Source organism: Thermobia domestica, chromosome 8, assembly GCF_964235325.1.
Source record: "Thermobia domestica chromosome 8, izTheDome1.hap1.1, whole genome shotgun sequence".
NCBI classification, from domain to species: domain Eukaryota; kingdom Metazoa; phylum Arthropoda; class Insecta; order Zygentoma; family Lepismatidae; genus Thermobia; species Thermobia domestica.
In genome coordinates, this window is record NC_137461.1 from 147,947,610 (window position 1) to 148,016,498 (window position 68,889).

The window sequence follows — 68,889 nt, forward strand, 5'->3', positions numbered from 1 at the left end:
CACTTTAGCACTACAAATACTTGTAAATTATTCAGAGATTAGGGGTTCGTACTACACTTCGCGTTGTCCGATGACAATCATACTGCTAACAGCATTACCAACACTGACGTTATAATCAACCTGCCGTCTAAAACACTCTAATGGGTTTAAATTAAAATGAGTATCCTCTCTATATTCACATTTCATGTGGAAGGAAAGTGTTTCACCAGTGTTATTTCATATCATCTATGGATGTAGTGAGTGAGTAAGGAAACATATGCGTTTGTCAAGTATTACAAACTTTTATTTTAATGTGATGTTTGTTATTATACATGTCATGAGAACTTTTTACAAAATGACGTTACAACTAGCGAATGTTAATGTTGTCTAGTCTACACATAATTTTCTAAAACTCCCTTCTATTCCAAAGATATCTTCGTATGTCTTAGGTGTTCCAGGACGTTTGGATTCTTCTGTTTTCCAATGTTTAGTACTCAGTAAATATTTTCTATGCCGTACTATCTCTTCATTCCATCGAGCTACAAATTAAAAACACAGTAAGTACATACAAATAAAACCAAAATGGTTAATTTTTATAAGATTTATAAGATCGTTAACTTACTTCCGTATATCTTGTATTTAGAAAAATAGTTGAAGTTTGGATAACACTCATATTGCTTCTACTTCAAAATAGGCCTATCAATTTATCGAATGATTTTTGAACTTAAATAAATTAACTAATATTAACTCTGCAAAGATGTTATTTTCTTCTAAGAATGCTTGTGTTATGAATATGCTATAAATGTATTCTATAAACACTAAAATTTAATAAAAAAATAATAAGGTTGTTAGTAGTACTTAAGATGGATAAACATAATTAATTTGTAAGCAAAGCTTTCGTGACTAGCATAACGCTTGATACATATACACTACAGAACACTTTCAGTAAATATCCATTTCATATCTTCTTCCAGATAAATGTAATTATATAGTATGTTATTATTATCTATGTTTTGAACTGTCATGTTGATAGAGAAAACTATCTTGAATTGCAATTATGACTATTTAAGGAATCGGTAAAAAGATGCTGGAAGTTAGTACGATAAAAATGCCAACAGGGAGAAAATGTTTGGCATAATCTGCAATTCCACCATACTAATAGTTTTGCTTACTAAACATAAAATTGTTTTTCTTTCAAATAGTACTACGCCATATTATTACTTATTTCAAATTTACGTGTTAGACGAAACTGTACTGTATCATATTTATTATTCACTGTTATGAACGACGAATACTACAGCATCACAAATATCTGAAATCTTGAGAACTTTACAAGAGTAATATGGTAAATAGGACATACAGGACACATGCAAAGACACTTGTATTTAATATTATGATCATTGTATGATACATTTCGAATAATTGGTTAGAAGTCATAGGAGATTCAAAATATAACTTGATTTATAAATCTACTAAAAAAGGTTAGATAGCTATCAAATCTAGTCATATGGATGACATTCAAAAGATGTAGAGATCAAAATTGCGTTTACAACAATTTGATATCTCAAATAGTTCCGAGTATAGCAAAAGCACTGGTGTTTGCAACACTTCTTAAATATGTAATTGGAAGCCCTCAATGCTTAATGCTCGAATTCTGAGGTCTTAAGTCTAACCATGATAACTACCCTTGTCCTAATAACAAATGGTAATTCATTAACTATGTTAAGCATCATCAGTATCCATTTGAAATGATTAAATTGAAGTTGCACTTAATTTACGTTTGAACTGTCACAACATACCTAGATATTACTATAGACGTGCATATATATATGTTAATATTCTCATCTAAATATGGTTTCCACCTATGTTCTATTCTGGAATAATTAAATTGAATAATATTTTTTTCAAGTTCCAATAAAATAATATATACTTAAATCTACATTTTTCTTTCTTCCTTTCTTTCTTTTTTTCTTTCTTTTTTTTTGCAAAACGTTATCTTTTATTAGTGTAAAGCAAGCAAAGAAGCACAAGTGGCAAGATCCATTAGCATAACTAGTTTCTATTAATAATTATATTTCCTATTATAATTAGAGTATAGGCTTGGGGCATTTGCCTTTATAATTAGAACAGATTGATGAAATGAGGAGTTCATAGCACAAGGAAATCAAATTTAATTACCAAAGTTGTTGGAAAAAGATACGTACAATTTGTACTTTACACTTAACGTTATGGAAAGAATAACAGTTTTCTACATTATGGTTATTTACAATATCTGGACATGAGTCTTGTAAGTTCGGAAACGAGCTTCAGTAGATATTTTAAAGATGAAGTATGTCCAAAGTGACCAAAAGTGAACATTCAGTTGTATATTGAACGCGTCAAATGTGGCTATAACACTGATGGCTCTCGATAGCCATGGATCGCAAAGTCACAGGTGTTTAGTAAAAGATTACGGAAGGTTAGAAGAGTAAGTATGGCAAGTGAGAACGGTTCTATATCATCCAGTCAGTACTGTAATATCATGTAGTACAGAAAGTGATGTGAAGCACGGTAAAGAATTGTTCACGAAAATGGAACAGGATGCACAAATAAAAAAAATGAACAGGTAGACCTAGTGAATAGGACTATGTTACGGGCTGTTTGAAGTATATAGTGACGAGGTATTGCCATATCGAAAATAACGTGAGCAATGTAGATGTTTCAGGATAATCGTTCAAAACAATGCACGTTCATGGAACTCTTAAGGGAAAACTATATAATATTTTCTCTTCTTTGTCCAAGGTGAATCATAATTGGATGTTATACGTTAGTTACGGAAGTAGGTATATCCCATAAAAGCATACTCCACATTCTGTTCAATATTCTTTGAGATTGTGAAACTGCTATGCGGTCGATCACTTAGGACCAAGACTGTCAACGGTATGTAATTATACATAACTATTTGAATTGTGACGAAGAAGAGATAGCACCTTCCATTAACTAATCTTCACTCTGCACGAACCCTGGGTCCAGTGGTATAAATCATGATTGAAGCGATAATTCAATGCTTTGAAAGGATGTACTGTCTCCTAGTTCATTGACAGTGCATCCTGGACAGTTTGATAGTGTGGCGATAACATTGTGGCATATACGTAAGACATTTACAGGATAGTTTTGCACGATTAATTATGTCACGGCAAGGTAGTTTATTCATCCTATTGTCTCGTCTTCATTGATTATCATATTTGTAGTGCATGCAGGAGAGAGGGATATGAGTAGTTCCCAACAACAAGAATCTTGCATGATAGTATGAAGACTGCAATGCAAAATCTCCTCTCAATGAGATTACAATCTCTTCGGTGAGATGAAAGTATCGCCTTTGTGAACCATTCGATAGAAAAATCCATGGTTCATGTCATACGGTAGTTCCTATGAAATATCAACAAATAGGAACGATTCCCACTTTAAAAACAAGATTTCACTTAACCCGAATATTGTAGTACTTCTTGTTTCTTAATGAATTTATGTCAAATATCCTAATGATTTCATACATGAATACTTCCAAATAACGCATTCTATTATTTACTATAAAATGTAAAATACAAAAGACAGTAGTAAATATTTGGATGCGTTGTTTCATAATAGGATTAATGTAGTATATCCACATTTTTCAAAGAATTTCAAACGATATTGTGCGCAAAAAATCCTACGGGTGAGAATATTTGCATGTCCAATCATTGTTGAACACTGTATTAGATAAAGAGCAACACTCGAACGCTTATTTTGTGATCATTGAAAACTTTCATTAACTTTGTTTATTTTCTAGAATACTTTTAGACAAATGATTTTCAGTTAAATAAGTATGTAACCCTTTTGTCAAAAATCAGTCATAGGCCTATACTAAACTCGACCTACGACAGTTCACAAGATTTCAATGGTATGGTTTTCCATACGAATCGAACTCTAAAGTCCTGTACTGGTTCGATTCTCGCTCAAACCAAGTGAACAAGCACCATGTGCGTGGATTTTCTCAGGGTTCTTCCGTTTCCTCTCACTTTCTTCATTCAACAATTTCATTCATTCCCCATCAACACTGTCTCCTTTAACCTAGCCGGCATAAACGGGGACGTAAAACTGAAAGATTTCATTTCATTTCATTTCGAATGTCCCGAATGTATGTTTTCAGATCGCTCCAATCTCTAACACTTCAGCCACTGGGATGTGCACTTTTTCATTTTTGATATGTGAAAAAATAAAGCATACTACCAGCAATCCTACTACATGAAACTATTGAAGCATTATATACGTTGATTCAAATTTCGTAATGCGAAGTTTTATTTATTTTCTTGGACTTCTGTCTTTTAACAATTAAATCATGTAAATAAGGTTAAGCTAATTTATCTACGCATGTATGTCAGAAAAAAATAATAAAGACTAGACATAGAGATCAGACAGATGCAGACGCATTGCTTTAGACAAATTAATTACTTTTTTATATATTCAAAATATGCAAGAAAACTATTAACACATAAGATTCGTCTTGATTAAAACCATTGTTTAAATAAGCAATTCTAGATGTTACCAATTAATTTCAATTTAATTGACTAGAATAATTCTTCTGACCACACACACAGCTAATAGATCAAAACTGTTTGAATCTTGGAATCTTGGTTATTTTGTCGATGGCGTCGGATAAATGATCTTCGCAGACGTATGAGAGGCTCCTATCCGCCGAAAGACCTTTTGGTGTTTTGTTAAATTTTCATTATTTTCATTTGATTAGCAAATAGTAGCTCATCCAACATGCATTTATTTTCTAATTGTACAGCCAAGAGTTAGAATTTGGCGAAATAATTTCAACCATAGAACTTGCTGCAATCTGGTAGAACAGTCCCAAAAATTGTCCACGACAACCTAGAAAGTTTACAAATTTTTATCACAGTGGCCTCACTAGGATCTCGAGAATTCAAGTAAGTGTTATGCTGTTCCAATTAAAGTGATATTTTGTGTAGTACCTTGAGACCATGTTTGGTACTTCAAGTACTGAATCTTAGGATCTATTTTTTGGCATCTATGCTAGAGATTGCAAAATATACTTATGTTTTCAACTTGTAAATTATTCATTGCAGCTTTGGTAAATTCAAGGTAGCTAATAAAACTCCAACTGACCAAAGCAGTGTATATATTTTTAAGATTATATATCTGTATTACAATTTCGGCTATGTATCATAGACTTTCTCAGACACTATATAAGAGAAATATCCAACTTTGACAGCTTATATAAAATCTGAATGCAAGTGAAAGTAGACGTGTCTTGTGTATAACTTTAAAAATATATACACTGCTTTGGTCAGTTGAAGTTCTATTAGTTATGTTTTCAGATTATCGTTCACATTGATAAAATTGATCAATCGTCGGGCACGTAAATTGATTTAGTGTCTTTCCATGAGGCCTAATTTTTATATTATAACCTTGTGTTTCTAGTTGGTTTACACTCACTCCTAACCGATATATGTCCAAAGCATTTTCCTTCATTTTGCGTTTTTATCTCCTTGAACAAAAGGGAAAAGGCAAACGCTTTTTCTATCCTTGTCATTTGAAAGCAGATACGAGAACATAACAAAAGTACTGTATTTCCCTCGGTCAGTATGCAATCTTTGTCATTCATACACATTTATTCTAAACAAATCAAGGTCTCAGAAAGAAGAGTTTTAGTAAAGAGACAGAAAAGTTAACTAAAACATTATTTCGTTATAATAACAAAGGAGGAAAGAATTGTATATGGTATATTTATAAGAGACAGAATAAGATTTACCGTTAAGATTTTTCTGTGGTCCTGCAGTTCCTCCAAATTCATCAGGCAACACTTTTGGAGGGACCAACTCAAAAAGCTCTTCTTGATAGTTGTTGCCGAGAATTTTTATCTGAAATCGTTATGAAAATTTATTATATATACTTTTAATTGATATCATACATTAGCACAGATATAATTATATGTCACTTTACTATTATTTAACATTGTAAACAGAATAAAATAAATTCTAGTAACATTGAAACAAGTTAATGTCAACAAAATTTAAAGTTTTCATCTAGATAGTACGTGTCATTTCTATCCAGCCCCGACTAAAATAAAGTTAACATTTGTATTGTTTCCAGGAGGAAACATAATTTAAAACAAATTAATGTAGGCGAGAGAAGGAGAGCTGAGGTAATTATCCCATATGGTGAGCAGCTAATTAGGGATTAGAGCGAATATACGTATAATTTATTATGAAGATTCGTAACAGTCATTATACATGAGAACAGATTTATACTCATTTCAAACGACATTTATATTCATTTATGTTCATATTGATTTCAAATATCGTAATTACCGTAAATTTAACGGAATTACCACCAACCACCTCTTCAGAATGATGAATTTTGGATAATACATTTCTAATACCAGCTCTTACCAGTGATTAGCAGTAGTCACATAAAATCTGTTAGAATTAGCTGTAATAAATATTTCATTTCTGTGTTTGTTTGAAACAATATTCCTTATGGCATAAATCCACCGAATTATAAATCTTTTCAGATAATTCATTCGTATTTTAATGAACGATTAAAACGTAATGAAGGTAGAAACATGTATATTTATTAAACTTTCTACCAGACGTGGAGAATAATTCCTTCAATCATCTTTTATTGAAAGTTGTAAAAGTAGTGGTACTGATACATAGCTGGTTTATGGCGACGAGACATCACGAACTTCCTTTTGCGCGTAGTGTGGAAAACCACTTTATGGAATATGAAGTGCATATAGAAAAAACTTTTCTAGTGATTCAGTTGCTTATCAGTTTTGCATTGAAAGAGTATTAGCCAATACGGGAGAAGGTAAATGAGAGACTAGAAGAACATTCTAAAAAAAATATGTTTTACAGTTCGAATAACAAGGTTCCCTCAGATTTGTTTGCTCATACGGTAATAATCCCAGTAAATATTGTTGATCACAGAAGGTATTATCAATGCTGTAGGTGTTAGTGTATCTTTACATTATCCGCCTTTTGTCCGTCCGACTAAAACTTAGATGGATATTCCGTCCGCATTTATACGGATGGAAAATGTTTGCGAGCAACGTTGCTACTTCTAGCAAGCATTTTTATTGGTTTCAATATTATTTTGTGAGAAAAGGGTAATTCGTAGCAACTCATAGCCTATTGAATGATATAGTTTTTCTCCATGTGATCATGATGGACAATGCAAGCAAAAGATGGTAGAGATCTCACCTTTTGGATCAGAGGTCCCTGGTATGGAACTCAGACCATGTGAACTTGTGGTTGAAAACATTGTGTCCGTGGGTTTGTTAACGGTTTTCTCGTTTTCATGCATGTTTTCACACAACTAATTGTTTCATAATAATTTACTTTCATTAATAACCTGTCTTCTTTAAGATGTTATTCGTAGAATGATAAGTTAAATATTTCATTTCCATTCTTGACCTCCATCAACTTGACAAAAAAAGAAGAACAAGTTTTACAAAATTTAGTTCAGGTGACTTGTAAGCAATCAGTGCCCATAAATTTCCCTATCATGTTTTTCAAGCCTTTTGTATTGAAATGTTTCGTCGACTTAATTGAAAATATATCCATCTTTTGACAAAAGTCATAAATATTACAAATTAGATTAATAATAAGCTAACTTGTCGATGTCTTAACTTAAAATAATGATATGGTTCTCTTGCTTCTTGTATTAATAAAATGATGCAATGATTCCATATTAGTATTACTTTCCTCTATGTATGTGTGCATGTGCGCGTATGTATGTGTGTAGATATGTATGTAGACACACTTCATATTGACCAGACAGAATATGACCACCTACGTAACTTTCGTGATGTTCACATTACATATTCAGGAGAGCAAAAATATGGTTCGGCGTAGAAGCAATGCGATCTGCTTAGATAGTTGGAGGCATGGCGCACCATATCTGCACACATAGGTCAATTAATCTCTTTTAATTCCTCGGAAGGGTCAAGAAGCTTGAATCTGAAGTTCAATGACATCTTAAAGTATTCAACTGGATTAAGATATGGTGAATTTGACGTTCATTGTATGAATTGACACTGATTACTGTGCTCATAGACCCACAACAGCACAATGTTGGCCTTCTGACAAAGAGAGCTTCACTATTGGAACATTTTCATTGCCAACTGGAAATATGGGCGAAATAAATGGGTGAACGTGATCCGTAATGACATTCCAATATATAGGAGGTGTAATGGCGCACTTCACACACACACACACTACGGAGCTAATGGATGACCTTCTGAAGATCCTGAAAATCATAATGATCATAATGGGGTCCCTAACGGAATGTCATCATTCAACTGTGGACATGTGGAGCAACTATTCCCGTATGAGGTGAGGTATTTTGACGCGTTTATTGATGTTATGAAGGCAGTATCAAATATCATCAAGCATGCATTGTTGCACCATTGCTCTGACGATTGTATCTTTTAATTTTAGACCTCAAAGTTACTACACCATTAGTCAAAATATTTAAGATAGTATCTTACTATATATAATCACATATAAGAAAATATTTTATTTTCATTGTAACCCATTTTCGAGTTTGTTAATAGTTACAAAGCTTTTCATTTTTTAATACCTAACACAATTGCATTTATTACAGTACGACTAAAGCTGGTTAACATTCAAATCGTAGCCTCGTTTGTCGGACTTCTGAAGTTAGTAGATTCAATGTCGATATTACGTCTTGTCCTTAAAGGCAAAAAAGTCCTTCACTCCTATTTTCCCCTCCTGTTGTTTGGTGAAGGATCGTGATTTCACGAAGTGCGCACTTGACGAAATAGGTACGGTACTATTGCGAAGAGACAGGATCCAGCATCAGTTTGATGTTATCAAGTCCCTGAATGTCTCATTGTGTTTTCAAGCCGAGTATAGTTTTGAGTTATTCTGTTCCCTCGTAGGGGAAACCATATAGTCGTTGGCACTCTGACAATTATTGGCACTTTCCTTAGTTTTTTCTCTTTACTAAGGAAAAATGAATACGTATTGGTAAAAATTTCCTGCAGCTGGCAGCTTAATCCTCTCTGCCCGCGTTCCCTTTGTTTGTTTTGCCGGGAACCTTTCAGTTGGAGGCAAACTCTAGTCGACAGTGGAAGCTATTTGGATTTTTCAATTTTGCAGGTAATTCTTATACTTTTTGTTAAGGATATCTATCAGCTTAAGAAAAATGTAATTAGTTTGCTATTGTTTAAAATCTTTTAATATTTTTTGCACGAGAGGAATTGGGTCTACTAATTATTCCAATGGTACATTTTCAACCGATTTGTTTGTCCTTTGAGTGAATGCATGGGGTGCCAATAACTGTACGAATGAAAATATAAAATGTCAGTTATTGGCACTAGAGTGCCAATCACTGTCTCTGATGCTGAAGAATAAAATAGCTTGAAAACTGTCCGATAATGCTTTCCATCTCCACATCTATTGTTGGTCAAAATTTTGGTTTCCTACTCTAATAAGTAACAGTTATTGGTACAGTGCCAAGAACTGTATAAATGACCATGCCAATGACTGTAGGAATTTGCAGCAGAATAGGTTCTGGTAATGAAATATGTCTAATATGCCTATTGAAATTATTTGTTCATGTAGTCTAGTCCAGGGGCGGACTGGCAAAGTTTGGCCCATCCGGCTGAGTTACAGAGTTAGCCCACCATCAAAATTTATTATAATAGTTTGAACGTTGAGTTACAGCAAGAAAATATTTTTCAAAACTCAGCTAGTCGGCCATGAAGTGCGCGTGGTCAGACACAAGAATATTTATTAACAATGGCGAGCTAGCCTAAGTCAATGTGAATAACGGTGTAAAGAAACTCCGGTAAAGAAAAGTCTGCTGTGAGATTCAAAACGTTAGTCCCAAACGTCTGGACGGTTATGGACATTGTTGGTGTTAGCAACATGGACATTTAGTTTCTACTTTTTTTTAAAATGGTAGGGCCTAGATCAATGTCAAACTTAAATTATTTCATATAAAATTAATTACAAAACGTTTTCTTATTGTTGCAGAAATCGGCACACAATGCCAAAGATTGGAAGAAAAAGATATTCACTATAACAGAGAAGTGCTTCCCTTGAAGCAATATCAAAAGGTGTAGGAATAAAGACAGCATCGAAGCAGTATGGCGTTCCTCGGTCTACATTACAAATCCATCTGAGAAATCAAGATGTGAAATCATCTTCCGGACCACGACCCATTTTAGAATAGGGAGAACCATTGTTGGTGGAATTGTTAATAAAATGTGCTGAAAAGAGTTTTCCCAGAAAGAAACAGGATATTCTTAAAAGTGTTCAGGGCTTTCTCGTGAAACATCCTCGTCCTAATCCGTTTCCAAATAACATGCCGGGAGATGGATGGTATAAATCGTTCTTTGAAACAAATCGTAAGGTTGCGGAAAGAACGTGCGAATCTGTTACAAGTGCGAGTTTTTGTGTAACAGAAAACGACATAAGATCATGGTTTCATAATATAGAAGTATTTTGAAGCCAATAACCTTACAGATGTTCTGCAGGATGCAACACGTGTTTACAGTGGTGATGATACTAACTTTTAGCTTTGCCCGAAAACTGGAAAGGTGTTAGCGGAAAAAAGAAGTAAGTAACGTGTACGGTGTAGACACGCGAAAATGCAAAGGAGTCTTTAACAGTTATGTTTACTTTCAGTGCTGCAGGTGACGTAACACCCCAATGATAATTTTCCCTTATGTTTGTGTGCCTAATGATGTGGCTCTATCTGTGTCTAAAAGATAGGGTATCGGTCGCAGTGAGAAGGGGTGGATGAAAGACGAAGTCTTTTATGGATAGATAGGTAATGTGTTGTATCTGTAATTAAAATCGAAAAATGTCAAGTTCCCGATTATATATTTTGTGGACGGTCATAAAACTCATCTTACCAACTTAGCGAACTTTGCTGCAAGCTTCAAATTGAACTCATTGCTCTGTACCCCAATTCTACAAGAATATTGCAACCTGCTGACGTTGCCGTATTTACACCATTGAAGTATGGGTGGAAGCAAGTGGTACAAGAGTGGCAACTTTATAATCAATTGCAGTCTCTGACGGAAGCTAAATTTGCTCCTCTGTTGAAACAAGCAGTTGACACTTACATTTCGCCATCTATTATACAAAATGGATTTAGGGCATGCGGTTTACACCCATTTGATCCCAACGACATAGATTACACTAAATGCGTTGCAAAACCAACACAAAAAGTTCAAGAAATACGCGGTGTTAATGAGCAAACTAAGGATGTAGTATTAACCAGAACCGAGTTTGAAAGTATAGTAGGAACTGATGTAATGAGAAGACTTCAGGAAGTTGACAATGAACAAGTCCTTGTAAATAAGAACGAAGAATCCCATGTACTGTATCGCTTATTTCAACATTTTATAGATAATAGTAGGTCTAAGTCTTCGGTAGAGAGATGTGTTAATCTTCAGTCTGGAGAGACAAACAATCAGCAAGGTTCACCTGTATCATCTGCATGTATCCAACTCAATGATTTCAACCACTCAGATACTGCTAGTGATGCTCATACTCTTTGTGAAGTAAACCCTAGTACACCTATCAATGGCAGTACTACAGATGCAAATGCTTTAAAAAAAGATTCCGGCTCAACTTCAAAAAAGTTAAAGACCGAACACCCGTTGCTGCAAGATGTTTTAGTATGGCCAGAAACTCCTAAGAGAAAGGGGAAACGAAGTGTAGAAAGACTGCCGTTTATAATAACGTCTCATAAATATCAAGCTATTTTGCACGACAAAAATGAAGAAGCAATTAGCTGAACAAGAAAAAGATCAGAAAGCAAACAAGGAAGATGTCTAAGAGAAAGGAACAGGAGTTAAAACGCAGAGGAAAAGCATCTGCAAAGAAATCAAAGCATGAGGTCTATCTCGATTGTTCAACGGAGATAAGCGGTCCTTCAACTTCTAACCTCGAAACAGACAAAGGGCTGACTGAATCATTACAAAATGGAACGCTCACAAGGATGCTGAACTTCGATTCGTCATCAGCTGCGAGAAGCAACGTAATATCCTTCAAACACTGTTTTCAGCTATTCTTTTCGGGAAGGATGGATCTTGAATGCAAGTTGTGCCACAGCAAGTATCACAGTCGTTGCATTCCATAGTACCATAAGGAACACATACCAGAAGACATAGAAGATGGAGTTGTGTCACGGATGCTACGTTCTACAGGATGACAGTGAATGTGGTCTCAGATGAGGACGAGATTAATGAAACGGATTGACATAAATCATTGAAACATACAATTTTGTTTGTGCATTTCTCGTTTATTTAATTTTAAAAATATGTTGTGCATTCCCCGGTTTCAATTTGTTTTTACTTCATAATATTCAAGGTCTAAAATGTCTATTTCTTGTCTATTAATACATATAATAATTGATATTACTTCCAGTCAGGCCTACAAGCTTTATTTCTCTCAATCGTATCTTCTACTGTATGCTTTATAATGGTGCCAATAACTGTCTTCATTGGGTGCCAATAACTGTTTTTTGAGTGCCAATAACTGTAAGATCATTGTCACATTACAAAATATATTTTTATTGCCAAACTTTACATTTGTATTGTAATTTCTCAACATACTATTCAATTAGAGATTCCCAGAAAGTATATATTAAAAAATCGCCAGTATATGTTATAAAATAAGTCTGTTATAAAGATATGAATGAAAACAAATCCTTAAAGTGCCAATAACTGTATGGTTTCCCCTATTTCCACCACATAAAAAGCAGGACTATTTTTCTATTTTTGTCATAAGCAAACTTTTGTGCGGTATATTGGTCATTTAGAACAAGAAACGAAAAATGAAATACATTTCTGGTACTTTTTAACGAAAACCGTTTTGTAAGTGTATTGATTTTCTTACAACATTTAGATGGTGTCCCGACAAAACGTACCAGCGACAAAACGTACCACTTGCATTTTCGCGACAAAACGTACCACTTTTGACGACCTGTCATAAATGACAACCTGTCATGGATTAATTAAAGCATTTCTGACATGTATTCCACGACAAAACGTACCACTTATATAAATTACAACCTGTCTTGGACTAATTAAAACATTTCGGATATTTAATCAGCGACGAAACGTACCACTTCCAGCTTTTTTCTTTTTTTCAGCGTGTTCACAGATTTTTCTCCAGATCGAACAAACTTCTCTTAAAGGTTCTGTACGTGACAAACGTAACATTAAACACGTTTATCAGCGAGTAAGAGAACATGAGTCTTCCAAAATACATTAGACCAATGTGTGTGCTTACATATCTAAGAATAGAGAACATAATGTTAAGAAACTACTTCCTCATGAACAGGTAAAACAACGGCAGTATAAGGTTGAGAAGAACAGACAGGTAATATATCGAGTTGTCAAAGTGCAGAAACTCATTGGTAAAAGAGGGCTCATTTACAGAGGAAATGTAGCAGTCTATAAACTGAAAGACACAACTATAGATCATGGAAACTTTTTGGATATTATTCCTTTCTTAAGCAAATTTGATCTTCCGCTTAAAAGTAATTTAGATAAGGTCACCGAGAACAGTCATATACGAGGAAGTAAGCAGGATAGTGGTCGCATAACTTTTACTAAACACGGTGAATTATGTTTTGAATGCTATCAGCACACTTATAGAGAAGATATTTCGAAAGAAGTCTCTCAAGCTTCAATATTTTCTGTTCTATTAGACACTACTCAAGATATAGTAGTTTCAGGGCAGTGCTCTGTTGTTTTACGGTATGTTGTTAAAACGGTTGTTAAACAAAGTATTGTTGTCATTGTAAAATGCATATCTACCACAGGCCAGTGTCCTTGCGGTTTACTGCTGGAAATTCTGCAGAAGTTGAACCTTGATATTAAGAAGTGTATTGGAAATTCAACCGATGGCTCAAGTAACATGCAAGGACAATATTCGGATTTTTTCAATTCACCTATGATCAGTTACACGTGTGATTCAGTTGATTTTGAGTTTAACGGCCCTTTTAGCAGCGAGGCTATATGAGACGGGACATACTGATTTACGGGAAATCCGAAGCACATGAGATCCCGCCAGGAATCGAACCCAGGTCTCCCACGACAAAGGCGCATACGCTAACCGCTTAACCACTAAGGAACTCAGTTACACGCGTGGTGTTACGCTCATATACTCAATCATGTCATATGTGATCTGACAAAAAATTGCATTGATTCTGTGTCATTGTTCTGCTGAATGACTGCGATATTTATGCGTGAGTCTTATCAGCGAATCTGCATTTGGAAGATCAAATATTAACAAAGGCATCTTACAGTTGTTGCGGAAACAAGATGGTAGAAAACACACTGTTTTTCAGAAAAAGTTTGGTCATTTTTCGAACCCAGAAAGTGCTTTGTATACAGAGTTGACCATAATTATTAAGAAAATTGCTTCTACAAAAAATATCAAACCAAAAGTTAGGTGTAAAGCGAAAGGATATATAAAATATATTTTCAAGTTCAAAACAACTCGGATAGCACAAATGTTCCTTAAAATATTTCAAGTGACGACCTCTCTGTCAAACTATCTCCAAATAGAGGGTGCTGCTAGTGTAGTCCTATCGGATGGTGCAGACTACTCTATTCCAATTGAAACAGTAGAGAGATGATTTTGAATCCGTTAAGAATCCAGCATTAAGCTTTGCAGAATGGGCCAATAACAAATTTGAAGACTTAGAACGTGATTTCTTTTTTCTATTGACCTATCGACAATTCGCCTTCAGAGATGGACAAAGATTTTTCCTGTGAATATGAAGATGAAGCTGCTTCTATCCAATGACCAGGTACTGCATCGAAGCATACAACACAATATTGGACATGGTAGTTTCGAGTATTTCTTCAAGATTCAAGAAGCAATGTACCTTATGGACCCTATTTGGACCCTAGACACTTCAACCAAGTAACAGAACTTCCAAACGTGCCTTTCGATAAACTTACATATTTTCTGAAAAACTTCAGTAAAGAAATTTCCAAGGATACTATAAATGTATTCTCTTGGACTTTTGAAGGACGTGGATATCCTTGAAAGTCGGTCTTGATGACGAGCACAACCGAGAAAAAATGATTGTGCTGATGGTGCAAGTGATTCAGAATTAGGAGAAAATACATTTGTTTACAAGGAAAGCGAATGCAAAACGTGTTGCAAAATTGTCCAATGTGCTGCTTTTTAATTTTGCAGAATTGTAAATTTTGCAGTAATAATTATCCAGGTTTCCAACATACAAATTTTTATTGACTTTGCCCGTAACTCAGGTAACATGTGAAAGAAATTTTTCAAAACTGAAATACATTAAAAATAGGCTAACGAGTACCATGTCTCAGGAACATTTGAAAACATTTATGTTGATGTCTATTGAAAAAGATTTATTAAAAAAATATTTCGAATGCAAAAGTGATAGATACAGTAGCATCAAAAACTAGTACACTAAAACATCTGCTAATTTTGTAATATAGTATACGTTCTCCTTGAACTTCATATAATACTTTGAACAATTCAGAATAATATACTGATGAAAGAATATCAGGTTTTAATTGTCAATTGTTAATACTATTGACTTACTGTAGAAAGAAAACTGTGCAAATCAAGTTGGGGGAAAGCGCCCGCGCCCCTCTAATACTATCCGTCCCTGGTCCAGAGCCTGGATAAAGTATGATGGAAATCAGCAAATATTCAAATATTGCATATGCAAGATTCTTGCTGGTCTCAGTCTGGCGAAAATTTGGCAGGTATGGTCTTAGTCTTAGCCTTAGCCTTAGTCTTGGTCTTGCATCGGCACTTTCCTCACCACCAATCTGTTCAACTTTTAACCTCATTTTGGCCGATATATATACCGTCCTATCAAGTGGTACGTTTTGTCGCCTGACATTATTTGATGGCTGATTGGAAGACTCTTCGCAAGTAGCCCTCCAGGCAAGTGGTACGTTTTGTCGCCTGTCATTATTTAAAGTGTTTTTAGAAAACCCTTCACAAGCATCCCTCAGGGTAAATGGTACGTTTTGTCGGTGGTACGTTTTGTCGCTAGTACGTTTTGTCGCGTATTCCATTTAGATGGGTACAATTTTACCACCTGTTCTTGGTACGTTTACTCTTCTTTTTTCGCAAAACATATTTTATTCCTAGTAACCACCTCTCAATAATTTATCCTACATTTTATTATTCATTATAAGAGTCATTTCCGATTAATATATTTTTGTAAACGTAGTAGTTTACCACCTGCATGTTAAACCACATCAGTCGTATAATACTAAGATGAATCTTCTTCGTCTTATTTAATTGATTTAACGACCACCATTTCAACACTTTCCTCCAATGTGCAATGGAGCTATAAAGGTAGCCAAGAAAGTTGTCTCGTTTTTATGGATGTCTCTGATCTATTAGCCTTCACACCGTGAGTTGAATGCGAATAGAGATAAGGCGAAGCTTAGTTATTATTATTGGTATATCCAACACACTACCTGGTTGTGGCAGTTCAGTTACACCGTAAACTTACGTAAGGACAGAGTCAACATGGGACCTCGACAGACAATAATAAGGGCATATATGCTGTACGAGTTCAAACTGGGACCAAACGCCACTGTAGCGGTTCGGGAGATATGTCAGGCATTTGGTGAGGGTGTCGTGACTACGCGGATAATGCAGCGGTGGTTTAACAATCTTGAGGACGGTGAGGAAACACTTGAAGAAATGAAGATCTTCAGGCAGCAATTTAGGTGAACAGTGGCTAGAACTAAAACTACAATTCAGTGTGAGTGGAGAAAACATTTGGCAGCACCTGCATCAACTTAGAAAGCTAGAAGTTGGGTCGATGAGTCTCACATGATTTCACTCCAGGCCACAAGGATACACGAGCAGATACCTATGTTTCCTTGTTGTCTGATCTGAGGAAGAAGCCATTTCTGGACAGGGTGTTGACATGTGATGAGAAGTGGATCCTCTACGAGGGTTCACAGAGCCGTCATCATTGGTTAGGATTCCAAGCACCGGTTCCAAAACAGCCGAAACCGGCATGCAACACAAGAAGGTCGTACTGTGTGTTTAGTGGACTGCTTGCGGCATCGTGAATCGGGAACTGCTACCAACTGGTGAGAGAATCAATGCAACTGTGTGCTGTCAGCGGCTTACCGTGTTGAAGAAAAACTCAAAACTCTGGAGTCAGCACTTAAGAATTGCAAAGGGATCCTTCAGTTACAGGACAACGGTACACCCTACCAGGGTAGGATGTCCCGGGACATCATTCTAGGCCTTGGATGGGAAACACTATTGCATCCGCCATCTCCCCGGACATTGCACCGTCCGATTATCTTCTGTTCCATTTCTTGAACAATCATCTGAGAGGACGTCAATTCAAATCCCTGGTAGAGGTGCAAAATGCACTTGATACCTTCTTCGATTCACGGCCCACCATGTTCTACTGGGATGGAATCCATGGCCTTCCAGAATGTTGGCAGAAGGTCTTCGATGCTGATGGGGTCAATTTTCGACTCTATTACTAGATTAATCTATTAACATGGAGATCGATCTTTGGGAATAGCCCTTAAAGCTTCCCTGATACATCAGAATCTAGATATATTTGCGTTGATTATTTTGTGGGTATATACTAATAAAGAAAGAACATATATTTCTACACCAAAAAGTTATACAGACCCTGCCTATCACCATCAATATATATTTCCTGAAACGGAAATTATTCTTTCAGATATTGTAAACCTAGTACCTTCATCTCAGATTGGACCGTAGCCTACTAAAATAAAGATAAAGAAAATAAATAAGATGTGAAAAACACTTACCTTCTTCTTATGTTTCTCCTCCATATGTAACGTAAAGAGATGTATCACTTGTACTGCGAGAGGATGCACATTTAAGCAAATAAAGTGTTTAAACCTTTCTGGAGATCCTTCCTGTTTAAAACATTATTATTATTATTATTATTATTATTATTATTATTATTATTATTATTATTATTATTATTATTATTATTATTATTATTATTATTATTATTATTATGAAATATGGATAAAATATTAATGAATACGTAACTTACAATCGATTTTTTTTAAAATAAGTAAGTTGATTGATACTTACAGTGCATATTTTAAATTATTTCCACAAACTGAATTGGGAATCATAAAGAAATGGTAAGTTGTAAGTAGAAATTATTAAAGTAATGATATATTACCATCATTTCCTTCTTATATATTATTTTAAGGTAAATATGCACTATATATTCGTTTTGCTTTAAAATAGAAAATAACTTGGTTACTTTTTAATGAATTAAATACCACTTTCTCTGAAGAAAACGAAATATCCTGTAAATTACTAAAACTTATGCAATCGTTGAATTTCTTCTTCTTCGAAAAATAGCATGTAAAATATACTGTCTGCAGAAAATTAACAAATTCATCAATTCGTTTCTCCAAACAAGTTCCTTTGTTCCGCATTGGAAGATTTTTTTCAGAAAAGAATGGTTATACGTAGATAATAATGTATTTTGTTTATGTGATTTCAGTAGAGACAGCTCTAAATAATCCAATGAAATATATTTACATTGTAAAGAAATTATTACAAATATATGCTAAATATGGACACAAAATATATTACTTTAGTCAAAGGAACTTTTATACAACCATCAAATGTATGATTATTGTAATAAGGTAGAACGTGATTTCCATATATGCCTCCATAAGATTAGCACTCCACACATCTTATGTACCCTAACACCTAAGCACTTCTCTGCAGTATTGTAAGACTATGTGATTTCGACGCCCTAACATTATGCCACTCGTTTGCCTTTGCTCCCTCAGTCTTTACACTTCGCGGTGACTTATGAAAAAAATATCCTTACCCAACATGTTTAGCGAAATTGTAGTCTCCTGACAGAACAAATGTATTTAATGCAATAAGAGATAATTTTGCCTAAAAACAAACACTATTTAGCAGTCATATTTTGTATGCTAGGCCGTACTTAACTTGTACGAAAGATTTAATATCTCTATATCATACGTGGTTTCAAATACCATAATAAATGCTTTAAAAATCTGTCAATCTATATAAAGTTGCTTTTCGTGAATGAGGGTTGATTCACTATTTTTATTTTTAAAAACGTTCTTTTATACTATTACCCTATACGTGCAATGATGATATAAAAGTGTATATTTTAGAAGTTTGCAAACGTTAGCGTAGACTTGTGTATGTTAGGACTGGACTATTGACAAACACACCAATAAACCCCATTTTCTTGAGCACTTCTCTTCCTTAATGTTGCCTCTTAGCATAAAAGCATACTAAATGAATTCTAATAGATGAAAATTACTCGCTAAGTTTAGTACCAAAGTTTCTAGTTGTAGTTTTTTGAGCTGAGGTTTGTAATGAAGAAGTGAACTATCAAATTTAATTTCTCTTATATTTTCATATGGTACTATAGTTACTATAACTAAAGTACACTGATACAATTTTTCGACATTTTTTATATTTAAAAAAAGAATGAAATTTGTTAATTTTTGCGATGTATGATACCTCTGATGGTATATCAAATTAATTTATATATTTGGTCTAGGAATTAATTCGTGCGGGTGGACAAGAGATGGCGCAACGAACGGAGCGTCCCACAGTTCCGTGTATCCACACATGCGTTGCAAACCCCTGTCATCGCGTATCGTTCGTAGTATAGGGCAGTGGATTAAAGCGTCAACAACACCAGTTTGTAGTTAAGTGAACATGGCGCAATTTGTGCCTGATAAAGTGTTTTTGCGGGGTGTCCTGCTGCATTACTTTAACATGCAGAAAAGTGCGACTGAAAGTCATCGTATTTTGGTGGAAGTGTATGGTGACCATGCTCTAGCTGAGCGAATGTGTCAGAAGTGGTTTGCACGGTTTAGAAGTGGTGATTTCGGCTTCGCAGACCAAGAGCGAGCTGGACAGCCAAAAAAATTTCAAGACGAAGAATTGACAGCATTGCTCGAGCAGGATTCGTGTCAAACGCAGGAACAACTTGCAGCAGCATTAGGCGTTGATCAAACAACAGTCTCCAAACGCTTCAAAGCCATGGGAATGATTCAAAAGATGTCACATTGGGTTCCACATAAATTGAAAGACAGAGACGTTGAAAGACGAAAAACCATTTGCGAATTGCTGCTTCAACGACAGAGCAGAAAGGGGTTTCTGCATCGAATTATTACGGGTGATGAGAAGTGGATCCATTACGAGAACCCTAAACGAAAAAAGGCCTGGGTGAAACCAGGTGAACCAGGTCCATCACAACCAAAACGAGATATTCACTGTGCAAAGGTTATGCTGTGCATATGGTGGGATATGAAAGGTGTGGTGTACTATGAGCTGCTGCAACCGGGTGAAACTATGAATGGAGAACGTTATCGACGACAATTAATGCGTTTGAAGCAAGCTCTGGCCAGAACACGACCAGAATGGGAGAACAGACATGATAAACTTATTGTTCAACATGATAACGCTCGCCCACATGTCGCAAAACCGGTCAAAACCTATTTAGAAAATGTCGGATGGGAAGTTTTACCCCACCCGCCGTATTCACCAGACGTTGCTCCTTCGGACTACTACTTGTTCGATTGCATGAACAACGATTTGATTGGACAGCGGTTTACTTCTTCAGAAGATATCGAAACATGGGTCTCTGACTGGATCGCTTCCAAGGATGAGGACTTCTTTCGCCAAGGAATCCGTACATTGCCTGACAGATGGGCGAAAGTGGTGGCTAGCGATGGACAATATTTTTCTTAAGGTATTTATGTATTTTGTGTTTGTACTACAGCTTCAATGTGTGCGTACCAACCGCACGAATTAATTCCTAGACCAAATACTTATGTGATATTTGACTGTGAAAGGACTTGTTTCAACCACTTGTTTCTGAACTAAATTCTTAACGAACTTGAATCATATACTATATTATTTTAATTTATTATTTCTATCTTAGTGCTGAATGACTTACACCTTACAAAAAGCTAAACATTCAAATAAAAAAGGTAATTTTGAAAATTAAATAAAGTTGATCACCAACATGAATACAAATATAACAAAATATTTTAAAAATCAGAAATTGATTGGAGCACTGGAAAATATGAAAGTGGTTATTGTAAACTGAATTAAGAATAAGGACAATAGGTAGGAGTATGTCTCTACACGCTCATTATTAACTTTTCGGATAGACGTGGTAGTCAATATAAGAATAAAAAGAATCAAACATTTGCAACCCCAAAACAAATTTGGATTATTAATATTTGCATGCTTCTTGTCACAGGAAGAATATTTGCAATGGTGTAGAAAGCAGAACAAGTGTGAAGTAAGAAAAACCAGCTTGCAAAGAGCTACAATTAAAACATTAAATGTAATATCAATTATCTAGCACCACAAGAACAAATTGTTACTCATATTTATCTTAAAACCTTCGGAAATAAAACCTATTAAATAGAAAAGGTCACAATGTAGTGATATGATTACAGCATGAGTATTAATTTACAAAAGTTGATGGTTAGAGTTTCAGGATCCTTATCTAGTGTATTGAGTTAAAAAATTATTTTAATAACCTCCAAGCATCGGCTTGTAAAATGACTAGTAAGCAACTATATAAAAAGGAGAAAAAACTTAAAAAGTAAAAAGTAGAGGCTGCCGCAAAAAACTTTCTTCCTCCAATTTCTTATACTAAATAAAGTTATAATGCAGTTAATGCTGTGACACTTATGAAACATGAACAAAATTATAAGATGTTTTCAGAAAGCTTTGTATGAAGAAAACTCACAATTTCTCGAATTCTCGAGAAATTGTTTTCACCCTTTATTAGGATTGCTATTGTAATTATTTTGTAATCTATCAACAAAATTACACGAGTCATATTTGAGAAAATTATCTAAAAATGTCGCCAAGAATAAACGACCTCCTTTTGAATATTTTCATGACAAAGTGTTCATCCATCTTTATAGAGTTATTAATAAAATATTTATCTGTGATACATGAACAAACTGCCTGATTCGTTTTGAGAAAATTATCGATGAAAGCTCTGTCAAAAGTAAATTATTCCGTATGGATTTTTCATGAAAAAGTTATACTATATGTCAGATTATTAGTGAAAGATTTATAAGTATTGAGTGCGTAAAGAGTATGTGTGACATAGTTAGGAAAAGATAACAATCTATTAGTTAACATTGTATATTTTTACATATACAGTTTACAAATAGCTTATATAAAAATTTATTTTACTAAAATAAAAACATAATTATTATTCGAAACAAATCACACTTTTCAAAGCCACTAAAGTTACATTTTATTTTTTCTCAAAATTTACATATTGGAATTTACCCTCATGCATGTTGTCTTGTTCACTCGACATGAGATAACGACTGCATATGCCTTGTATTTAAACAATACTTTAGGTCAACGGAAATTAAAATTTCAAATTTTATGATAACTTTAGTCTATATTTCATTATCCATGTTGTGCTGTTGTCTTTATAGAATCATAATAAAGGGCTTAATAAGAATATAATAAAGTATCAGTTTCACTTCCATAAGTAGAATGACTTTCGTACAGCACTAATTTTTATGATTACAAATTAAATTTTTCACGATTTTTTCTTGGAAATAACACATCTTCGCTAACAATCCTATCTGCGTTACTGCTTGTGCAATCTTTTTGATCATATGTAAAATATAGAAAATTTAATTTAAAAAATAAAATCAGCTGTCATATAAGTTAACGGTTCTGTCATCACTTTTCATGTATTGTTCGTAATGCCATCACCGCCATCTTTGGAGGAAACTCGACGAAAGTATAGAAGCAGACATTTGCTACTACTACATTTTCAGTAGTACTTACTGTTGTAACTTAAAATCTGAGAACTTAGCATATCTAAAATTGAAGAATTCACTCATTTCTCGCTGGAGAATAGGGATTCCATTTTATACATTTACAAGGTTTTAGAAAATGCGTGTCAAAATCACTATAACATTTCGTAGTAACTTAATTTAATATTATAAACCATAACTATATTATTTGCTATTGTTTGTTCTGTAGATGCCATTATAATTTATCAACGTATTATATTGATAATTATGAAAGTAATTTATAGAAAACAGTAATGATGTATGCAATACGTTAGAACGTAGAATCAGATGTAACTCTAAATTTCAGTTAATAATTTTTATTCTGTTAAATATGCAGTACATGTATTTAAAAATAAATTTTGAAAAAGGGTATTCCATTAGATATGTTATATTAATACATTGTTCGTTTAATTTACTTACCAAAATGTATCTTACGAATTTCTTGATTTTCGGAATGGTAATCTTCATCAAATGTCCTATTCTGAATTCAGAGAAGTCTACTATATAAATAGATCCTACACGATGAAAATCTTCCTTATACAGCATATCAAAGAGAATTATATGTCTCTTGAATACAACGTCAAAGTCATATATTTCTGGATCTATTCCAAAATTCGTGACGATGACTCGGTAACCATCTGGTGTTAATGTGGGACAAGGGAATATAATTCTGCAAAGGAAATAAAATAATTAATAGTTTCATTATGTACCAAGAAGTCAAACTATGTTATTGCAAAAAACGATTCAAGCACATGTGTATGTTCGCGTTAAATGGCCACAAAAACAAAATTGGAAATTTAGTTACGTGAGATTCGCGGTCAACGTAAAATAGAATCAGCAATAATATTATCGTCTTATTGTTACAGGATACGGGAAAAGAGAAAAATAATAATTCTGAACATTCCTCGATAAGCATTTGACGAAACAAATATTTTCCAAAGGACACCGAGAGCTCTATGCAAATAATCCATTTTTATAAACATAAGGTAGATTCTCAAAATAATTTACAAGTTAAAAGTGGGTACCGAAAAACGAAATTGAAGTGAAAAATACGTATTAATGGCTACTTTCTATATAGCCACCATGTCTTGTTTTATTGGCAAACAAAGGTGACGCCTTACGACTGGTGAATCAAGCGCTACACATAAGAGTACTAATATATGTGGAACTATAGCCACTTTGTCAGCAAATGTTTTGGAGTGAATTTGCGTGAGCCAGACATATTTAAGATCAAACATAAATTTTGGAGTTGTACCATGGCCTAACCGTTTTTTCTAGAAGGGTTACCATAGCAAAGCTCGTTAATTTAAAGCATGAGTACATTGAGCCTTCTTAAATTTCGTAGGAAGAAGATACAACTAGAAAACCTCTGGAAGTTTGTGTTGACCATTCCATTCTCTTTCATGGGTAAAGTAAGAGAATTGTCATTACTTGTGGTCTAATGAACTTCTATTGATAGTTCGAGTGGTCTGTATTACATACCCTCCCATATCTGAAGGATGTGAAGTTTTAACCCCATCAATATTTTGTTAGGTTTAACAAAAAGTCTTACACTTGGTGTTAAACTCATATAAACAGAAGCTATTTTAATACCTCTTATAACCCAAATGTGTGATGTATATATACAGTTATACTCAAAGTATGTGAAGTTTTAGATTTATCACTCTTGTTAAGTTTGATCAAAACTCCATTAAGAACAAAAACATTTATAACCTCAAAAATGTCTTAACTTCAAAAATTACGTTACCTTTTAACTTAAAAAGAATTCTACCCTCAGTACATGTATTGGATATGGTATATATGTTGCAACATGCAAAATCACCGCTCCTCATGACTTTTTAAAGCGTTTCTATTAAATTGATAATTATAGATACTGAGTATAAAAAGATAAAGTGATAATAGAGATTTCTTACTGGTGTTTACTTGCTTCAACGATTGCTGGTGAGAGTGGATCTAAAGATGCAAAATACTCATTTAAGATTCCTCTTAGCAAAAAGTATGCATCAATCTTGTCTTTTGCTTTTTGAAGACTGAATTTCGTCTGTCGTAGGAAGCAAATAAGGACATCTTTATCTGAAAAAAAAAAAAAATAACACACTTATGTAAATGGCAAAAAGATCGTAATATCAAATGAAATCATGATAGATTATTTTTTATGTGGAAGGGAAGGAGGTAGTACTACTATACACGTTATAATACCAATGAAATACGGTAGAGATGTTTATTTTAGTCAGGTTTCTCAGAGATGACAGTTCACCTAGAATATTCCGAAATGTTATTACTTCTTTACAATATGTTACAATAAATTTACTGTAAATTTTTGTTGGGTGTCCTGATGTATTAATATGGAAATATGGAAGCACTCTTAACACAAAGTAAATTAACAAATGAAATAGTAGTGAGAATTACGCTATTCCTGTAGAGACCTCCGAAATTTGAATACTTATAGAATTTGTGATGTTATAGAGCCCTCCGTTTGTTACATTGAATATTAAATGTATTGGAAGTTTTGGTTTAATGTGCAGATTTGAAATACAATCTGTCGTAGTGTCATTTAAAAAATTTAACATTATGTTGCGTTGGCAACAGTTAATTTGGCGATATTGGAAAGTATGCTAAACAGTTTTCTATCAGTCGATATTTATTATTATGTTATTAAGTATTCTGCCTTGTGATAGGTCCTGAAACTAATCAGTTTATATATATATATATATATATATATATATATATATATATATATATATATATATATATATATATATATATATATATATATATTCAGTGTGAGCCTGGAAATGTTTCTTCCAAGTTTCTCGATTTTCAGCTTTCTGTTTTAACTCCAATATTTTTTTCTATCTTTCAAATAACCCATCGCTTGTTCTCTTCTTCCTATTTCCAGCTTTCCTTTCATGTTTTCGTCTGTGGAGATACGAAAAAGGCAATTTCTTTGCAAGAGGTCTCCAATTCAATTGGCCTTTCTACGACGTATGGAGACTAGAAGCGTCCTCTTCTGTTCTATCTGTTTTAAAACATCTTCGTTTCTAACTCTTCCTGCCCATTTTGAAGCTTTGTAAACATTGCTTATTTTACTTCCGTAATGTCCAAACCTTTCAACTACTGACGCAAATCCCGGGGGAACGAGGGGAACAGGTCCCCCAATCTTGGACCTGGGGGAACTGTCCCCCCCCCCAATAATCGAACGTAGAAATTGCTTTTTGGGATAAGTGTCATGATGTGTCCGAATGCCACAAAGGAATGTGAGATAAAATTGATTTCTATTGGCTTTTCCATCTTTTAAAAATAATCGTATTCTGTAGTATTTCATTCTGAACTTCGTGCTGTAGTGCATTTAGTAGTCTCATCAGTATGTAATAATTCCACTTCTGCTACTGAGCACAAATTGCAATAAATGCTGGCACAGAATTTGGCCCTTTTCTCATGCTGGAAAGTTGTCTCAGCTGTAGGTACGGGCATAAATTCCGGGAAAATGGGGAGAAATGTCCCCCCAACATTGGAACTGGAGTATCTCCCAATAATTCGATTTGAAAAGTGATTTTTGCAGATAAGTGTGGTTATTTGTGTTCGACTGCCACATAGGAAAGGAGATGATATTGGTTTCTCTTGGCTTTTCCATTTTTAATGAAAATAAAGATGTGAGAGTGTGCGTGACGTAACCTGATGTGAAATCTTATCTCCTTTTCTCCCCTAGGCCCTAGCATACGAAGAGTATATAGACTACCCAATGTCAGTAGAACCCATCTTTTCAGTCAATGGGCATTTCATCTATTTGTAGTATCAGTCTAGGCATCTACTCAAGCTTCGTAAGCTAACTAACCCTATGGCCTATGGAGCCCGGAGGTTCAGTGCCGCGTTCACAAAACCTCTCCTGACTTCTGTCCTTAGCCAACTGGATCCAGTTTCTACTTTGGATTCCTATTTATGCGAGATCCATCTTCATATTTTCCTCCCATCTGCGCCTTCGTCTTCCTAATGGTTGTTTTCCGATTGGTCTTCCAGTCAAGACTTTGAAAGCGTTTCTACTTTCTTCCATCCTAGCTACATGACATGCCCACCTAAGCCTCCTAGACTTGATAACCCTAACAATGTTTGGTCATCCGTATAAATTATGTAGTTCCCTCTTGTGAAGTTTCCGCCATTCCTCATTCCCGTTCCTCTTGGGTCCGAATATTCGTCTTAGAATCTTGTTCTCAAATACTTTCAGTCTATGTTCTCCCCTCAGAGTAAGCGACCATATTTCAAAACCATACAGAACAACAGGCATGATTATCATTTTATATATATTAAGCTTCAAATTTCTCGACAGAATTAGCGACGACAAGAGATTTTGAACTGAATAATAACACGAATTTCCTGTATTTATTCGACATTTAATATCTTCTTGAATTCGATTTTCGTTTGTTAATATTAATCCTAGATATTTGAAAGTATCCACTTTACCAAAAGTATTATTTAAGATTTTATTGCATTCATAATTTGCCGTATTACGAACCCGACGCACTTCTATGTGTTTAGTTTTCTCTGCATTTACTTCTAATCCCATGTCCCTGCAAACGTTTAATAAGACTTCTGTATTTCTTTCTTTGTTCTCCTATCATCCCCTATTAAATTTTATATCATCAGCATACGACATAATCTGGTGAACACCGTTTAACTCAAGGCCTGGCTATTATCTTTGATTTTCCTTATAGCGTATTCCAGGGCAAAGTTGAATAATAATGGCGACAACGCATCTCCTTGTTTCAGGCTATTCTCGACGTGAAAGCACGTGAACAAAACTTTCCTGCCCGGACATTATTTTCGGATTCATTTAAACATGCCTTAATTAATTTAATTAGCTTTTCCGGTATTCCAATTCTGTTACAACGTTGTACAATGTTTCTCTCTTAACCGAATCGTAAAGCCTTTCTAAAATCAATAAATAGTTGATGTACCGGGGTATGGTATTCCCACTTCTTTTCGAGTATTTGGCGAATGGTAAATATTCGGTCGATAGTTGAGCGATTTCGTCTAAATCCGCACTTATAATCTCCAATAATTTCATCTGCTTATGGGGTCAATCTTGCGAATAAAATATTTGAAAGGATTTTATAGGATGTTAACAGAAGAAAGATGTCGCGATAATTATTTCAGTCAGTTTTGTCGCCTTTCTTGTGGATTGGAACAATTATTGATTCTTTCCACTCTTGTGGCAATGTTTCCTTGTTCCAGTTAAGGAGGATGAGTTTGTGTATATTGTTCCACAATTTTTCGCCTCCAACTAAAATTAACTCAGCTGGGATTTCGTCTACACCCGGAGATTTGTGTTTCATTAATTTCTTTACAGCGGTTTCTACTTCTATTCGGTTGGGTTCTGGAATATACGGTTCTGTCGTGTGTATTTTCCTTTCTCCATGTACATTAGTTTTTGGCTGCGTGTTAAGCAAATCGGCAAAGAAATCAATCATTCTATTTAAAATGCTGTGTGTATCAGTGAGAACTGTTCCGTCAGCTTTCTTTAACATAAGCACGAGGTTGATATCATTTCTTATATTCGTTGATCCCTTTGCATGGCCCGAATGTTTTTTAGTTTTACTATTATGTTCAAGTTCGTTAATTTTAGCTTTCAAAAAATCGCGTTTCTTTGTTCTAGAAGTTTTGAAAGTTTCCCTCTTGATGTCTACGAAATTCCGTGTGGCTATTTCATTCGAATTTTGTAACCAACGTAATTTTGCCCGTTTTCTCTGCTAGTTTAATGCATTTCTGGCTGAACCATGGTTTGTTCTTACGTATTTCCGCGTGTCCGAGCTTTTCTTTTTAGAGCGGATGCTTCGTAAGCAAAGAAAAGAATTTAATTGCTTTAATATTTTTCTCTATAATCTTAAGGTTACATCTGTTAACTAAAGAGTATATGACATGCGTCAGATTTCTGTAACAATTCCTGTAATGCTATTGAGATTATGATCATTTTGCTCAAATAATAGTATTGTTGCGTCATACATAATTGATATTATTTCTTCATGGTTTTGGGGAGGTCATTATTTATATTATTATATTATTATAAAACAATTTTAACGTGTATCTTTGTGGATGCCTAATTAGAAACATACCAATTATATATATGCATGTATTCAGATTTCAGAATGTGTTCACGGCACTGGTTTGTAATACTGATATGTACTACTACTTAATCTACATCGCCCAATATATAATGTACTCTACAACAGGTTCACCTTAGAAATCAGATTCATCTACTGTAATATGAGTTTCATCTCCCTTCCCTAGAATAAACCTCAAATCTGCCCACCTCCCAATGTTGAAGACAACCAATGGCGTATTTAGGATTTTGTTTCGAGGGGCTATGCCCAACACAGGAAAGGAAGTGGGCAATTGCCCACCTGAGTTTGAGAATTAAATATATTTTAATTTATGCATAAATTGAAGTTATAATATCAAGAATTGCAAACCGATAAATCCTATATGATATGGTACAAATATTTAGGAGTGAATCTAACCCTTTATTTTATTCATACAAGAAAATGGAAGCATCCTCTTGGCCTACCTAATTTCCCGGGCTAAGTATTCCCCCGTTTTGATTTTCTTTAATTCATACATTTCCTTCTTTTAAAAATAACTAAATGATATAATTTCCCTTTGTTATAATAGCTAAAGTCCCGTCATGTTGATATCCGTGCAAGTTGGTGTGGAACAGCAGTTTCGCTTATAAACTCCTCTTAGTTTTAGTGTTACTGATGACGGGCGACTTGAATCAACTGACAACGGTCGATAAAGCATCATAAGGGAAACGAAAGAAAGTAACATCAAGAAAAACAAACAGAAAAGTAAAAAGGACGAAAGAAAGAACAAAAGGACGTAGTTCTTACATGGAATGAAATTTGACAAATACAGTATTATTTCTGAACAAAGAGCATAAGAAAATAGAAAGTCAATGACATTCTAAGAAATGGTAAGAAGGATTACTATTGTTTTTCAACTTCATAGATATTTCGAGAATCGCTCATATATATATATATACATACATACATATATATATATATATATATATATATATATATATATATATATATATATATATATATATATATATATATATATATATATATATATAATGTAGGAACAGTCTTGCCCGTCCCCCATATGTTGAAACAGATTTGCGCCGATGTTCTGAACCATAAAGCGAAATACTCCATATATAACACTAAATCAATTTCTTCGTTAGTCCAATATTAAGGCTGCTAGTTAACAACAGCGACCTTTTCTTCTTGAATGCTTCATTGGCTATAGCAATTCTCGACCTAATCTCTTTGGTCAGTATGCGTCTTTCGCCAAAATACTTCCCATATATTTGAAATGGTTGACATTTTCACGCACTCTTTATTCTACTCTGACCCGAAAGGCGCATTTAAACGGAATATTCTTATGGATTCGACTAATTATTGCAGATATAGATACTTTTGACATGTGTCAATATATCTGATAATAAAGAACTGCATATATAATAAAAATAAGATATATACATACAATGGACATAGTGAGATAAAATAAAATGTTTTGTTAAATATGAGTAATTGCAGGAATATTAGTATTTTTAGTTTCCAAAACTATATATATATATATATATATATATATATATATATATATATATATTGCAAGCAAACTCTAACAGAGAATAAATTAGATATCAGTATAACTTTCTATAATATTGGTTGTCAAATAATGTTTTAATATTTACTAGAAATTTTGCAATTCTGTCCTTCTGCCATATTACAAACATTACCAAATATATATGTGGTGTCCCGTGAGGAAGGGGCAATGCTTCGGAAAATGGTAGTATGGATGATTCTAAGCAAAAATGTTCATATGAATATGGACCCTAATCTCAACTGTTTGAGAGCTACAGGTTGTGAACCATTTTTGAATTCATGTGGCTTATTGCTTACCCTGTATTTATTATACAGAGGTGAGACATACCGGATATGAAAGATGATGGTATGACCTTTCCATCGGTATGCAACATGTGGCAGTGGTGTTTTTGGAAGAGAAGTTATTGAGGGATATTTTGGAATCAGTGTTGCCATCCAAATTCTTTAAATAACCTTAACTTTATCAAATTGCCCTCATAGCTTCCCTCATAGCACCACTGCTGGATGCTGTATACCGCTGGAAAGACCATTCCATCACCTTTCAAATCCTTTATGTCTCACCTCTGTAGAATAGCTAAGAGTGAGCAATACGCAACATAAATCAAAAGTGGTTCACAACCTGCAGCTCTCAAACCGTTAAGATTAGGATCAATGTTCATATGAAGTATCGCCCCTTCCTCCTGTGACACCCTATATATATATATATATATATATATATATATATGTGTGTGTGTGTGTGTGTGTGTAGGTTTGTATAGATAGATAGATAGATAGATAGATAGATAGATAGATAGATAGATAGATAGATAGATAGATAGATAGATAGATAGAGATAAATATAGGTATATACCTAATTTGTGAGTCATTTGTATGTACGTTTTAAAAGAGGGCGTTTCCTCATTTTCCTATAATACCACTCCGACCATTTTTAGAACAGAATAGATTGGTAGAAAAACGCATACTACATAGACGTAGTATTGGATCACCCTCAAATTTCGGATTCCACCGTACAAAAATTTCTGGTTGCGCACCTGATTGCAAGAGGTAGTAATAAACTGTTTTTGAAGCGGATTCAGCTTGAGATGAACATGTTCCATTTCTCACATTTTCTCTCTGTTGCAGCCGAAAGCTATGGATATAGTACTTCCGGTTTTTATATCAAGTATGCAAATTCCAAAAGTCTGTCATTGTTTCACAAATGTAATAAGTAATTTATTTGCATACTTCAGAATTTTCCAAGTAAGTACAAAATACTTAAATTGTAAGCATATTTGAGAATGCCTTTAACTGCCAAGGTGATTTGAGGGTACTGGTCCCAAGAGGCCATAAATTTTATCTTACCTTTGGCTCGATTATGGATAGTTATATCACATTTTTGTTGCGATATCTTGTTTCTCCCGAAAATGTACCAATGGGAGCCGAGCACTTTATGTGATTCTCATTGTCTCAGAGTAATTTGTGACAATGAGCATCATATATGATGCTCAAGAACCTGGATAAGTTAGTAATTTGTGATATCAAGGATGAGCATCATATATGGCCCCAGACAAACGTAAGGTGAGAACCACATATGATGCTCATGGCAGTCAACTTGTTATTAATGATCATACGACCACAAAACTCATGACTCAGTTGATTTGAAAATTATTATCGAAATTCTCAGCAAACTGAGAACAATGTTTACTTTTTGAACAAAGTTAGTTGTTCAAAATACTAAATAATTGTGGAAAGAAATTTTAAATTACTTTTCAATTTCTTCAACTAGTAATGACTTCAGAGGCACCCTGAGAGTAAATCCCCGAGATAGTTTATTAATTCTCCCCCGGGGCCATATCTTTGATGTTGCTCACTATGTGCTACCAGTATTTTGGAAGTTTAATTCCCTCCCTTTTTTATTGAATGTCCTCTCAAATCATCACTCATCTCAGAATTCTGAGAAATGCTAAAAGAATTGTAAAATACAAGTATATCTAAGAAAATATAACTACTGTAGTATGCTTCATTAAATAAACTATATTTTACTGCAGCGTGTTAAAAACCAGAATAGGAAGTAGTAAGAATGATATTATAATACTAAGTTTTGGAATTATATAATGAATGAGAAACTCAATTAAAAGTAAGAACTAGAACGAATGAAAACTACATTTGTTCATAAGGTAAATGTTACCTATGCCTGTCGGAAAATGAGGCTGTTTACTCATCCAATTCATCAAATGTTCCAAATCGTTCTCCAAACTTTTAGCATTTTCGTTCCTTTCTTCTGCATATCGTCTTATATCTTCTTGGCTCAAAGGATCAAAATACATTATGTATGACTGGTTCTGTTGAGTAAACCACAAAAAATAAGTTATGTTAATAAATAACTACTACTAAATAGTTATTATTTTTTACAATTTATCAGACTAAATGTATATTGTATCTATTAAAACTTGTCACTGAAAAGATCAGTTATTAAATAAATATTTATTTCTTTTCTTTAAAAATAATAGAACTTAAAATTATCTTGCTGTAAATAGCACGCAACAATACAGAAATGACACACCAGGTTTACAAGAACTATTACATATTAAAACATAGTTTATGAGGAAGGAAGCAGATTTTACGAAATATAGTTACACACGAGGAGAAGACTACATCCTTTAAACAGGAATCTTTTGAATCATAATTAACGATATTGGAACCCTAATTCTCTATACGAGTTACTACTAATTATCAACATCCATTTTTTTCAATCAATTATATAACTTCTACTATAATAACCAACAATAATTACAACTTACAAAATAAGTTGAGTCACATTATTTACAAATGATAGATATATACTCTTTTACGCATTTGTTTATTTATGACTTTACGCTTAGTTATACATAGTGAACGTGGATAATTGAATGTATGTGAAAATAAATAATCATGGTCGCTACTTGTCTTCTCCGCCACATAAACATGCTGCATAATAACAATTTGAGTCTTATTAAAATGTTATCAACTTATTAAGGCGAGTTTGGCCAGTATCTACACCTTTGTAATTGAAATTTGTTCAATAAGTTTAACTGAAGTATAGTGCAAATTTCTCTTCTTTTAATCTACAGAACCACAACTTTGCGGTATATTTATCCGAAAGTTTTAATCGTTTTTTATCTATTTATTTATTTATTTTTATTTTTATTTTTATTTTTATTTTTATTTTTATTTTTATTTTTATTTTTATTTTTATTTTTATTTTTATTTTTATTTTTATTTTTATTTTCTTTTTTATTTATTTTATTTTTTGCAAAAGATGTGCCGCCAAACCCATTCTATAGAACATAAGAAAAGCAAATATCTTACTTGCGTTTCATACATGCGTTTGTGAAGCAGTGAATATAGCGAAGGAGTAAAGAATATCCCTTGGAAACGAAGAGGAAGGGTAAGGTAGGTGAAAATTCGTATCAGGAAAGTAAATATGGTATTGTATGCGAAACTTCTACTGTTAATTCTATTTTACTTTCAATGTTTAAATAGATACGAAACATTCATTGTTTCAACAGCTATCTTGAAACAAATTAAGAAGTTGTTCTATATTGCATGAATGCTTTTGTGTTAGTTTCTTAACCTGCGTTCGTACGAAAACAAAGAAATATCGTTTTGGATGAGTCTCGCCTTTCATATCATTTTCTTTTCTTCATATTTCCACTTTATTTTCTAGAAAGTATTTCCTCCAGCAATCATGATTTTAGCAAAGAAAGGTATAAATTATAATTTCTTTGTCTTCTTCCTTCTTTTACGAACATCAATTAATATTTTTACTAGCTGAAGTGTTCAGTATTGCGGCCGAGACGATAGCTTTATAGCAAACAATTAAAAGTAAATTTGAAATAGTTTACTGCTTAACCTATCGCTTATCATAGCTTTAGAACGAACACTCCTGAAACGTGAATAATATTGAATAATTGTGGTTAGTTTTGCATGGCAGTGTATGGAGCAGGTATCCTTCTCCATACTCACTAACTGAACTGAGTGCTGTTGTCTACGACGAATGATACTAGCCTACGTGAATACTTATTACTAATGTAACTCCATTCTACGAAAAATCAAAGCGTTCTGTGGGATAAAAGTGAAGATTCTATGACGTATTTATTGCTATTTCTGTATCATTTACTTCAAGTATTTCTATTTTATTTATAACCATCTGTACAGGACGACTAATATATAAAGTATAGTCTAGTAGAGACAAAACTGTATTACGATTCAAACAAATTTATTATCACATATTGTGTGTATGTGCGTGACATATTGATCTTAGTGTCTCTTTATTCTTCAAGGGTATGCCACTAGAGAAGGCATGCTATCTTCACCTAGAAGGTTTCCGGACAAGACTGTAGTTCACACCAGCGTACGCCTCTCCCGTAACTTCGAGAATGGTGTACAGTAGGACTGAGAAAGTCCAAGTTCCTCAACACATTTATTGGTCTCGTGAGTCATGATGTATCAGTGGTATACCGATGGTATAAACAAATGAGCCAGAAAGTTACCAAAATAAACATTTCTTTCTGATAAGCTCGCCATGCATGGAAAGCTCCTGGACAGAAGGATCGTTCTAGAAAACGCAGAGAAAATCTTCGATTTCTTCGTGAGACATTTTAGTGGTGAGGTAAGTGGTTGGTATTTAGCAATAACAAGGGTTTTGCATGGAAACTGTAACAGGACTATTGGTACAAGTACATTGACAGGGAAACTTGAGCAAGTGTTCTCTCTCTCCATACAGGATTTATATTTGGTATTCTCATAAGGGAGCAATAAGCTAAAAAATAAATAAATAAATAAATAAAAACTAAAAACTCGCCTGGTGTCTTTATTAAGCAAAGTATGACTATCAGTACATGTGTGATGTTATCAATTCTATTCTCCGACCTATTCTTAACTCGATATATTTGTTTGATCTAATTTTTCACCAACATGGCGCACGTTCCCATACGTCCAAGGTAACCTGATGTGTTCTAATCTGTAAATGTTTTCTCTTTGGCTCGTTCAGTACCGAACACGACACATATATGTTTCCAAACTTACATATTGAATATCTCGGGGATAGCATGGTACAATGGCTGAATGTCAGTAGCGTTCTGGTAAGAACTTTCACACAGCTATGCCAAAAAAAAAAGAAGAAAAAAGAAAAGAAAAAAAAAGAAAGAAATCGCAAGCATTGATACCACCTGAGAAACGTTTACCATCTGTGCTATCAGTTGCCTATTTCAACAACTTCCTTTGAGGCCTCGTGGGTTGCATGCTCTGTTTAATTTAGTATTATGTTTTGTTAACACCCTGTATAAATTTGGTATCATTGCCGCGTTTCCAACTTCTTATGTACACTTCTGTTCACAGAAAGAATTAGACTGACTTCCAGATACTAACTACTATATCGAAAAAGTTGAACCTAGTTCCTTACCTCCCTTAGATCTCCTTACAAGATAAATATATTTCCCCTTCATTATATTATGGAGCAACACGTGTATCCTTTATTACGTAGACACGTTCCACATTGACGTTGCTTACAAGTAAATATACAAGTGACATGTTTGTCTACCTTGGCCTAATGGGCATAATCATTTGACGTCAAACTCAAAGATTTCATTTCATTTCATTACAATTGCCAGTGTAGGAAATAATCATAAAATATTAGAAAAAAGGAAGCTAAAGTCAACAACTGGCATACTGCATGATGCAATACATCTACAACATATCAACAATAGAAACAAACAGAGGAGAATCCGTGTTATGAGCTTCTGGTGGAGTAGATAGAGTCCTGTAGCTGTGTGTCACTGTCCATTTTGGCATGTGTTCGAATTTTGTCTACAAAATGTACTTTATTTTCTAAATAAAAAATCTGCATTTTATAGAAAAAGATCATCCATGTAAGAAATGTTAATACATTACAACCTATAACCCTTTTGTCTCTAATATATACTCTTTAACAAAAAGACTTCGATTCGCGTAGTTCCTGGTTCGATTCCCGTTGGGGGTACAGTTGAATGACCAAAGTGGTTCGTGTTCCACTATAATCAGAGGTCCAGTCTCCTTTAACCTACCAGGCATAATCGTGGGACGTTAAACTAAATCAAACCAAAAATCTTAAACAGAAAGTAATGTGAAAACATGTTCCTGCTAGAAACTAATTCTTTAGTTTTTCGCGCATGGGAAATTAACGTATAAGAAAATAATTGGCCATTAAACTATTAATAAATGGTCAAAGAAATTGATTGATTGGGTTTTAATGAGGACTTCAGCATGTAAGGTATTTGCCCCTTCACGATCAACATCATTGTCACGATAAAAACAAACATATCAAAATTTAACAAAAAACTGTTGCAAAAAAGATATAACAAATACATACAAGCGTTTCATCTTTTTAACTTGATTTATTCGTGATATATCCTTTTTTCGCGTAAATGTTTAACTATTCCTAATCTATTTCAGATATGACTTTCAATAAAAGTAACATGACACACACTTACCTGAGAGCATTTATTAAATACGTTCTAAAATCCATGTTAAACTGTTAACTCGTTTTCCCGTGATGCGATCACAAATATCACACAGCGTCCTTTCAGTATTGCGAAAAAAGTATAGGAAATGTTCCTCTTTCCCCCTTTAAGCGGAAATTTTCTAAAGGGTTGGGATACATATTCATTTGTTTTTAATGAGGAGTGTATATACCGAGCTCCATTCTTCAAATAATATTGGATCATGAGATATTGTATTTTTCGCATACATTTTGAATCTATTGCATTCTCTTAGAATCTCATTTAATTATACTGGCGTGATAAAACTTAGCCCAATTCAGATACTAACTGTGTTTTAAAATTAATTTCAAACTGTTGAAAACAATTCTAAAATGCGGGTACAAGTAACATACAGTATCGCTTTAAATGTGACTTAAAATTTTGAAACTACTTCGTTACACTAGGAATTCTCAAAAGCAGTAACCATGTGTCAGCCTATTTGTAATGGACAGTTTATTTGCCGAATTTTGCTCCCAAGTTGACGTGCTCCAGGAAAACTAAATTTGTCATTAATTTCGATCCCTCATAGGTTATGAATTATAATCATAGTGAGGTGATAAAATAATCCGTTAAAAGTTTTTTTTATAACAAAATTTGTAACTTTATTTCAAACAATATTCTTTCAGATGTTAACAAGCATCTACCCTTGCGTGTTGTCAGAGACATTATTTTTCATGCCTTCTTATCGCAGCGTTCCATTCCACTTAGTCTTCCATATTTAAAAGAAATGAATAATACAACGCACAAAAAACTATAAGCCTCCCATCTTCTCTAAGGATATGCTTTTCCCGAAACCTTCCCTAATTTGCAGTCTAGTGGTCTAGAACATGTAAACAAACTTGTTGGTTTCTACGTAAAGTAATTAAGGAAATCTGACCAACGCCAGAAATTTGTTTAAGCCCAAAACCACCCTTAGTGTTTGCAACTTGTCTTACTATTTGCAGCTAAGGTACAACAAGAATATATGCGTATAAAAACTTTAAGGTTCTATGTCTAATAGCAGTGGAGATTTGGCGATTAATCTAATCCCTTCTTAGAGTAAGCAATTGACGAGACCTATGTCTATTTCAACCTAGGGCGCAACCAGAACATTTACACAAAATTTCATGGTTATACATCTAATAGTTTCGGAGATTTGGAGAATGCCAAAAGGAAAGTTTAAAATATCTCGTAATCCCCTACGATATGCAATTCCCAAACCCTCGCCTCAATTGAAATTTAAGGTGTAAGGAGAATATTTACAGAAAATGTTCTAGATCTTGCAGTTTCTGAGATTTGTTGATGAGTGAGTGTGACCTTATATTTTAGTGTATGTGTTTAGATTACTACCACCATCATTTATAATCCTTATTTTGCAGTTTTGAATCAAAGTTCGCAAATTCACTGATTTTCTTTAAAATCAATTGTAAGTAGGATATTTTTAAAATAAAGAAAAACACTTGTTCTCACATTTATCCAAACACTAATCGCATGTGATTGATGAATATTGTCAAGCTTAAATTCCCATTGACCACAAAGAATTTACAGTACTTGTGTAAAGAGAAATATTCCAGAATGATTAGTAATAGTAAACATAGTAGAAAATTTTAATTGACCATGGACCACTAGCTCACCGTGATCTACTTGGCCACTTAAATACCTTAGCGAAATATATATTCTTTATTTACGCAATTGATTACGCTTTCTGCATATGTAAATCTCAATTTAACTAAAATACAAGTCAAAGTAATTAAATAAATGTTAGTTATGAGCGTAGTGGTAACTTCGTGGTTTTTCTCATTTAAAAATTGCAGCTTTCATAAATGTAAACCAAATCTCGAAAGCGTCAAAAGTTGACTTTACGTTGGAATAAAAGTATACAATTTATAAATATAAACTTAAGTATAGCATTAATTTCTTATTTACCTTTGACAAATACGAGCAGATTCCTTACAACAGGACTGTGTATTCTGGATTCTCTGATGCTCTTAGGAAATGATAAAATACTGATGTAAGTCTAATAAAATCAGGTATATAAGCCTAGAAACAAGTCCTTGGAATTTTTAATAAGCAATTATTGTTCCCAAAGCCTATTTCCATTTACGTATTTAACGCATTTCCCATGTCAAATAAGTATATAAAGAAGAAAAAGAACATGTTACATACAACTGGGTGGGAGAATCTCAATTAAAATATTTTGTTAATTGTATTCTTTTTCATGTTCAGTCCAAGGCCATTCCTTTTATTTCTGAGCATTGCAACACTTTTTACTCTTTAAATTTATAACCTATGACGTAAGAGGTGACAATATATCGAGTTTATTCACAGAGATACACCTAAAGATCGTTTGCTGTTTGTATTGGTTTTATTGGGACGACTACTCCAAAATTGTTATAATAATACTGTTGATATTAAGAAAAAATGAGTAAGCACAGTAGGTCAGTGGTAGAGTCCTCACTTCCGAAGCGAGGGGTTCGAGGCTCGATTACACTGTCCATGGTATCCATAATAGTTCTCAGAGCGTCCTACCGTCCCTCCACACTAATTCCACCAATTATTTAATAATCGTTAACTTCAATTAATCGTCTGTCTCCTTAAGATTATAAGACATAGTGGTCACGTATAACTAGAGATTTCGGTTCGTTTCTTTTATTAAAATAAATAAGTGTTGAATTTATTAACAACTTAACACTATTTCAGTCATTCAGAAGTAGTGACTTAAATCAATCAAAAATACTTTCTGATAACATCTTGAGTGTTTCGTTTTATAGGTAGGTACATTTTGTTCATACTAACTAAGTTTAGAGTTGAGAAGCTTATTTTCAAAACCAATATGTTGTGTGGTAAAATTACCTCTTACGTTATAAATTTTATTCACTTACTTAAATGGTTGTACGAATAGAAGCCAGCTACTTTTAAAATAAGACGCGTTTTGAGAATTAAATATGTTATGTCTCTTACGAATTGAATGATTTATCATTCAATTTTAAAGTTGAACCGGGTAAGTACGTGAGATGAACTACAATCCGTGAAATTTTATCCCACACATTAATTTTACTTGTATCATACTTGTTATAATTTTTATGGGAATAAAAAATAACTAGGTAATGCGACAATCTAAATTATAATTTACAGATGTAATACCCACGACTTTGCATTCTTGTTACTTATATTACACTCTTTATTACTTATATAATTTGTACGCAATGATTTGTAAGTAAATGAATAATGTTCTTCTAAATATGTAAGTACAAGTTAAGAGAATGATATCAGTGAAGTATCGTCTTGGTCAAGGACCAAAGTTAGGCCAAGTTGAACCTAACTTGGGTAAGTTAGATCAAGGTTCTATAATAGTTATTTTTAAATCCTTATAATATGTTAAACTCAAAATTCTAAATAACTCTTACATATTTTAGAATATGAAAGCTTTTGACGAAGAAAGTTCACTTCTTCAGCCCTTTCTTATTCGTTTTCTCAGTTTACTGTTGATTGTTAAGACCGATCGATTAGGCTGAAAAGTTAATTTTAACATATTTAGTCTTTCTTTTATCATTTATTTCATTCTATGTTTCTTTGTAGTTACTAGTACTTTCAAACTCGTAATGAAATTTCGCAACGTTGCCCCGAAGATTCTACTGGATATCCTACATTCTACATTTTCAAACTTTTACTAGGTAAAACTATATTGTACTAATAAATAATACAATAATTATAATTTTATTTCATCTTTTCGAACTCTGAGTGTTTTTCTTCTTTGCGCCTTCATTGTTAAAGTAAAACATGTCAGTCTGTGAGTAATAGTTAACAGTTACCCAAATAGATCTCGCAACATGCGCTCCCTGCGAAGTCTGACTTTTATTGATCCCGAAATATGGCAAAGAAAGTGAAAAACAATGCCAAACAAAATTTATGTCTTCATTTAATTTTAAAATCAACTTCGCCAGATTTTTATGATGGCAATTGATGATTTTGTACAGTCACTTTTCTTAAAGGAACAAGTGAGACAGTCATTGGAGTCTGAAGAAAAGAATTCACTCGATTATTTTCACAGTGAAAGAGAGATCACTCGATTCCCAAGACTTGATTTTGACCATTTCTAAGTCGGAGTGAACCGAACGCCGCAGAAAACTAAATGAAGTGTAATATATCTGGCCTAGAATGCTCTGTTCTTCATAATTTTAGTGTTGAACAAATAGAACCACGAGAAACTTAGATCGATTGTCTAGCATTAACAAGGAATTAGCTTAGTTAAACTATTAATCTCTTCTCGAGTAGAGTGAGATATACTCCAAATTACGTTTTTGTGCAGTTCTATTCACCAACAAACTTCCATACACAAATATTTGATAGGGTCTATGGTTGCTTCTATTTGTCATTATTAGTTATATGCAGGATATTATGTGTCTGATGAAGGCAAAGTAGATAGTGAAACTATTGCACATTAATAATTTTTACGATAAACTTATCGTTTCGCTCAGTGACTTACTTCAAATCATTTTTTTAATATTTTTACATCATTTCCTACGAGGATTGATCCAGTTTTACTAGGGCTGGGATCACGTTTTGGGGTGAGACGCAGAAATATTCTTAATTTTCATTCCTAGCAATGATTTGTGTTCCGCTGGAAGGTAACGACCCTTAACCCCTCCTCAGGAGCTGCAAATAATTAGAATGAATTACATCGTTCTAACTACCATTAATTTAAAACGTTTCTTCTATCAAAGAGTTCAATGTGTGTTTCTCCTTCTTCATTGGCGTTTCCAATCTACTGTAGAGAAAAGTGTTCATATAGATCGACTAAGAAACGACCGAACAGTGAATCTATCCAGGACTGCTCACAATTAATAAATGACAGAGATTTCTAAGAATTGAAAGTACAGAGAAATAATTTAGTTTTACGTCCTATTGTTAGGTGGTACAGGATATGGAAACAGTAATTTTGAAAATGAGTGAAATGGTGGAATGAAGAAAATTGAAGGAAATGAAGGAAGGCCAGGAAAACCCACATCCACACCAGCACAAAGTCCACTTGGGACTAGCTGATATCGAACCACGTACCTCATGCACCAGAAATGGACTCTATAAAAAGTATTATTGCAATATTTGCTGTTAATATCTATCTTTTTTCTGATAAAGAGATGCGTATTTCTGATGGCACAATTCATTAACAAATAAGTCTAATGTACGAAAATATATATACATTCTTGATGAGACTTTGAGTATCTCTTTACGATGCCAGTTGTTATTTTGTTGATGGATTTTATATTTTATAAAGAAATTGCGTGTAGAAGGAAAACTTTCTTAATTCACTCTTACAATAAAGTAAGTTATTTTGTATAAACCATATAGTACCGCATAACAATAATAATAATTTTAGAATTACTAATAGTATAGCTTTTACCGTTGGACTGGCTACGCTCGTGAGGGCGTTATGGGAATTACTACACTGTCGCAAGTCCCTGTGATGGTGACAAATAATGGTATCTTGAAACTAAAGCAAGTGAATGGAACAGGCACAAGGACAAAAGGAAACAAGGCCTAAATATGACAGAAGTCTTAAATGGCACAAGACCTAAACGGCTTAAGACATGAATGGCATAAGACCTAAACGGTTCAAGACCTGAACGGCAGAAAACTTAAACTTTAAGGCTTCTGCCCATATCTAGTGTAGTGTAGATCTTATGAACGCTACTCGCCAGAGTGACACGGGTTCAACTCCCAGTGGGAGTTAATGTAATTAGTAATCAACGTTAAGCTATAGGTCCATGTCTCATATAACCTTAATGTACAACAGGACTCACAATTCCAAATCAACCAACGAATCATAATATGAAAATTACTGTTAAAGTCGCTCCAGTCGTTTATATTTAAAAATCACTTTGCTGGAAAGTCGCTAGACGTCTAAAACGGTTGATAAAGCCCATGACATTCTCCTTTTTCGAAACTTCATCTGAGAAAGTTTTCCCTAATCATTTCATATTATCGACCTAATATGAAAATACGTTTCAGCATTAGTTTGGGAACAATAGTAATCTGATGATCTTGAAACAAGGTGTGTGTTTTCTTTGATCATTAAAATGTCTTGGTGGGTTGGCATTGGCTTGGTGTGTTAGTCAATGAAAATATCATCACAGGAAAATCGAAAGTTTGCTAATTTCTACAATTTACAGCATCAGTAGTTTAGTTCAAGTTGGCTGTAGTAGATAAAACAAGCAATTATTATTAACTATTTTGTGTGACTTTAATATGCAGTTTGTTCAATGAAGATATGGTAATTTAATTATCTGTGGTTTGGTAGATTTTGTTGTACTTGATGACATTTACCAACTTGGTTAATTAATTTAACCTTTCAAAATAAATGGTACTACTACTATTACTACTACAATTATTATTATTATTAATAATAATAATAATAATAATAATAATAATAATAGTAATAACTATCATTATCAAATACGTAAACAGACTTTTTTAAAAAATAAAACTTAACTTCTTGAAAACTGGAATGTGTTACGGGATGCTACGAATAACAGTACAGCTAAAGCTCTAAAAATAATTATTCTTCAGCTCTTACATACTTCAACACTTGTACTGAAACTTCCAAATTTCCATACGTTAGTAGTTATATTAACCCTATTTTAGGCAGGTTGTGAAGGATCTATATCTTTTTTTAAAAAAAGAAAGTGTTCAAAAGAAATAACGTTAAGATAATTATACTTTAATTTATTCAAATGAAGAATAGAAATAAAAATGGAAAGTTTAGTTTAACGTCCTACGATTACATCCATTACGCTAAAGTACTCGGGTGATTAACAGAAATGAAAGATAATAAAATTATTATTATTATTATTATTATTATTATTATTATTATTATTATTATTATTATTATTATTATTATTATTATTATTATTATTATTATTATTATGTGCTCTCCCATCGGTAACTCCGTTCACAAAAGACACATATGTTAGTCACTATACCAGCAGGAAAACTAAATGAAGTATGTGCAGGGGCGGACCAAGTGCCGGACAACCCGAGTGACTGCACGGGGCGACACAGTCAAGGAGGCGCCAAAACGAGCCTCAATAACCTATTTTCTACTGACTTTTTTTCGTTTATATTCTTGTAAAGTAGCGTCAATTATATAATCTTTTTCCATTCCAACATAGAAGAGGAGAGTTTCATAGTACTAGGGGCGCCTGTATCGACAAATAGAAACATGGCATGTAGAAGAAAGAGTGGAGTGGGAGTTCGTATTGTTTTATAGCGGGCCATGCTCTTTCTGAACTTTTTCCAGGTAGTGAATGTTATTGGATTTTATATATATGACTCTTATAGAATGACTCATAATGTTATTGATATAACAAGACAATTTACAATACACCTGTAACCATGCCACCAAGACTAGTATTTAATAAATGCTGTTTATATTGTTTTTATTTCTACATATCGGTACATAAATAATAATAATAAAAGCACGATGTAATTGATACCATATGTATATTTTTAAGTGTTAAATATGCCTGTATCATGTATTTGAATATTAATTTTCTTTCTGAAAAATGAGTTTAAAATATTAAAATCACTATAATAAAATGTAAAATATAGGCTAGGACTAGGGAGGGGGCACGAAAAGTCACTTTGTCCGGGGGAAACTTTTGTCTTGGTCCTCCCATGAGTATCTGCTAGACAAAATATATTAGTTACGATTGATTCGAACTCGTAATAAGCAAGAACAATCTAATTGTTCTTTTCTACTTTTTATACGTAAATATTTGAATGTATTAATATTTGATTTTGACAAAAAATGCAATCTCGAGTTGATCACTGTTCCTAGCCCGACTTCTTGAGCATCATACACTAAAGTCCTTATGTTTATGTTAGAAATGAATGAATTGCCTTATTTAACATCATCCATCAAATTTAGGTTTCTTCATCCGATTCCTCTTTTTCGTACTACAGTATCTTCTGCAACAAACCCAGTCAGAGAGTTTCTCCTGAACTTATGTATAAAACAATTTTAACTTTTCAAACATTTTTAATATTGCACTGTTTTCCCTTCATTTACCCATCCATTCTTGCTTTCTCTTTTAAAAAATCTTTGCAATGCTATACTATACATCTACGTTTGATTTAAACCTTCGGATACAAAAGTGGGGTACAAATATACCCCATGCATACGTTTTACTGTATATTTTATGTCACACACACGAGATTGACTAGCGCTCTTTATATTGTGGGACCATTATAAGGAAAGTTATTTCCTTAATAACAATTATATTGTATGGTGATCTGTTTATGTATGCGGCTAGAGCTGCACTGGGGTACATTTGTACCCCCTTGGGTATCTATGTTACCATATTTGTTTCAAATATTTCATTGTTTGATTTTTGTTCATCAAAATATAGAACGATCAGGTAATAGAGCCTATTGCAATATATCGTTGCAATATTGCATTCATATTCTAGGTTTGCAACCTTCCCCGCCGCAAAAATATTACGAAATTAATACAGTTCTATAGCGTAGGAACAAATTTCAGTTTCGCTAACCTAACCTACATAAATTTAACCTAAAGTAACCTACATAACGTAACACAGCGCAACCCAACATAAACTAACATTCCAATATTATCGACGCCAGAAATAAGAATCTTTATAATTGCAAAAATTTGTATTGGGATACACTTGTACTCCTGTTGGGAATCTGGAGTTATAAAATGTTATTGGTATCCGAGGGTTAATATTTTATACGTTTACATTTGATTAAGAATCTTTTGTTTTATGCAACTGAAAAATAAAATTTAGTTGACAACTAGATTTTGATCGGAGATACTTTAACCTGATTTTTATCAACAAAATAATTTTATTTCACTACCAAAAGTGTATCCTTTAGTTTATATTTTTTAAATTTTTATTTGTATTGACGAATTTAAGAAACTCATTTTTGATTAATTACACTTTAAGAAATAATCGATTGCTATATATATTTGGCACACGATACAGAATGACACTATCAGACGTAGATTATTGCTAGGAAAGTAACGATTTTTAGAACGTAATACGCTTGTAGATTTTTATTAATATTAAGGATATGTTTCTACACTTAAAGTTAAGTATTCTTGTGTAACTGTTCTAATAACTCAAAATTTTTTCGTGCAGTGAATAGTGAATGTAATCTCAAGGCAAATAGTACACACACAATAAAATGAAAAGTATAATTCACTATTATCCATTACTAGTGCGTCATTCCGTGAAACTCCTACATTAATATAACATTTTTCAAGGTTGCATGAAAATTGCATAGGTATTTAGCGTCATACCAAGCGTCAAACATAATTAATATGTTGTGAAATTTACTCACGTGTGTTGCTAAGGAAATCTAAAATACACGCATATGTAATCAAGCGGTGGGAAACAATGCTCATAATTCTCTGCATACGTAAATCGAAAGTTGATTACGTATCATAATATATTAATAGAACGGTGGGAAGATATGAATTCGATGTTACTCATTCAGTACATAAATAAGAGAATTGGAGTATTCGAAAGAAATTGATAGTTACTGAATAAATTTTACTTTTGCCTGGCTCTGTCCTCATTGTAAGCTAACATCTATATTATTTTAGTATTTGGATTACAATGATCTAATTTTAACTGACTGAGAATGTGGGCGTATATTTAATCTTCTGCGCTATCCAATTATACCTATCAATAAGATCCTGTAAGAAACATACAAACAACTTCTGAGGCACAATTGACTCAAGGAGGAGTGATCAGAAAATAAGGTTACAAAGCTTGCAGTGAAAAGTGCATATATTATTTCATACAACCACTACAGCCAACATGTCGCATCGCGGGATGAATATGAAGATTTCCTCCTGGTAAAAATCCCTTCCTTGTGTGTTTCACCTCCTTGTCTGAAGCAAAGAGACGGCTTCGTAGGTGTTTTTCAAGTGCGAGAGCAAGCGAAAGTCGGAGGTAGCCGTAGGGTAGCCGATGATGTTCTATCGAAACTACTTCAATAGCGTGGTGGTCGGCCACTGTGCTCCTAGTCGGTGACATTTTTTCTACAAGCTGCAATCTTTTGACACCATTCTGCGACATCCTGACGAGATATTACAGTCTCTCCGTAAACCTCTAGGAGCTGCACGTGATTTTCAGCCGCAGTTACATTCTTCGCCCTCAGAAATCGAATAACTGAGCGCACTTCTTCATGGGACCAGTTTTGCAAACGAGTCGCCATTTGTATTTACCTACAACTAGGGCCGTAATTGGCGGATGGCTGAATCTATGCACAGTTTCCAATTCCATGCATTAAAAGTACCACACACTCTTCATTCTTCTATAACAGACGAAACTCCAGAAATATCGACTTTGTCACCTTAGTTTCTGATCCTCCTTTGTACCTTATCTCAACTTCCGTTTGACAAATATGATCTGATTATCATAAATTTGCTACGGGATATATTGGTAGTTAATTGTCCTAAATCCTATTAGAATGTCCTCAATCATACATAGTCCAAATATCATTCATTTAACTATTCGCACAATATACATGACATCAGAGTTTACGTTAAATTCACACAGCATTCAGCATAACAACCAATAACTACGTTTCTTGTACGACAGAAATTTAGAATCAGCACTATATTCATACTTGAAATAACTCTTTTATCATTAAACTCTTAACTTTCTCGGAATTAATTTCCTTGAATACCTTCACAAAATATTCAGCTGCAATGTTAAACGGATATTTACCTTCTAAAACATTCGATTATATTTTTAAAATCACTTATCTCAATAGTTCTTGGGACTACATATCGCAACTATACACTATCAATTTCTGTTGTTGCTATTTGTCTTCTGGCCAAACATAAGATTTTGTTTATAGAGACAGAATAGATGGGAAAATTAGCAGGACAAATAAAATGAAATGCATGGGAGGAAGGAACTAAGTGTCGAAACTTCAACTCAAGATGCATAAGCGTTATAACTTGTGAGTAAAAAATAGTAAATCGTAATCACCACCTTCAATTTACACACTCATTTCCAATATTGTAATTTCTATCCCTGATACCGATGGGAGTTTATTTTTCGTGTGATGGAAAACAGAAATTTTGTCTAGAAGTTGTTTAATGTCAACTGGATTTATTTTCTTTGGTGTGTGAAGTGGGTGGACCATTTATGTCGATACCGCTTATAAGTGATAAACTAATAGATAAAAACTGCTAAAATTTTGTACCATGGAGATTCTGGCAGGGTACATTGCTTGAAATACTGTGCAGTAGGGTCGGCCGAATTTCAACGTTTTTTCCGAAAATCGGTTTGGCAAAGCGATTAAAAAGTGTCTTTTAGTGGGCAAAGTGTACCATTTCTTTTTTAAAGAATTTTTAGTCAACGCCTCTGTGTGCCGCATCAAGGTTTTACGGAAAATGTAGGCAACACGCACTACACGGCACCATATTTCACGTTTTTGACTATGTAAATTGCATATATTCTCATTTATTTAAGATTCAACCTTAAGGACAGCTTTAGCTATACGTAATTAACCTTCCCAAACCCACTTATATATAGCCCTTCGCTTAAATGGACTTTATTCAAACGCTTGAGGCAAGAATGTTGCGTTTATATATATACGTAAACAGAGTGTTTCAAAACAACACCGACAACGTTTAGGAGGTTACTAGTGACACCAAGATAAGACAAAAAATATAGACCAACCTGGGTGCACAAATGCTTCCTTTCGGAGTTGTATGCTGCCGAATACATTAAATTATAAATTTTAAAGGTCTATAGTTCCAAAACTATGAGATCTAGCGTAGTCGGGTCAAGACCGCTTAGGAACTAACATGTGCCCTATCCGAAAATACATGTTTCAGAATCCTAAGGTATAGAGGGGGTTTGGCTACGGGCCTTTAATTTGAAGTACTCGCCAACCACTTCTATAAAAATTGTCGGAGAAGTACCACAAGATTTTGAAACTTTGATATTTGGATAGGGCAAATACTAGTTCCTAAGTGAAGTCTTGACCGGATTATAGTAGGTCCCATAGTTTTGGAGCTATGGACTTTTAAAATCAATTTGTTTTCAAGTTTTCGGCACCCTATAACTCCGAAAGGATGCATTTGTACACCCAGGTTGGTCTATAATTTCTGTCTTATCTTGGTGTCAGGAATCACCTTCCAAACGTTGTCGGTGTTGTTTTGAAACACCCTATATATATATATATATATATATATATATATATATATGAATTTTTTTTTTTAGCCTAAGAGTAGATTTTTTGCTGTAATGTAATTAATTATAAACATTCTCGATCATTTATTTTAAAGCCAAAACATCCCAGAACTCATCACGAGGAGGTGGCTGCATTTCGAGTTCAGCCCTCCGGCTCTGTTTAATTTTCTGCCATAGCATTGTTGCCTCCTCACTTACTTGTTTAACTTTTCTGGATGACAGAATTTTTCGATCCAAATATTGGCATTTCCTTGCGAGAAAGCAAGGCACAGCGTATGATTTCGTCGCAGCTTGCCTGCCTATACAGGGATTGGGAAGCTTGCGTCATCAAACGCACTATTTGCTCTACTGTTTAGCTATGGTACGTACAAAGAGGTAGTTTACTTTTAGCATGAGTTTTTTCTTCACATTCTCATCAAATTTTATACGATTTTGTTGTAATTTCATTAGCTCATATTTTTTAACATCCCCAATATAACGTAAGTTTTTTTTCCGAATGGAAAAATCTACAAGGGTAGTTAACTTCAGGCCGTAACTCTTTCCGGGCGATTGGTTTGAAAATTCCTTATTAGCTAGTTCCTGTCCTACTAATATTTATTTCCAGTAATAATTAAAGCATAACATCATTTACTTTGTGGTGGGCAACATCATGTTCGTGGATTTTCTTAGGGTACCCCCGCTTCCTGCCACAATATCATTCTAATAATTATTCCATCATCATTCACTTGCCTTAATCATCCGTCTCCCTTAGCCTAAGGGGCATAATCATGAGACGTTAAAAATATTTCATTTCATTTCTGCATTTAAAACAGAAAACAGTATCTGGATACTAAAATCCGCACTGCATTCGCAGAAGAAATATATAGGTAAATAAGGATCTTAAGCTTAAAACAGAAATGAAGCATATAGTTTCGTTCATTGGAAATTAGTGAATTATCATTTAAATTTGACATATCTTCTGCAACAATAAGACAAAGTTTATGAACAATCTTTATCAATATCAACGTTAAGAAAGCATCTAATTAAAACACTCGTAAAATAGTGAAACTGTGTTAAGTAGTCTTCAGTATCTATAAATATGCATGCCTGTAGAATCACTTAAAATTAATTTTATTTTGCATTGAACTGCACTACTTTACATCATATAATATTAGTAGATTACATTTCTCGTAGTTTCGATTAACATTAATATGTATTATGTTTCGTGTATCAGCTGTATTGAGGAATATATTGTTCATCGAGTATTTTTATTATGCATCGAACGTTGAATTAAATTTTCTTCTTTCAAAAATGCAACATATTACGCTAGTAAGTAAATATTACAAACAAAAGGCGAGTCTGTATATAAGTTGACTGAAATACGTGAGTTTCAACGTTTAACTTAGTATCAGAAACATACGAGATCGACGACGGAGCTATGAACAAAACGCTTTTAACATACCATTATAATATCAATACCCATAGAATTGTAACTATGCATATGCTCTTTCTTTGTTATATTTATATTCTTCCCTGCCCAGAAACGTCACCTTATCTCTCCTCTTGAATACGTTTGGGATCTGCTCGGAAACCAACTCTATGCCGACCTGCAAGTTTTTGAGGCATAGCTATGAACTTACTTGACTTGTAGTGTTACCTTCCAACCTTTAATTTTTTAACTTCTATCGCTGGTCTCTTTCAAATGTCTCTTCAGGCTCCTCTAGGAGAAATAACCAATTAGGAACACTAACATAAATAATAATAATAAAAAATTCCAACCCACTCAGGTGAATATCTCTCAATAAAACTTGTAACAAGATTCAGGGTAAAGAACAATCTTTATTCAGTAATTAAATAAAAAAAAATAATTAAATGAATTCTCCAAATAGCGAAAAAATCTTTCAGGGCTTTTTACCATTGAAGCCCTGTCTCTTAAGTTCGAAGCTCAAGGCAAATCAAAATCCTATCAGTCTCTATTCAGACTTCACTGATCAGTCATCCCCTCACAGCTCAGTCTTACCCTAATTCTATCAGGAAGGCCTGACTCCAACCTTCCGTCAATAAAAAAATGAAAAAAAAAAAAAAAGAATAACCAGGAATGTCAAAGGACATCACTCAGTCCAAAGACGGTTATTCATATCAAAGAGAAAACCATCATTTAGGTTTCTCTGGCCTAGCAAAAAAAAAAAAAAAAAAAAAAAAAAGTACCTTAATGAAGCTTGCCTCAGAGTTTTTTTTTTTTTTTTTAATTTCCCAAAATCCTACTTTCTTCTAGCTAGAAGATTACGGGAATCTTTCATCCCGATAAGCTATCACTCAAGCTTATTTCTATCTGAACTAAATTTTCATACTAGCTACGGTCATCACTCTGACCCAAAGAATTTCTTCCTTGCTCTAACCATCATTCAGGTTAGTCCCTCTAGAAATCCTATTTAAAAAAAAAAATCAAGAAAAATGTACAGCCATCACTCTGGCCACAGAGAACTTAATTCTCCGTCATTCGGTTATCACTCAAACCGATCCCTAACAGATAGGAAAGTTAAAAAAAAAAATTCCAGGCGAGGCAATATCCAAGACAACGACGGGAGGCTTCTAACAGCCAAGTCTCATTCCCAACTCCCGCACAATGCAATGGCCCCCTTCGCTTATATATCCTCGAGCGAACATGTCCCTTTTTTTTATGTTGTTTCTTATTTTCGCTAAAAAGAATCCGCAAAAAATCATTTGAAAATCTTGTCCAACCGTCTTTACCCTCTGGAATTTTCCATTGCATGTTAGAAAAACTATATAAAAAAACTTGAAACGAATAACTTTAAGAAACTAGAAAAAACAAGAAGAAAAACACAACTCAGCATATATACAATTACAAAATTAAGCATTAAATAATATTTTATCCTATCAACATGTATGTATATATGAATATAATTATTAATTATACTATAGAATATATACGTCTGGCCAGACTTACCTTTATAAACATTTAACAGAATAATTATATTTCACTATTTATTTTAATATTGATATATACAGTAAGGGCGAAAACTCGTCCTTACATAGCACTCAACAAAATCTAAAAAGAAAAAAAAAATGATTCCCCATTCATTTCTTTTGTCTCTCACTGTCTTTTCACTGGGAATCTTCAAAAAAATTTTCTTTCTCTTAATACACTATTAAAGTAATCACAAATTTCACAACACACACAAAAGAAAACTAAGAATGGCTTCTATGAGCCTAGTTGACTGTCTCTAACAGTTTTTTACCACTCCACTTGATCACTGTTTCACTAAGCTGTACTGCCTGCTCTTCGAAGAAGTTATTGTCCTGCCACAACTGCATCATGAGTCTTTTCTGCTAGCGTACAGAACCTCGGATCTTTATTAACTTGGTTTATCCCAAGTTCCTCTTTAGGATGATATCTTTCCGTCTTATTTTCGTCGAGACGAAAGAGTAATTCTAGTTCAAAAGGGTCTTTTGAACTCGGTCTGCAAGAAGTGAATACATTTCTCTTCTTGGGAATCGACTTCTTTGGGAATGGCTTCTTAAACTTACTAGCCATGTCTCTGGAAAATTATTAAACCTCTGTTCGCAGTGGTGTCTAATTTTAAACTAAATTCTCTAAGTGTTCTAAAGGAAATATAAACAAGAGCATCCTACACAAAAAAAAATTTACCCCTCATCTTTTTTTTCTTTCTTTCAAGCTACTTTTTCTTCTCACTGAACGGTAGCTTAATTTTGGGGCCATGTCTCCCTCTCATTCACGAGATTCAATTCATTATCATTCCTCTCAGGACTTGCTTCTCTCCTATCAAATAAACAAACTAGGGTTTCATTTCATCTATAGACCATCCACCCGATTTTAAATGAATCGAAATTCCGGCTTTCTTAATAAAATTTCGTGCAACCAAAACTGACTTAATCAAGTCGGAGATTATGTGGAAGGTTTGACGAACGGTATGACCATAAAATTTAACATTAACAGTTATAGAGCCATTTGTTCTGGCCGTTCCTGACGCTAAAAGAATTTGTATGAAACCCTTTTTGAATTTTCCGCCCGCTTCAACCCATTTTTCTGCGGTTTCCTGGCTTATGCAAGATATAGAGCTACCAATGTCAAGGTACATTACGTCATTTATTGATAAAACCGTACATTTAACTAAAGGTTCCGTTACAAACATTTTTGTTGCTTTTTTCGTCTTCCCTGCTGAAGACGAGAAATATTCAAGTTTTTTGCAACTGTATTTCCATTGTGAATTTTCTCCTGTGTACCTCGTTTTTCTACTCTAGGGCTGCTGTCCGCCGAACTCACCCCTCCTTCTTCAGGGTTACTGACCTGAGTACCAACCACCGTTCTATGGTCGTTTGCTTTTCTCCCTCCTGTCGTAGAACCATATGGGTTTTTGCTTTTTTTCTTTCCGCCCGCCTGACCTAGTGAAGTGACAATTTTCGCTTCGGAATTTTTTCTCCCACTTTCTTTTCTTTTCTTTTCTTGAAAATTCACTCTCCCCTCCTGACGTTCCTTTATTTGTAAACACGCCCGTGAAGTGTTTTTACTGCTTCTAAATCGCTTACGTTGGTAACTGTATGTTGACCTGTTTTCATCCTCTGTCCTATCTGGTCTGGCAAAAGAAGTGATGTAATTCTCATTAGAGAATTTCCACCCACCATCTTTCAAGTGTAAAGATATGCCAATCTTTTGCATCAGATCTGCTCCACAGATGAGAGGAATATTTAAATCTCCCAAAACGAAGAATTTATGTTTAATCTTTCTAGACTTTATACAAAAAACTGGAGTTATAACAGCAACACTTTTTGTATGGCCACTAGCCAACGAAATTTCAAATTCTTTCTCTTCGTACTGAGCACCGCTTTCTTTCCATTGGTTTGCTATCTTAGTATTACATAAGCTAATGCAAGAACCACTATCTAAATACATATAATGTTTCCTCCTGTAGAAAAATCCAAATAAATATGGCTCAACTTTTTCCCTATTTATTTTATTTTTATCTAAAACCGAGGCTGATACGTTTTCGCTTTTCCCTGTCTTTCTTCTCCTATCCGGACATTCATAGCTTTTGTGGTCATATTTCTTGCAAGAGAAACATTGAACTCTGTTTTTTTCCTCTTTTTGACTAACATGGCGTCTCTCATTACCCGACCTATTTACTTTAGCCGGGTCTAAGGCAGAAATTGCTATCTGGGCCGCGTCTGATTTTTCTATTCTTTCTCTAGTATTGATGGCTGCTATAGTATGAGCATAATCTGAGTTTTTAAAACTCGCCTGCTGCATATAGTTATACTCTCCTAGAAGATAGGACTGGATCCTTAATGATTCCTGTTCCAGTTCTTTCAACGATTCAAAATTCTTCCCATGTAAAAATTGCCTAAATTTTGGGTGGGACTTTGCTATTATTTTTGAGATCTGTTCCTTTTCCGTCGGTGGGTCTTTTAATCTCAAAAACAGGGTTGCCATACTTCTAATGAACCTTGCTAACGATTCATCCGGATTTTGAAGCTTATTTGATATCATACTTTCAATCTCCGAATTATAATCGAAACTGAAGTGTTCCTGTAGAAAACTATGTTTAAATTCGGCATAGTTTTCAAATGGCCTTGTGAACTTAAACCAGCGCCCTGGTTCTTCCAGTAATACTTTCGGAAGTACAAAGTTCAAAATATCTTTCTCCGGCACGTTCTTCTGTTTCGCCCATTCTTCGAGAAAATCGAGAAATTCAAAGGGACATTGATTTCTCTCACCGGAAAAAGTTGGTGTTGAAAGTTTAATATCTATCACTTCCTCTGGCTTTCTACAATTACAAATTGTTTCATTTGTTCCCTCGCCACTTTTAGAACTTCGTAATTTCCTAATCTCTTCTAGTATATTAGCCACATTAGCCTCCTCACTTTCTTCTAACCCCAAAGCGCTCTTAAGCTCTTCTAAGCTTATTGTACTTGACATGGTTACTTTCTTTACTCTGCCTGATCTTAATAACATAAAATTCTGCTATTATGAGGTGGGTCGTTCTCTTTCGTCAAATATCTAAAAATCACGCCACGAGCCCCCAATTTATGTAGTGTTACCTTCCAACCTTTAATTTTTTAACTTCTATCGCTGGTCTCTTTCAAATGTCTCTTCAGGCTCCTCTAGGAGAAATAACCAATTAGGAACACTAACATAAATAATAATAATAAAAAATTCCAACCCACTCAGGTGAATATCTCTCAATAAAACTTGTAACAAGATTCAGGGTAAAGAACAATCTTTATTCAGTAATTAAATCAAAAAAAAAAAATTAAATGAATTCTCCAAATAGCGAAAAAATCTTTCAGGGCTTTTTAGCATTGAAGCCCTGTCTCTTAAGTTCAAAGCTCAAGGCAAATCAAAATCCTATCAGTCTCTATTCAGACTTCACTGATCAGTCATCCCCTCACAGCTCAGTCTTACCCTAATTCTATCAGGAAGGCCTGACTCCAACCTTCCGTCAATAAAAAAATGAAAAAAAAAAAAAATAAGAATAACCAGGAATGTCAAAGGACATCACTCAGTCCAAAGACGGTTATTCATATCAAAGAGAAAACCATCATTTAGGTTTCTCTGGCCTAGCAAAAAAAAAAAAAAAAAAAAAAAAGTACCTTAATGAAGCTTGAATCAGAGTTTTTTTTTTTTTTAATATCCCAAAATCCTACTTTCTCCTAGCTAGAAGATTACGGGAATCTTTCATCCCGATAAGCTATCACTCAAGTTTATTTCTATCTGAACTAAATTTTCATACTAGCTACGGTCATCACTCTGACCCAAGGAATTTCTTCCTTGCTCTAACCATCATTCAGGTTAGCCCCTCTAGAAATCCTATTTAAAAAAAAATCAAGAAAAATCTACAGCCATCACTCTGGCCACAGAGAACTTAATTCTCCGTCATTCGGTTATCACTCAAACCGATCCCTAACAGATAGGAAAGTTAAAAAAAAAATTCCAGGCGAGGCAATATCCAAGACAATGACGGGAGGCTTCTAACAGCCAAGTCTCATTCCCAACTCCCGCACAATGCAATGGCCCCCTTCGCTTATATATCTTCGAGCGAACATGTCAATTTTTTTATGTTGTTTCTTATTTTCGCTAAAGAGAATCCGCAAAAAATCATTTGAAAATCTTGTCCAACCGTCTTTACCCTCTGGAATTTTCCATTGCATGTTAGAAAAACTATATAAAAAAACTTGAAACGAATAACTTTAAGAAACTAGAAAAAACAAGAAAAACACAACTCAGCATATATACAATTACAAAATTAAGCATTAAATAATATTTTATCCTATCAACATGTATGTATATATGAATATAATTATTAATTATACTATAGAATATATACGTCTGGCCAGACTTACCTTTATAAATATTTAACAGAATAATTATATTTCACTATTTATTTTAATATTGATATATACAGTAAGGGCGAAAACTCGTCCTTACAGACTCACAAGGGAACCTTCCGAAAATGATAGTTGCAGTGAAAGATGTGGCCTATGCCAATTGAAAGAGCTGTAACAGAGATGAGCATTCCCAAAAATATAACTGCCCATAGCAATAGGCTCAAGAAATATAAGGGGTGGAAGTTCGGGAAACAGCAAGGTTGGACAAGGGGGAAAAGTGCAAATTTCGCAAAAAAGGGGGACACGACAAAATACAATGCTGACAAGTGATGTATAGAAAGAGACTTGCCACAATAGGGAACAAATGAAGGCCACCAGTGGGTTTAACAGTGTTACCAACTGCAATGAAAAGTACATGCTTTGCAAAGAGCACTATATGAAGTGAGTGCAATATTCAGTGTCAACCTGTCATGTAGAACATAAGATATGGCGTGTATAATCAGTGGTATAATCTAACAAAAGAAAAAAAAAGAAGTACGAAAAATACGAAAAAAACGGAGTTGGCCATAATGTGCCACATTTGATCACGAGCTGTGCATATTATAATGAACAAAACAAGAAGCACCGATTATGCAGGAAACCAACGTACCTAGAATCGAAAAGAAGAAATGAGTTTCAAAGTTGGCAACACTGGCCATGAACATCCAGACAATCTAATATAATTAGGCCACTCGCTTCACAAAAAGAAAATTCCGGCAACAGGCATCACTTGGAATGGATCAATGCTAGAGTGATTGCGGCAATGTCAAGTCGGGGAACATGAAATGGTTGGGTTGAGCCAACAACCGATAATAGAAGTAATGAACATTATGTCATGGTTGGGTCGTATGTGGAAATATACAGTGTGTCCCACCAAACTTTGTGATCTGAAAGATTTGCGAAACGAACAAAAATGTGACGGATCCAGTTATGCGGGAATGTACCAAGGTCAGGGGGTGATAAAAGTCTGTGAGAAGCAAGTGTCCCCAGGATCCTATCATAGGGTCCTAAGAGCCAGCTTCAAATTTTCAAATGGCAACAGGGACCGAGTGGTACCTCTCTCGATAGATGATGGAATGTATAACAACATCTATAGGAAACATTTCCTATATGAAACATGTTTTTCAAAATGGCCGCCACAAATATATGCTGTGTCTTAACATGGCATCGAACATTGTGATCTCAAAGCGAAAAGAGATGTTGCAAATCCAATTGCACAGGAATGTACTCTTGTCGAGGGCCAAGAAAACTTTGTAAGAAGCAATTCCCCCAAGCCCCTTATCATAAGGCTCGAGGGGTCAACCGCAACATTTCAAATGGGAACAGGGGGTAGATGATATTTCTCTGGATAGATACAACACCACCTATAAGAAACATTTGCTATGTGAAGCACGGGTTTCAAAATGGCCGCCAAAAATGCACGTTGTTCTTGTCACCGAGCAGATATTTTTGGCGGCCATTTTGAAATCCCATATAGTAAATATTTCTGATACTTTTTTTTTTTTTTTTTTTTTTTGCTTTTCAACTATTTCAGTCGCAGAATTAGGTGGAATACTCTGGATATATGATATAGGCGGTGATAGTACTGCCGACAGCAGCACACAGCAGATCAAGCCTTTGATTATGTTTCCTTTCTACAGGTGTGGATATGTGATAGAAAGACCACCAAAGGTTCCGACACCTCTAGAGTACTGTTTCGAGATATTCACAGGCGATCATTGTACCATGTGTGACGGATTGGCAGTATTCCGCTGTGCTCACTGCAAATGTATCTTCTCTTTGGACCATTGTCTCATCGAACAATTGCACGTACAATGTGGACGAGCATGTACAAATGATGCGAAGGCTAATGCCTGTAACCCGAATTTTCTTTTTGTGAAGCGAGTGGCCTAACTATATTAGAATTGTCTGGATTTGCATGGCCAGTGATGCCAACTTTGGAACTCGTTTTTCTTTTCGACTCTAGGTACGTCGGTTTCCTGCATAGTTGGTGCTTTCTTGTTTTGTTTATTCTAATATGCACAGCTCGTGATCAAATGTGGCGCATTATGGCCGACTCCGTCTTTTCTATTCTCTTTCGTTAGATTGTACCACTGATTATACCCGTCATATTTTATGTTCTACATGACAGATTGACACTGAATATTGCACTCACTTCATATAGTGCTCTTTGCAAAACACGTACTTTTCATTGCAGTTGGCAACACTGTTAACCCCACTGGTGGCTTTCATTTGTTCCCTATTGTAGCAAGTCTCTTTCTATACATCACTTGTCAGCATTGTATTTTGCAGTGCCCCCATTTTTTTTTTTGCGGAATTTGCACTTCCCTTCCCCCTTGTCCAACCTTGCTGTTACTCGAACTTCCACCCCTTATATTTCTTGAACCTATTGCTATGGGCAGCTAATTTTTTGGGAATGAACATCTCTGTTACAGCTCTTTCAATTGGCATAGGCCACATCTATCGCTGCAACTATCATTTTCGGAAGGTTCCCTTGTCAGATAACGATACAGTGATTCTACGACTCATTTCCAAGCCATACCAAGGCATGTATCTGTGCTTGAAATGCAATAAATATTATGCTGGTACAACGAAACTAATCGAATTGTCTCATATCGTAATCATTACAATAAATACTTTGTAAGTTGGAGAATATATAAAGTGTTCCGGGTAATACGAACTGATCATAACTTGTTTTTCTTTACTTTCTAGCTACGACAGCAGATACAAATAGGAACTTACGGCTTTTTATGAAATTCTCCAGGAGAGTTTTCCGAATTTTCTTTCTTGCCTCGAAAATAATAGTAGCTAGTCAAAGGATGAAAATATAAAAAAAATACAATTTTCTGAGAAATGATTCTATATATTTTGTTTCAATTTCATATATGAAAATTTAATTAACAACCGCATACTGTGGTAAAAATCACATCTCTAGAAACAAAAATCATAACGGCTTTTTACTCTTGGGGTAAGTATTTCCTGCTCTTGGGGTAAGTATTTCCTGCTTGACTATCTCAAACGCGAGTCAGACAATTTTGTTCATAGTTCTAAAACAAATGTTTTATTATTAGCTTCATAATACGACATAGTTTATTTATCCTTGGAAAAATCACGGATTCAAACAGTTATTTGGTGTGAGTTCGTTTCGGACAATTTTCTGAGAAATTACTAAGGCGAGTTTGTTGGTATTGTACAAATAAATCTGTCACTAATTACCGTACACTATGATAAAATTGATTTCTCATGAAAACGTACAAAGTGGTAGTTTACTCTTAGTATGAGTTTTTTCATCATACTTTCTTCAAATTTTATACGATTGTGATTTCATTGTCATATTTCTTTAATATCTCCAAAATATGACTTAAGATTTTTCTAATTGAAAAATCCACAAGGGGTAGTTTTCTTTAGGGCGTAACTCTTTCCGGGCGAATTTTTTGAGAATTCCTTTTTAGCTAACTCCTGTCTCACTAATATTTATTTCCAGTAATAACTAAAGCATAACATTTAGTTTTAGAAATTGAAACGAAAACGTAAGTGCGGTGGCCTGTACAGTTTACATATTTTCCCAAACAGATATATGGCAGCAAACATCCTGCACACAGGTAAACTGTGTGAAGTTCGCTCTCACTATCTGCACTAACGTTTGAAATCTTTGTTGATTTCCAAAGAAAGCTTATTTCATATGTGGGTCATTAGCAAAATCTAACTCTTGGAGTAAACTATCTCTTGTATCTCTTGTCGCGAGAAATGATTTATCCCTTGTTGTTAGGTTAGTATTGGAAACTATTTATGAAATATAATAAAATCTCCTTAGCCGTTTGTGAGAAAATCGTGCTGCAACTCACACCAACAATACATTACCGGTTATGAATTTGGTGTAAAGTGCAAATTATTTATACTGTAACTCTATTAATAAAGCATATATTTATGATTTTTTAAAAAAGTAAGCTACAGGTTTGGTCTGAAAGTAACTTCATATTTTTAATATTGTTCCTTCCTAAAATACAGCAGATATAAACCCATTTTTTTTTAACACACGTATACACCATTATCTTTCAAAAAGTTACAACTCAATGTGTGCTCAATTATTTTATAGGCAATGTCTCAAATGAACAACTACTTTTGTTACAATCTTCCTCAGGGGTCAGAAGAAGCACCACTTGTAAACTCATGGATCTTATTGTCAAGTTCGCCCTGATGAAGGCTCCTATTGGTATGGGCATTACAATATTGTTAATACTATGAAACGTTTAACGAAGTTTATTTTATTTTGTTGAAGATGCCTTATTTTCAATCTAGTTACAGAAGCTGAATAAAGTGAACTTGAAAATGTGGTCCTGGTCATAATAATAATAAAACAAAAACTGCCTATAACAGAAGAAAAATATCTTAAAATCTGTCCTCAATAATCATCGACAGCTTTGAAGGAAGTTGACCGACTTTTTTTATCTTGAAGATATGTATATTGATAAGCACTTATGAGGTTTGAATATAGTATTAACACTAAACCAGGAATAAGTGAGTTTTAGACTTCAACAACAGGATAAATATAACTATTTTAATAGTATTTACGTAAGAACTTCTTGTGATATAATTGTGTCTATTATTCCATTAACTTAACGATGGGGAGAAAGAAGAAGCAAATTATGTCTGTAAAAATACGCTTAGTGGCTCCTCTCCATTTCTCCAATTACAAGGGACAACGACAAAATACAAAATTCTTGTAACATTTTATATTTATGTTGAAATGTCAAAATTAACGAGAACTTCAAGTATGCTCAGCGAATTGTTTCGCTGCCTTTCCATTTTTTTTTATGCCAAGGAAGTTCTAAATACACGAGAATTAAATAGTAAAGTACTACTATCGTTGGAAGTCCTTAATGATGTTAGAAGTATATAAGTAAGGTAAGAAGATTTGACACATCTTTTCTGAAACATCGGAGATAATAACCTGAAACAAACCAAATGCAATTAATATGTACCGGCAAATAATTGTAGTTCTTCACAACGGAGCCAACTTTCCAAAATTTATGTGAGTACATATCAATGGTGGGACCTGTTATATACTTTCAGATGAGTCTAAATATATTGTATTGATTTTCTCTTAGTTAAAACCGTTCATAAACACTGTTATAAAGGGTTGTACTGTAATAAAGTAAAATAAATCGTTACTCTAAGGATAAGTTGGGGTCTACCCAAGCTCAGTCGGTAACACGGCTGACCTAAACTCAAAAAAAAAAAAAAAAAAAAAAAAAAGGTTCAAACCCTCTTCAAACTAAAAATCTTGTGGGTGAAGCGCACCCACAAATTATTTATGTGGCCGGGTACTAGAGCCCCGGGACACCCACGTAGTCAGTGCGGATGGTTCTTCGAGAGTAAAGTTCATGTAACGAATTATTTAAAGTATATTAAGTGTTGTTATTATTAATGAGAATAAGTGATGTTGGAATAATATTAATGAAACTTGTATGATTGTTATTAAAAGTAAATAATATTACCCGCAATATAATAAGCAATTTAGTTTAAGTGGTCATTTTTAATTGGCTACTGAGATTATTCGTTCAGTAGCATCCTGTAATAAACAAGTAAAAAATATTTTACTTATGTTAAGACAAGGTACGACATTCCTAACATTAACTTATGTTTCTATTTAACATACATCTAACAAGAGCTATTACTTACACGTACTTTTATATATTTCCGTTATATTGTTTGATGAAACAAACTACAGGTGTACTTGAACTTCTTCACATGAATTTCTAATTTGCTAGAAAGATACAGTAATGAAGCTTATATAAGTTGTATAATGATCAAGTATTCTATCTTTATATAACTACATATAGCTCTACTTAACCTAACCATCAGGAAGCATTACAAAGAGGCTTTCCGTTTTGGAACTAAAATACAAACAACAGTGTTTCTAACCAGATTACTTGTAATTAATTTAATATATCACAGATATTTTGGTCCTGTTTATAATAAACCATTTCACGCATGTGTTCAAGTTAAGGCAAACACTGTTTCAAAAGTTATGTAAGTTATTTTCGGAACATTTTAAAGGACTTGGAAACAAAATACATACAGACTCCATATTAATTGGCAATAACTTGCGACTAACCTAACCTCAGAGTTGTACAAAGAAACACTAAGAATTTCGTAGCATTCGAGTGTAAGGAATTCCTACTTCTTCTATTAACAAAACCTCGAAGTTTATCTTTGTGAATCTAAGTTATATTTTGGCAACTGTACTTTCATTGTTTAAAGCAAGTTCTATTGTGTAGTTTTGAGATAAGACATATTAGAAACTGAGACCAAGTTGGACCATGTGATCTCCGATCAATTGTCTTAGCAGTATCTTGAGTAACAACATTCTTTTTCATTGAAACTATTTTCGGATGTGCTGAAGTCCGGTCAGAGAAAAGCTGATAATCTTTCATCTCCATACCCCTAACGACCTCCGGAGGAGACTTGGATCGGAACCTGATTTAGATGGTAAATAAAGATAACTTTCTCTGATGTCTAACCTGTCATTATTTAGCATGGTTTGGTAATATAAAAATCTAGTATTTCTTCATATTTTGAAAACTTTATTTAAAAGAAATATACCCAATGTTACATTGCAGGCGGTAGGGGAGCGATTAAAGTTTAAGTGGTTCACCTGGCAATTGAATGTTCCTTATAACTCCAGTGAAATTCAGAAAAAAAATAATTACGTTTTAAAAAAAAGAAAACATACAAAATACATTTTCAGGGTACCTCTCCCAAGTTTCAAAATTATTTTGTGTGTGAGTTAAGAGAGTTAATTCTTTGTCACCTGAAACCTAGAGACTGAAAGAAATTCAGACAGAGTTCAAGGGGAATTTATGTATTTATAAATAAAAGTTGTGAATTTATAATATGTTGAAGCAATGATACTTACGCTTACATTACTCATACGCTGATGTTTTATCAATACTTTTATTCCACATTTACCAAAAGGCTAGATTTCGATAATAATCCTAAAAGAAAGAATCATGCATTGTGATCAAATTTTACAAGTCAATCCCAAAAGGCAAGCTATCCAATAGCCCTTTAAAGAAAATGAAGGAAAATATCTTCTTCACCTCCTTTTCCCACAAAGGGTTTATATTCATCAAAAAATGAAATGATTTTTTTTAGTTTAACGTCTCTTTATGCTAAAGGAGACAGATGACTAATGAAAGTAAAGGATTTTAAATTTCATTTTTGAGCTCTCATTGGGATTTCAACCCAGAACAACATACAACAAAGGCACATGCGCTAGAAAATAGACCAACGAGGAGGACTTTCAAAATTCTCGAGTGGAAATGATTCGGAATTCTTCCTTAGTTAAAACTTGAGAAAGTAATTTACTTGTCAACAGGGTTGATATGTTTAAAACAAAATGTTTAAAACAAGTGTTTAAAACATGTTTAAAACGAGGGCTGTTGTTTTATTCAGTTTGTTTTAAACGTTTTAAACAAATTGTTTTAAACGTGTTTTTTTTTCGATGCTGGTTGGACATGTTTAAAACAACTAAAATATCAGATTGAAGAAGCTAATTTAATTTCCTAACAAACAACCCATCCTCCGCAGGGTTTGTGCATGGAGTAAATTACAAGCAGAGTTATATTCTTATTATAACAGCAATTACTGGAAGAAATTCTGCACATCAGTGTGCTTATAACTAAACCAACAGAAATTCAAGTGAAGTATTTGAACATTTCATGAGTTATACACCATTGGAAAGCTTATAGACCACAAATTCCAACGAGGTAATATGCGTGAAATTCCCGCCGTATTTGTAGAAAAAGAACAGACTAAAAAATCATTAAAAATATGAAAATATTGACTCTGGGGGCCCTGGCAACTCTTGCAGTTACCTGCGCTGTCAAAATGATGTTAATGTGTAGGCCACATACTTGTGACAATAATATAAGAAATGGTAGCCATTGCTGCCATTGCGTAATGAATTCGTTTTATGTAGGAAATATTTAAAAAAATATGCGCAGAAAAACATTCATTGAACTAGACATTCTCTCCCCTCCCCCACTGTAGTACCATGTCTATATGCAAATCATTTTTGGTGCACACATCATGTATACGAACAAGAATTATGCTTCTAGACCACTTCAGTGAAATATATCTTGCGTTATATGGGAACGTCCCGAAAATAAATGTAAATTAACCAAATTTGACCCCCTCTTCCTCTATACAACAACAAGTACACATACAGGTTACTATCATGTAGGGGACTACTTCATTGCTTCACATACCAATTTCTATGGATGCACCACAAACAGGGGAGGAATACCCGCCAAAACCTGATGAAAAAAATTTGATGAAAAAAAACTTCATCCTCCCTCTCTCGGCTGTACATACGTACTCCGTATATACATAAAATGCAACTGACGGAAAGCTTTATCTCTCAAAAATACTTTGGTACCAAATTACCTTTCTAGCTTAATTAAGGACTGAGCTATTGATGTTTGTTGTAAAAATAAATGAAATTTACGTCAAAAAACTGAAACTCCAAAAATTGGCTACCTTTGCTCCCTCCCTGCTCCCCATAATAAGCAAGCAGTACAAATCAGGGTTGGCAAAAACCATGGTTTTTAGTGAAAAAAACAAAAAACCGGTTTTTTGGTTTAAACCAGGTTTTTTTTGGTTTAAATAATTTGCTCTATATATTCATATCATATATGGACAGAAATAAGTTTGTTTCGCTTTGATGTTATTATGCAACTACCGGGTTATGCTGGAAGGGATTACATAAGCTTAAAGCGGAATAAAAAACGTTTCTCGAGTTACATCCGAGAGAAATTGTCCTCCATTTGAACTCGGAACCAGGACTAATTGGCCACAAATGCGATACGTCTGCCGACTCACTCACCACTCACAAAGGAATCCTGACAAAAATATATTCTACTGATCTTTACATGCTTCTTAATATAACTGTCAAGAGTCATTTCAGAAGGACAAAAAGATAAACAGTTGCACAAGTGAAACCATTATACAGAATTACATATGGACAATTTCAAAGTACTACGGAGTACAGAAGAACTAATTTAGTTCGAGTTAGTTAACAGAGACTTTTATTGGTCCAAATTAAAGAAACACAACGACTTATTAGTAAGAAAAGTGAATAAAGAAACGAATTATTTGAGTCCACTTTGGCTCAGACTCATTTATACATAAATAAATACCAAAGAGACTTCTCATTTCACTAAATGCCCCTCGTGGGGTCTGACCCCCTCTCCCCCCACACACAAAAAGTACGGCATTTCGATGTATTTTATGAATAGTAAACACTGAAATGAAACAATATTTAGAATTTTTCTTTGATTGCAATTAAATAAAAACAAAAATAACAACTACAAAAAATCACAAAACAAACATTTATAAACTTATATATATATATATATATATATATATATATATATATATATATATATATATATATATATATATATATATATATATATATATATATATATATATAAAGTTGCTTTTGTAGTATAATCTCTTTGAGTAATGAATGGGGAATTTAGGTCTGAATATAATACGAATAATACACGGGAGTGGAACGTGATAACCCACAAACGTGTGTTCATCAAGATTTTACAAACACTTACACTTTTACGAACATTTTTCGTTTTTTGGTTTAAACCAGCCAACCCTGGTACAAATACACGATATTACCATGTAGTAACCTACTTCATTGCTTCATGTAACAATTTTTAAGAATATATCCCCCAAGAGGGGGAACGGCCCCGAAAAAACTGTTGAAAAAACAAAACAAAAAAAAACACGATATTTACCCTCCTTCCACATACATAAAATGCACACCAGGAAAGTTGCATCTTTCAGGAATAAATTAGTACCAAAACCATCTTCCAGCCTTAATTTGAGGTTTAAGACTGAGCCATTGAGGTTTAAAGCCCTGACACAGCCGTTGCGTCAATGGGAGTTTAAAGATGAAGAATGCAGACGACCAGTAGAACGTAACACAAAGAAACTAAACTATATATTCTGTGAACGGAGATCGGGAAAATCCCGATTTTTTTCTCCGGAATTGAACATTTGGGCGGATCGAGATTAGGGAAGTTCCCGAAATTTGATCTAGCGGTTGAATATAGATGGCAAGCAGTACCTAAGAGTGTAAAAATGTAATATATATGCTTATGTAGATTATTGTTTTAAACAAAATAAACATTTTAAACATGTTTTTTTTTTAAAAAAACAAAGTACTTTGTTTTAAACGTTGAAAACGTTTTAAACAAAATAAAACATGTTTTAAGCATAAAAAACGTTTTTTATGTTCTTTTTAAAAAAACATGATTTTTTTCAACCTTGCTTGTCAATCGATAAACGTACACTTAAAACAAACACAAAAATAGGGAGCCTAAACTTGATTTAAACTTACAGTTACAAGGTATTGCGCAAGTCTCTAAGCTATCAACCCTACATTAATCTTTTAGTCATTGGCATCGTCATTCCTGCGTTTTACAGATTACACGTGTTCTGTAATGAAATCGAATAAAACATAATTAATTTTTATACAAATTTACGTGCTATATTGTTTCTAAATTGTTAATTTCCTTGCATATGTCATTATCTACAATACATCTGCATTATTGCAGGAATGATGAACCATCCCTGCAATCAATAACTACTACATAGTTTATGGCGTTCTTCATTAAACGCAAAGAAATAGGTTACTTAATAACATGTAAACTGCAACTTTCAAAAATCGTTGCATACACTGCAGAGTGACTCTCTCCGCTCCCCTGTCCTACCGCGCTTACCAAGAAACTGATTTAGAAACAACAGCAGCGCCATCCTCCAAACACCGCACTAATATACTGGTCATGTAATAAGACATCCAAAGAAAATCCAACTGCTGAGAAAATACATAAAAGCACCCTAATTTATTACATGAAGCACAAAATCTACTGTCTACACATATATCTTCTACTAAGGATGTAACAACGTAATATCTTCGGCTATTTCCATTGAAATTTTCTTTTGTCTTACGAGAACTGTAATACTTATACTATACAAGTATAACTACAGACACAAGATTTTTCTCTCTAAGACGGAGTCTACTCTATATAGGACTCTACAAAATTTAACCCGATTTATGATTGATTTTGATTATTTATTTGTTGTATAAATATGTTGTTCGATTTCAATGTTACAGTTGCATGTTGTTAGTGTAATTTATTTTGTTAATTTTCTGTTTCATTCTGTTTCGAATTCTCTTCACAATTTATTTAAACTTTAATTACTGTAGCATGTACTTGTAATTTACTCTATATTATTGGGTTAATATTAAACTCTGATTTAAGTTACTTCTCGGTTTAGAGGTTTCATCAAAGTGCGTTCTAATATATTTAGATTTTATCGTGCCTCTCTAGTATTCAAAGGCTTGGATGCAATATCTGATGGGTTATCATGTTTAGAGGACACACCTCTACAGTAACCAAAGGACTACAGTTTCGCGGCTCATGCCCATGTCACCCGTCATGGGGCTGTATCAAAATAATTTTGTTGCACAATAGGAAGTAATGAAGAGAGCTGTAACCACGGGGTGAAATAAGTTTAGGTTTGCTTAGATACACTTCTTCCTTAGCCACCATTACAAGAACAAATCGCGTAGAGTGAGGTCTGGTCTTCGTGTTAGCTATTCTGTGGTACCCCGGCGACCTAACAGGGCCTGCGAAGCTTTAATCAAGCTAATGTGTTACAGGCAAGGTGTAATACGGGAGAGCTGATCTTGCATAAATAACAGTTCATGTGATTCGCGCCATACAGAAATTCTGGGCTATATACAATTTTCTAACATTTCCAGATATCTTTATCGTGCTTAGTGTCTCTTAACAGATAGGGTCCGATAATGCGGGAATAAGTTAACCCACACCAAACTCTAACCTTTGGTTTGCCTTTCATTTCTTCAACGTTGTCTTTGGAATTATCTTCTGTCCGATAATGGCTATTATGACGATTGACGAAAGCCCCTATATTAAACACCTATATTCATCATTCCAAAGAATTTCTTCAAACATGTATGGATGACCTTAGCGCCAAGCAAGCGTCATTTAACACAATCCAACATGTCTATCACAATCACCTGGATACAACTTACGGATATTATGAAGTTCTGATGGTCTGTAATGTAACTATTTGTGCAGAATTGCACG

At 34.0% G+C, this 68,889-nt stretch overlaps 1 protein-coding gene across 1 annotated transcript; it reads right to left on the bottom strand.

Moving 5' to 3' along the window:
• Positions 1-278: 278 nt before the first annotated feature.
• LOC145691855 (alpha-tocopherol transfer protein-like) lies at positions 279-32,864 on the bottom strand. The gene is made up of 6 exons (XM_081767167.1): positions 32,723-32,864; positions 24,808-24,967; positions 23,315-23,564; positions 17,834-17,944; positions 5,774-5,882; positions 279-518 (listed from the first exon to the last, which is right to left on the bottom strand). The coding sequence occupies exons 1-6, from the start codon at positions 32,859-32,861 to the stop codon at positions 367-369; spliced, it is 921 nt and encodes a 306-aa protein (XP_081623293.1). The 5' UTR covers positions 32,862-32,864; the 3' UTR covers positions 279-366.
• Between the last annotated feature and the right edge of the window lie 36,025 nt (positions 32,865-68,889).

What these genes read in the sequence shown, in the direction of transcription:
- LOC145691855 (XM_081767167.1), bottom strand. Translation starts at nt 32,861, where the DNA reads ATGTATTTTGATCCTTTGAGCCAAGAAGATATAAGACGATATGCAGAA. An exon ending in TCATTTTCCGACAGGCATAG is followed by an intron (nt 24,968 to 32,722) that starts GTAACATTTACC and finishes TTTTTTTTTCAG; the next exon opens with ATAAAGATGTCCTTATTTGC. An exon ending in GTTGAAGCAAGTAAACACCA is followed by an intron (nt 23,565 to 24,807) that starts GTAAGAAATCTC and finishes TTTCCTTTGCAG; the next exon opens with AATTATATTCCCTTGTCCCA.